This window comes from Schistocerca cancellata, chromosome 4 (assembly GCF_023864275.1).
Source record: "Schistocerca cancellata isolate TAMUIC-IGC-003103 chromosome 4, iqSchCanc2.1, whole genome shotgun sequence".
Classification (NCBI taxonomy): domain Eukaryota; kingdom Metazoa; phylum Arthropoda; class Insecta; order Orthoptera; family Acrididae; genus Schistocerca; species Schistocerca cancellata.
In genome coordinates, this window is record NC_064629.1 from 29555261 (window position 1) to 29627349 (window position 72089).

A 72089-nucleotide genomic window follows, 5' to 3' on the forward strand; every position below is an offset into this window, starting at 1 on the left:
GGACTCTCACGACCGGTTTATGGCCATTGTCCCACAGGATTTACTAACTAACTGAACTAGTGAACGACATTACGGAAGATGAAGTTATCGACGCCATAGGTAAAGGAGCGGCGAACAAGTCTCCTGGCCCTGGCGGGCTTCCTGTAGAGTTTTATACAACTTTCCAATATTTAATGGCTCCCAAGTTGACAGACATCTGCCGGTACCTTATGTCCCCCGCGGTGCCGCTTCCAGCGGCATTCGTAGAAGGAATGATTATACAAATTCAAAAACCTAAAGGTGGAGCTCGAATACATGATTGCTGCCCGCTAACACTCGTAAACTGCGACATGAAGATATTCACCAGGCTATTAGCAAGCCGTATACGACCGACCCTGCCTCACGTCATCTCACCAGATCAGGCTTCCCTAGGGGGTATCAATAACATTCACACAGCCCTGTATCAATAACGTGACATAATAGCCCTAGCGAAGGCACGCCGTGGCCGGGAGCGCTGGCATTGCTATATTTCAGCCAAGCTTTCGATCGAGTGGATCACGCCTACCTAACGTCCGTTCTCCAACACGTACAGTACCCACAGAAATTCAGAGACGTGGTGACCCGCCTCCTCCAAGGGGCGACGTCCGAGGTGCTCGTTAACGGGCGTCTCGAGCAGTCCCTCCCGATTTTTGGATCCGTGCGTCAAGGCTGCCCCTGTCGACCTTACTCTATGATCTGGCACTGAACCGCTCCTCTGTGACCTCCGTCAACGCCTCACTGGACCCGTCTTAAGACGGTCGGAGTGGCCGAGCGGTTCTAGGCGCTTCAGTCTGGAACCGCACGACCGCTGCGGTCGCAGGTTCGAATCCTGCCTCGGGTATGGATGTGTGCGATGTCCTTAGGTTTGTTAGGTTTAAGTAGTTCTAAGTTTTAGGGAACTGATGACCTGAGATGTTAAGTCCCATAGTGCTCAGAGCCGTTTGAACCGTTTGAACCCATCTCATGTGACGTCACATTTCGCTGTACAGCGTAAGCAAACGACCTGGTTCTTGTGCCCCGCAATCGTGTCGATGTAACCAGCGCACTAGAATGGATTACCACATACGGTGTGGTTTCAGGCAGCTGTCTCAACGCCACCAAATCGGTCGCCATGGCCATAGGAGACGGGTCGACCCCAGCTTGTGTCGACCCCCTTACAGCTTAGTGACACTACCAAATGTCTCGGAGTAGAGTTTCACGACGACATACGGCGCACTGCGGGCATTAACTACCGTCGCTTATTACAACACATTCGGGTCCATAACTCCAACCTTCGTCTGCTGACCCTCGACAGTCTTCAAAGGACACACTTCGTCAATGTTTACCTCACATCGCGCCTTCCACACATAGCGCGTGTCCTTCCAGTACCGTTACTGATGGCTCGACTTATATTAGCGGCATTCGGAGCCTACGCCACTAAAGGAATGCTCTTCAAAGTCAGGTATGAGTCGTTGACCCTTCCCCCAGAAAGGGTAGGTCCTGGCCACTCCATGTTCACGACAGAGCGGTGTCCCTTTTTGTCAGCTCGCACATCGAGCTGTGACGCCGATCCACATGGTACATCACAGTCAACGGAAAACAGATCACCCCATGACGCCTCCACGAGATAAATATAGCGGACTCGGCTCTCTGTGCAGACTGCGGAGTACCGGACACGGATGAGCACCGACTCACATGTCGCTCGGCAGAAGACGTATGGCGCTTAGTGCGACAAATTTTGCCGATTTCCTACGACTGACTCCGGAACACATCACACCTCGGTTTTTACTATTTCCGGATGAACAGTATTTCCCGCGCACCAGAATCAACGCAGTCACGTGGGTCCGTGGGCATGCGGTGCAGTACTTATTTCATGATGGACCTAAAGATGTATTGGACTTTTGGAACTACCTACAAGAAATTCATTGCAAGATTGTACGGAACCCGAAACGGACAGTATTTTTCTAATTACTTAGGGAGTGCTCTCCAAGCAGATGGTCCATCAACAGGTAGAAGAAGATACCTATTGACTGAGCTCACGAGAACATGTCCGATTATCGGCGAAATAACATACAACGTGCATGATGACGTACCTGGATGATGAAGCGTAAGGAGAGTAGCGACACACCCTTCTGCATCGTGTACGAAGCACATTTTCCGTTTCCCCATATATATTACGTCGGTATAAGAATGTACCGAGATATTTGTTTTGTTTACTTAGTGCATGATGGGGTGCTAGGTAAATTTATTTTCGGTGTGGTATAAAGGAAATACAAATTACGAATATATTCAAAAATAAAATAAACAAATATAAATAAAAAATTCCCACTATTTATTTTCCCTCACAATCCATCATTCCTTGACAGGTGAGGAGGACACTGTGGTCAGATCTCGGGTTATGACCCCTGCCCACTGTCATGAAGCGGGCCCGGGTTCGATTCCCGGCACGGTTGGAGATTTTCTGCGCTCGGGAAGTGGGTGTTGTGTTGTCCTCATCATCATTTCGTCATGATCGACACGCAAGTCGCCCAATGTGGCGTCATCTGAAAAGACTTGTAACTCGGCTGCCGAAATTTCCCAGGTGGGGACTCTCGGTCACGAATGTCATACGATCACTTCATTTAACTTCATAGTGAAATCTAAAGAGACCGTTGCAAAAGTAACTAAAAACAAATTCTATTCCCCTGCACACCAACAAAATCAGCACTGAACAAAACGAAACGTTCGAAGAAAACCAAGAAAATTGGTACTTGAATCACGAAATCGTGCTAATCCCGAATGCTCTGAGGGATCTGACAAAGACGCTCTTTCATTGTTTATGGAATCCGACGAGTGCTTGAGGGAACCGTCTAGTCATTCAACAAAACCTCCCCCCACTGACGCCTCACCACAGCGATTGAAAGGAAAGGAAAAGCACAGGAAACACCTCTGTGGCAGCAAAAAATCTGTTTTAAAGATTATAATACCCTGGTGCAAAAGAGTTATATCTTCCACATAAAGGTCAAATTCAGCAGGAATAGTTCTAATGCAAATCTGAGGATTCTGATTTAGGTTTCCGTGGTTTCCCTAAATCATTATCGCTTAAGCGTGTGGTATGACTGTACTGAATCGACGGAGTCAGTTTCTCTCGCAGGCCGTTGCTTCATCTCTCATGACTACATTGTCGATGGGATGTTAAACCCCTGTAGCCGTACCTATCCTCCTTCCTTAGCGTGACGGTGGGTGCGGTGAGAATGACTGCTAAATGTGATGTGGCCATATTCCTCAATGAGGAATACCACCCCACGGTCTCTCCCTTAACACCAATTTGCAACCTATCGCTACAATAAATAATTCATGCGCCATATAGGGAGACGCGATGTTTTCTATAACTGCCACCTAACGCATATTTAGGTAAAGACTCTGTTACTAACTTTAATGTACAGGTTTCTGTGCCATTCTTCTTTTGTTGCCCCCATATTCGAGCTGTTGAGAGCCTCGTGTCTTTGGATGTTGTGAGTCTTCTGAGTACAAAGCAGAGCACAGACTTCATCACTGTTACTGGGATCATTCTCTTTCATCAGTCTTTCCATATACTTTCCGCAATTTTCTGACATTGCTTACTTTGATGTGGTCTACGATTTGTGCTCCAGTTACTCCTTCGATGTCTCGAAACTCCCACCAGAGCAAACAGTGTACGAATGGAAGACGCCTCAAAGAACCAAGGCAAAGGTGCCGACTGTATGGTGAGAGACGATCCCTGACTGTTAGGCTGCAAACACAAGCAAGAAGTCTCTGCAAAAAAAGGCGTTTATTGCAGTGACACTCAGAGTGTTGTAGGCCTGCGACAAGCTACAGAACGTAATGCAGAGAGCCAAATATTGAGACATCTGCTGACCTCTAAACGTAATGCACTTTACAAACGAATCAAAGCTACTTATTTAGTTAGTTGCATGTTCCATACATAATTTGAATGATTCTCTTATCGAAATGATGTTGAACGAGTCAATTTACAGGATATATACATGCGATTACTGTTAACATTAATGAACACATATTCTTAGTCCTACTCATGCAACTTTTAGCAAAGTTTTATTTATTGTTATTATTATTATTATTATTACTGCTACTTACCAGTTTTTAAGCAGAAATTTGCCAATGTAATAAAATGAGTTCTCCAAGAGAAATGAATTTAAGTTAGATTTCAAACTTGCTTTACTACATGTCAGACATTTAATGCCATTGCGTAAATGATCAAAAAATTTTGTTGCTGCACTTTACGCTTCTTTCTAAGCCACTAACAGCATTAATAATTAATAAAGGTAATTTTTCCATCTATTATTGTAAGTGTGGACGTCCCTGTTCTTCTCAGTTTGTGATGTTTTATTCATGACTAATTTTATCAGTGAAAACATGTAGCGTGACGGTGCTCATCAATGAAAATATATAGTGTGACGGTGCAGTTAAAAGCCTTATTTCTTGAATAGGTACATTCATGATGTCCGAAGGTGAACACCATATATTATTCTTACTGCTCGCTTATCTGCAATCAACACTTTCTTTCTAAGTGATAAGTTACTTCCATCTCTAGTTTCAAGTAAAACTTTTACTTTTCATATAACAAATTAAAAACCACTGTTTTAGTTTTCCCATGAGTCGTATGCTAAGCAAATTTCTCATTCTATTATGAGGAAACTATTCCATAAAAAAATTGATTCTTTCACGCTTTATAGTCTCACATCGCAGCTTGATAATGAAGTGTCTCTCTTATCATCATTGCTAATAATTATTATAATAATTCGGAAATGAGTAACCACTGCACAGTTTACAGTGAAATATGTAGTCACTAGAAGCTCTATGTTTCGTGAATTGTAGGCCCTACATTAATGATTAAAAATTTAGCTAACATATCGAAATTGTTTTTAAAACTATAAGAAGATCCATACCTCTTTATAATCTCACTTAAATAGGTGATACATATTGACAGTTGATTCTTACAGGCAACAGTGCATCATAGATGATGCTGTGTCCAAATGCTGTGCACAGCTGAGGCTCGTGTTACTTTTTGGTATATTCGGCAACTGTTTTTGTTTACATATTGTCGAACACATGGCGTGTGTTCTAACGAGAAACGAATGTGAAATTAGAGTTCTCTATTGATGTAACTAAGGAATTCTGTGTCCTGCACAACTACGAGGGTTGAATGAAAAGTAATGCCTTCACCTTCGTTAATTGAGTTCGGATGGGAATATTTTAATAAATCAAACGCAGAAATAATCCTTGGAATGCGATCTTTAATTACCAATATTCACTTTTCCACATTATCACCAGCCAATTGGATACATTTCTGCCAACCATGAACAAGTTTTCTGAAACCGTCACGGAAGAAGTCGGCACTCTGTTTCCGCAACCACAGCGTCACAGCTCTCTCAACGTCTTCATCAGAAGCATAATGATGTCCCCGCAAATCGTCTGTCATTATCGGGAACAGATGGAAGTCAAGCGGTGCTAAATCTGGACTGTATGGAGGATGCCGTACGGTGGCGAGATTAACTCTCTGAAGTTCTGCAGTGGTGGCACCTGAAGTGTGTCGTTTGCCAAGCAAAGCAATAATGTGGCCCAAACGTTCTTCTGAAATGTCGATTGTGCTTGCAATTTCTCTCTGAGTGATACGACGATCGTCCTGAATCAATCTGTCAACATTTTGCTTGTGAAACTCGGTGGTTGCTGTCACAGAACGTCCAACTCTTTGTTTGTCACGCATGTCAGATGTTCCCGCCTCAGCACCTTTAAACTCACTAGCCCAACGACGCACGGTATTCACATCAACACGATCACCATGAACTGCTTTCTTCCTCTGATGAATCTCCTTTATGGTGACACCTTCTGCTGTCAAGAATTCAACGACTGAACGTTGCTTAAATCGCATTGACCGACTGTCTGCGCAGAGTTCCATTATTTACACTGTAACAACACAACCGTTCAATGCTAAGACTTTCTCCAACTGGAGCTGTGGAGAAGAAGCTACGGAACAAGCCCGTACCTGCCGCATACCAGTGCTGCTAACTGTTGAAAGATTACGAAGGTGGAGGCATTACTTTTCAGTCAACCCTCGTATATGCTTGAAAGATGTGGTCACTAACTTGAAGACACATTTATCGTGAAACGATCTGAGTGTACTACAAACTTGAGAAACAAAAAAATCTCAGTAATATGAAACATAGATGCAATGACTAATTACAAGGGGTGATCGAAAAGTTCCTATTGGAAGGCCGTACAGTCTACAATCAGTATGCCAATCAGGCAAAATCGCCGTGAGCATTGAGGCAGTCATCCTACCGACGCACCAGGTTGGTGAAACACCGTGTCCTGCTGTGTGAAGAAGTCAGTAACTGCCAGCTGCACATCCTCGTCCGAGAGGAATTGCCGATCCTTCGAGGCCTTTTTAAAGGATTGAAGGCGTGACAGTCGCACGAGGAGAGATCAGGGGCGGCCGGTGTGGCCGAGCGGTTCTAGGCGCTACAGTCTGGAACTGCGCGACCGCAACGGTCGCAGGTTCGAATCCTGGCTCGGGCATGGATGTGTGTGATGTCCTTAGGTTAGTTATGTTTAAGTAGTTCTACGTTCTAGGGGACTGATGACCTCAGAAGTTAAGTCCCATATTGCTCAGAGCCATTTGATTTGAGATCAGGGCTGTAGGGCGTGTGCTCGAGTCTCCCATCTGAGAGAGAGTGAGGATGAGGCTGGCCTCCCGTCTTGTGCGCAATCGCTACCACCGCGGAACTTAACACACCATTCCACAATGGTGGCTTTTGACAGACATGCTGCCTCATACGCATTCTTCCTTTTCCAATGGACGACTGCCGATGTTTGACCTTCGACAGCCAAGAAAAGAACAACAGCACGTTGGTTCTGTTTTGATGCATTAGGTAATAAGGTTGCCATAGTACACGTTTCCGCCTTTACTGCACACACGTCAGAAAGACACAAATGCCACTCTAATGCCTTGACTTTTTTTTCTTTATTGATTTTCAATTCCCCCCGAAGGGGGCGGGCTGGCAGCAGCTTACTACGCTGCTCTACAGCCTACAGACTTTTCTTTAAAAAAAAGGAAGAAGAAAGAAACAAGGAAAAACAGGCGATAAAATGGTAATTTAAAGTGTAAAATGGCGTAAAAATGCGGAAAGTTAAAACAGAAAGCAAAGGGGTTGGCAATATTGATAAAATACACAGGAATCAGACAAGTAACATAGTAGACACACAATTAAAAAACATGGCGACAGTCTGGTTTCTGTTCACAAGAGATAAAAAGAAAGCACACCCAGCGACAGTATGATGGCTGTTCGCTACACTTCCCAAAAGATACAACACGGAACACTCACTGGAAAAACACACCGTATAACACTGCACGAAAATGGCGGCACAAATATGGCACTCCCGATCCAAAGGCAGATGGGGGAGGGGGACCTGGAGGAGGGGGCAAAACAAGGAGGAAGGAGAGGAAAAAAAACGAAAAGGGGGGGGGGAACTAAGGAGGGAGAGGACTAATAAAGGGGGAGAAGGGCAGACGTGAGAGGGAATGAAAGGTGGCAGAGGAGGTAAATGTAAAAGGACTCGGGGGAGAGAATGGGGCAAAGAGAGGGGAGGTGGGGAAGAAAGAGGATGGAAGAGGGGGAGAGGGAGCCCGGGAAAAGGACAGAGGAAAGGAGGGGGAGTGAAGATCAGAGTTGATAGGAGGGATAAATGGAGGGAGAGAGGGCATCATCCGGGAGGGAGATTTGATGGAAGCCACCTTGGGAAAGGAGATGTAGGGTGTAGAGATGGAGGGTAGGGGGGACACAACGGTGAAGACGTGGCAGGGGGCAGGGATCGGAGAGGAGAGGTGCAACCAGGGGGTGAGGGGGTTCAAGACGGCGGGAGGTGTAGAGGATGCGGATATGTTCGAGGAATAGGAGCAGATGGGGGAAAGGACTGAGATCATAGAGGATCCGCGTGGGGGACGGGAGGCGTATACGGAAGGCGAGGCGGAGTGCATGACGCTCAAGGATCTGGAGGGACTTATAGAATTTGGGGGGGGGGGCAGATATCCAGGCAGGACTGGCATAACATAGGATGGGACAGATTAAGGATTTGTAGGTGTGGAGGATGGTAGAGGGGTGCAACCCCCATGTTCGGCCAGAGAGGAGTTTGAGGAGTCGGAGGCGGTTGTCGGCTTTGGATTGTATGGAGTGGAGATGAGGGATCCAGGTGAGGTGACGGTCAATGGTGAGGCCAAGGTAGGTGAGGGTGCGGGTAAGGCGGACAGGACGGGCGCAGACAGTAAGGGAGAAATCCAGGAGCCGGAAGGAGCAAGTGGTACGACCTACAATGATGGCCTGGGTCTTGGAAGGGTTGAGTTTCAGGAGCCACTGGTTACACCATGCAGCAAAAAGGTCAAGGTGATGCTGGAGAAGGCATTGGGACCGGTGGAGGGTAGGAGCGAGGGCAAGGAATGCGGTGTCATCAGCATATTGCAAGAGGTGTACTGGAGGGTGGGTTGGGGCATATCTGCCATGTACAGGAGTTTGAGGAGAGGGGAGAGGACAGAGCCCTGGGGCACACCTGCAGAGGGGTAGAAGGTGTGGGAATTGGCATTATGGATAGGAGGGGCGGTGGGAGAGGAAGGAGGCCATCAGACGGATGTAGTTGGTAGGAAGGGCGTAGGTTTGGAGTTTAAACAGGGGACCAGGATGCCAGACACAGTCGTAGGCCTTTTCGAGGTCAAGGGAGACAAAAATGGTGGAGCGACAGGAGTTAAGCTGGAGGGAGAGGAGATGAGTGAGGCGGAGGAGTTGGTCATCAGCAGAGAAGGAAGGTCGAAAGCCACACTGGGTGTTTGGGAGGAGGTGGTTGTGGTGGAGGTGGTGATGGATGCGCCGGGAAAAAATGGATTCCAAGAGCTTGCTGAACACTGATGTGAGACAGATAGGACGATAGGAAGAGGCATCAGATGGAGGCTTTTTGGGTTTGGAGAACATCAGGATATGGGAGGTTTTCTACAGGTCGGGATAGAAGCCAGCGGCAAGGATGACATTGTAGAGGGTGGCAATGATTGAAAGGAACGAGGGAGGGCAGTGTTTGAGGTGGCGGTAGGTAACGCAGTCGTGGCCGGGAGCAGTGTTGCGTTTAGTGCGGAGTGTGAGGCTGATGTCCTGTGTAGTGATGGGAGTGTTAAGTTCAGATGGTGGGGTGTGGCCCAAGTACTGGAAGCTAGGAGTAAGGGGAGGAACAGAGGTATTCGTACGGTCCATGACATCAGGGAAGAGGGAATAATCAAAGTGGGGATCATCTGGGATGGAAAAAACATCAGACAGGTGGGAGGCAAAGTGGTTGGCCTTACTGAGGTTGTCAGGAAAGGGACGGTCATTAAGGAGGAGAGGGTACTGGGGGGTGGGGCGGTTCCCAGTAAGGTGGTGGAAAGCAGACCAATACTTGGAAGAGTTTATGGGGAGCGTGGTGTTGAGTTGTGTACATGTCTGGCGCCAGGCACCGGCGTTTCTTCGCAGTAAGCAGGTTGCGGATGTGTCGTTGTAATTGCCGGTGGCAGGTAAGTGTATCCTGGTCACGAGTGCGGAGAAAAGAGCGGTAGAGGCGGCGGGTCTCTCGAAGGAGAAGGACGGCCTATGGTGGCAGGGCGGGGCGGTGAATGCCTTGACTGCATGTCGATGCTTATATACCCGCCTCGAAGTCACGTTGCGTCGCATATACGCTGCAGCAGCGCACTCAAACGGAGACATTTTGCTCTGCCTCATATTTTGTAAGTGCGGCTGGTAAAGTGTCTTAGCAGGACAGCAAAATCTGGAGAGTTATAAAAGGTAGTTATGTGCTGTAATGTGAAATTCCCTTTACAGGTACAATTTTGTTAATTTGTTTGTTCTATCTTGATTGTTATTTTCAGTAGTCGTACCTGTAAATTCTTGTGAAACGGGATAAAATTATTCCGATACTGACGATTCTTTCTCACACAATTCAGAAGTCCGTTTTACAGCAGTGTTTACTGAATGTGGTTTGCTTTATGTTTTATTTTTATTGATGTAAGTATCACTCTGTCTAGTAACGTAATTTTATATACAATCCGATCATGTGGCTTAATTCATGGTATGCGAGAGACTCGGTGCCATTATTGCCGGTTCGTCGTGAAATGACCATGGCAGTTGTATCATTAGTCACACCTTGTAAGGTAATGTAAAACATGCTACCACTGATGCTTCACTCTTATTAGTCATTCATTCTGTTTGTTGTACACATTTAGAGTAAAATAATTATGATTTCCTATTTATTTTTAAACTACCAATGAGGATATTTGACAACTTTCTCAGTATCCATCCATCAATCGATCACCCCTGTAATTCTTCATAAATAACGTCACCTCGAATTTTCATTTAATGTCTTGTCTTTAGTTGCGTCATAAAAACTCGTTGTCGGATTCATTCATAAATGCATTTGAATTAGTCTGTTTGTTATATTGTGTCAAAGAAATCGAGATGCGACATATCAACAACAGGAGAAATGTAGAGGTTTCTCTATAGTTGTCGCTGTTGAAGATTTTACGAATAAAAAAGCGTAAGGCGTTTGGGGAAAATACATTGCTAATTCTACAGCAATTCTGAGTAATACTGTACAGGGTATTGTTATAATACTGAAGACAGGACAAGAAATAATAGGTAACTAACCTAAGGACATCACACACATCCATACCCGAGGGAGGATTCGAACTTGCGATCGTAGCGGTCACGCGGTTCCAGACTGTAGCGCCTAGAACCGCTCGGCCACACCGGCCGGCAGAAATAATAAGCAACAGATTTTGTCTGTCTACTTGAATGCTCTGCGGAATCTAGAAATAATTCACACTAAATGCCATGCCGTGCCGCCGCTTTCTACGTTATATCCTTCAATTAGTGGGTCCTTATATCCCAAAACAACGCCTTTTTCCGGTCTCCTTTATTAAGATTTTTGCGTCGATGCGTCAAGTTTCTCTGTATCATCTACAGGACACACTGTCGAAGACACAAACACGAACACAGAACGCAACGCTGCCTGCTGTCAACAGGCTTCTCCTCTCCGCTCACGGCTCTGGCTGCTCTCCTTCGAACGCCTGTCGCACTGCCCGTGTGAACTGTACAGTTGATTCTCGTGGCCTACAGCACTGCGGCTGCCACTCAACGATTTCTCTCTGGTTATGGGTGATGCGGCTGACAAGCCATGGAATTCCGCAGCTGCATCTAGCTCAGGCACAATTGCACTGAGTCTATTCATCATGCAGCACATGTTCTGCAAATATTGAGGACTGTTTTTGAAGTGTTGGCAGAAGAGCCAACACTGTGTTGCTAGAGGAGGCCGAAATGCACGCGTTTAATTACACGCTGACTGGCGTGAGGTCTGGAACAGTTAAGGGAATTAATAGTAGCAAATGAAGTACGTAGTTGATATAATACTTAACTTTAATCCACAATTGGTGTACATCGCTCTTGACGGTACATGTTATAATCTCAATATCAAATGCTATGGCGCCTTGCTAGGTCGTAGCAAATGACGTAGCTGAAGGCTATGCCAACTATCGTCTCGGCAAATGAGAGCGTAGTTGTCAGTGATCCATCTCTGGCTAAGTCGGCTGTACAACTGGGGCGAGTGCTAGTACGTCTCACTAGACCTGCCGTGTGGCGGCGCTCAGTCTGCCATCACAACTTCTGGGGTAACAAACGCTTTTTTTTTCAAAAATCGCTTTATGCTCAGGTTATATCAGTGATACCTGAATATTAAATGCCTGTATTTTACATTAAAATTTTAAAATAATATTTCTTTTTTCTCTTCTACACAACTTCAGGAGACTCTTCATCCTCATGAATTCGCCATCACCTGTCAAGATCTTCATACTGCCCACCAGGAGAAGAGAGTTTGTCGTCGTAGAAAATTTCTGCATCCTTAGAAATGGTAAAGAAACGCGATAGCTTTATTACATCTCTCTTCTTTTCTGCACTCACGTTATTTATCTTGAGAATAATCGCAGCACGTTTAATGGCTTTGAACGAAGGTCTGTTGTTCTTCAAAACATCATAACATACTTCTGATCCAGATAAAGACGACGTTTTAACAGCGCATTGAGTCTTACCATTGTTTGTCTGTAAGCTACTGCTCGTTCAGCCATCATTTTGAAAAGTATGGTAGACTTCAATATTTCTTCAGAAGTCCATTTGAAGTCTTCTCCCCACACCATGTGTGAAAGATTCTCCAATTCATTGTCATTCTTTGGCTGAGATTGATTTGTAGCCTGTGAAAGATAACATATACAGTATCTTCAGAGTATATGTTCATACTGCTGTGGAACTTCTTTACGCGGGATTTATGCAAGTGCACGTTAGTTTTACACACTTCTTGGCATTCTTCGGCTTCTGCGACCTTTGTTTTCAGTTCGAACTCCTTGCATGTTGAACAGGTGTCAATGTGAGGTGTCACCTAAAATTCTTATAGAACACTGTTTTAAATTTTGACACAGTACAGCTTTTATTGCCTGCTTGTCTTTGTTCTTTCCAAAACTTTTCCCACATTGAATTTACAATTAATGTCGGGGGCAAATACGAAACACTCATTTTCTCTCTGCTATAATGACACTTTCTACACTTATACTTCAAAATGTGCCCTTTTACTCTTTGCGTCATAATGTGCCGGCTTGAGTTGCTCTAGAGCGACCTCTTCAGTCCTGTAGTGCAGAACCGTGCTCTTGATAGTCCCCAGCAATCCGGGCTGAGCCATCCCGCGATAGACCTATCATTTTTTGAAATGTAGCAGCACAAACTGGTACTTGGGATTCATCGCGAAGTTTTGTGTTATATTTGATAGACTGTGATTGAGAAGTCTTAGCTTTAGTGGGATCTACAACGTGTCTAGCTGGCGCTAAGATATACATGTATGACGGAAGGAGTGCATCTTACTTGCTCTTATCAACTGAAGAATATAATAGATTACTGAAATATGATATGTCAGCGTAAGAGAGTTTACTTACATGTCAGTCTTTCCCTCCATGGTTGCTTGCCTTAATCCTTTCAGCACGCCGGCAGTCAATATCAGCCGCAGCTTTTTGTTTTAAACATCGAGATGATTTTGCTTTGGAGATGTTTGATTGCTTCGTTTCTCTTCTTTTAGGCCCACCACGTGAGTCACTCACCACCAACTTCCATATTCTCTATTTAACACAAGTCTAGTCTTCTACACTTAACTTGCACGTAATGGTGGTAACTGGCAACCAACTCACATTAACAGCTATCGTCAAGAATCATCATCATCATCATCATCATCATTTAAGACTGATTATGCCTTTCAGCGTTCAGTCTGGAGCATAGCCCCCCTTATACAGTTCCTCCATGATCCCCTATTCAGTGCTAATATTGGTGCCTCTTCTGATGTTAAACCTATTACTTCAAAATCATTCTTAACTGAATCCAGGTACCTTCTCCTCGGTCTGCCCCGACTCCTCCTACCCTCTACTGCTGAATCCATGAGTCTCTTGGGTAACCTTGCTTCTCCCATGCGTGTAACATGACCCCACCATCTAAGCCTGTTCGCCCTGACTGCTACATCTATAGAGTTCATTCCCAGTTTTTCTTTGATTTCCTCATTGTGGACACCCTCCTGCCATTGTTCCCATCTACTAGTACCTGCAATCATCCTAGCTACTTTCATATCCGTAACCTCAACCTTGTTGATAAGGTAACCTGAATCCACCCAGCTTTCGCTCCCATACAATAAAGTTGGTCGAAAGATTGAACGGTGCACAGATAACTTAGTCTTGGTACTGACTTCCTTCTTGCAGAAGAGAGTAGATCGTAGCTGAGCGCTCACTGCATTAGCTTTGCTACACCTCGCTTCCAGTTCTTTCACTATGTTGCCATCCTGTGAGAATATGCATCCTAAGTACTTGAAACCGTCCACCTGTTCTAACTTTGTTCCTTCTATTTGGCACTCAATCCGTTTATATTTCTTTCCCACTGACATTACTTTCGTTTTGGAGATGCTAATCTTCATGCCATAGTCCTTACATTTCTGATCTAGCTCTGAAATATTACTTTGCAAACTTTCAATCGAATCTGCCATCACAACTAAGTCATCCGCATATGCAAGACTGCTTATTTTGTGTTCACATATCTTAATCTCACCCAGCCAGTCTATTGTTTTCAACATATGATCCATAAATAATATGAACAACAGTGGAGACAGGTTGCAGCCTTGTCTTACCCCTGAAACTACTCTGAACCATGAACTCAATTTACCGTCAACTCTAACTGCTGCCTGACTATCCATGTAAAGACCTTTAATTGCTTGCAAAAGTTTGCCTCCTATTCCATAATCTTGTAGAACAGACAATAACTTCCTCCTAGGAACCCGGTCATATGCCTTTTCCAGATCTATAAAGCATAGATACAATTCCCTGTTCCACTCATAACACTTCTCCATTATTTGCCGTAAGGTAAAGATCTGGTCCTGACAACCTCTAAGAGGCCTAAACCCACGCTGATTTTCATCCAATTGGTCCTCAACTAATACTCGCACTTTCCTTTCAACAATACCTGAGAAGATTTTACCCACAACGCTGATTAAAGAGATACCTCTGTAGTTGTTACAATCTTTTCTGTTTCCATGTTTAAAGATTGGTGTGATTACTGCTTTTGTCCAGTCTGATGGAATCTGTCCCGACTCCCAGGCCATTTCAATTATCCTGTGTAGCCATTTAAGACCTGACATTCCACTGTATTTGATGAGTTCCGACTTAATTTCATCGACCCCAGCCGCTTTATTGCACTGCAATCTATTGACCATTTTTTCCACTTCCTCAAATGTGATCCTATTTCCATCATCATTCCTATCCCATTCTACCTCGAAGTCTGAAACATTACTGATCGCATTTTCACCTACATTGAGCAACTCTTCAAAATATTCCCTCCATCTGCCCAAGGCATCCACAGGATTCACCAGCAGTTTTCCTGACCTGTCCAAAATACTTGTCATTTCCTTCTTACCTCCCTTTCGAAGCCTGCTAATTACACTCCAGAATGGTTTTCCAGCAGCTTGACCCATAGTCTCCAACCTGTTTCCAAAGTCTTCCCACGATTTCTTCTTGGATGCTGCAATTATCTGTTTGGCTTTGTTTCTTTCTTCAACATAACTTTCTCTGTCTACCTGGGTTCTGGTATGTAGCCATTTTTGGTACGCCTTCTTTTTCCTTTTACAGGCTGCCTTGACTGTATCATTCCACCAAGCTGTTTGCTTCATCCTACTTTTACACACTACTGTTCCAAGACATTCTTTAGCCACTTCTAGTACTGTGTCTCTGTACCTTGTCCATTCCTTTTCCAATGACTGTAACTGACTACATTCAACTAACTGGTACCTTTCTGATATCGCTGTTATGTACTTGTGCCTGATTTCCTTATCCTGAAGTTTCTCCACTCTTATCCTCCTACATATGGACCTGACCTCCTGCACTTTCGGTCTCACGATCCCAATTTCACTGCAGATTAAATAATGATCAGTGTCATCAAAGAATCCCCTGAATACACGTGTGTCCCTCACAGCCTTCCTGAATTCCTGATCTGTTATTATATAGTCAATGACAGATCTGGTTCCCCTGCCTTCCCAAGTATACCGGTGAATGTTCTTATGTTTAAAAAAGGAGTTTGTGATTACTAAGCCCATACTGGCACAGAAATCCAAGAGTTGTTTCCCGTTTCTGTTGGCCTCCATATCCTCTCCAAATTTACCCATAACCTTTTCATACCCTTCTGTTCGATTTCCAATCCTGGCGTTAAAATCACCCATGAGCAGAACACTGTCCTTGTCCTTTACTCTAACAACTACATCACTGAGTGCCTCATAAAAACTATCCATCTTATCTTGATCTGTCCCTTCACAATGCGAATATACTGACACAATCCTAATTTTCTTGCTAGACACTGTCAAATCTATCCACATCAGTCGTTCATTTACATACCTTATTGCAACTACGCTGGGTTCCATTTCTTTCCTGATGTAAAGCCCTACACCCCATTGTGCTATTCCTGCTTTGACTCCTGACAGGTAGACCTTGTATTCTCCCACTTCCTCTTCTTTCTCACCCCTTACCCGAATGTCACTAACAGCTAAAACGTCCAGCCCCATCTTACTTGCAGCCTCTGCCAGCTCTACCTTCTTCCCAGAGTAGCCCCCATTGATATTAATAGCTCCCCATCTCATTACCATTTGTTTGCCAAGTCGTATCTTAGGAGTCCCTGGTTTGTCAGTTAGAGGTGGGACTCCGTCACCTCCAAAGGTCCGAGTCATTTTGCTCTGATTGTTGCCAGCATCATATTTAAAGTACCAGGGAAGCAGGTTGCTAGCCTTACTTGCCCTGAGTCCCATTGGGTTTTACCCCTAACGGCTGAGGGACTAACCGGTGGATTTTGTAGTCTTTGCCATATGAGCACAAACGTGACCACGTCTCAGAATATGTCCGAGATACCCAGCCTTATTCCAAAGTAACTGGTATCCCGACTGCCGGGACCACTTACTTGGCCACTCATACGTTGCCCGTGGTTCATGAACTAGGACATGACTACAGGAACCCACACCACTAAATAAACAACCGGCACGGTGGCTAAGGCCAACTCCCACACAAGTCAGAAAAGTACTTATTCTGGCATCTATCGCACATCAGATAGTGAGAAAACCCAGAAACACCTCTAACGTCTTCGGAAAACTAAGTAGCATAAAGCGAGTTTTGAAAAGACCCTTACAGATGTTTGAGGCAAGTTTTGCTAAAATGGACAGTAGTCTATGTGCTATAAGTGCGAAATAAAGCAAGTTTTGCTATAGCCGGCTGCATAGTATTGTGGAGGAAGCTAAACAGAATGTATTAAGAAAAGAAAAACGATTTTAAAAAATGCATAGAACGAGTTTTGTGAAACCGGTCCTCAATTCCACTTATGTGAATCCAGTTTTAAGGCGAGCCCCGCACATCTATATCATGCACCTACAACGACCAATCAAGTAATGCAATTTGTTTTACCTGTCTATGCAGTGCCTCTCTATTCTTACAGTTGTAAGCGAGTATGGCTTTCAGGCAGTATGGGCAGCAGCTTATTGTACCTCATGCTTGACAGCTGGCAACAGCGCTTTCGCCTTTCAGAACATAATTGGATGGTTTCTAACCAAGGTGGCCCTTTCCAAAATTCACGACAGTGTTCATCAAGTGGTACATTACGTTACAGTCATTATCAACAAAGGGGTAGACACGTTATTGTTGTATTCTTCATTCCAAAGACTGGTTTGATGCAGCTCTACACGCGAGTCTATTCTGTTCAAGCCTCTTTATGTCTGCATGTCTACTGCAAACTACTTCCTTTTGAACCTGCTTACTGTAGTGAAACCTTCGTCCCCCTCTATGAACCGATTTCCTTTAGTCAAGTTGTGACGTAATTTTCTTTTCTCCCCAGTTACATCCAGTCTCCTCAGTTATTCGATTACCCACCATATCTTATATCTTCAGCGTTCTTCTGTAGAATCATATTTCAAAAGCTTCTATTCTCTTCTTGCGTATACCATTTACCATCTACGTCTCAATCCTGTACAAGACAAAACTCCAGACAAATATCTTCAGAAGAAATTTTCTAGAATATTTCAGAAATGTCACTCTTGCTATTGGCAGTATGCATTTTATATTGTATCTTCTTCAACCATCGTTACTTACTTATTGTCTAGATGTCGTGTCCTGACACAGGACAGAGGGAAGACAGTGGGTTTACGGTCAGTCTGCAATTTCCGAGCTGTGAATAGCAAATGCAGAAAGACAAATTCCCAGTGAAGGCAGGTCGATGACTCGGATCAGCGCCAAACAGTCACAGGGCATCTAACAGAGATGCGGATTTTGGGACTCGAGAGGATGCTTACAGCAGGAGACTCGTGGAATTCAGGGGTCTGATTAACACTATTTATTTGCGATCAGACTAATACACTGAAAGCTAATTCTAAAGTTTAGAAAAAGCAAAGGTGGCAATTTGTTGCCAACGGAAGTCCTGCCTGAAGCCACGGGAGCGGATGCCAACAGAAGTAGCGAACAGTAGCAGGACTTTGACTACAAACTTGGGAGCAGCACGCCAAGTGAGAAAAACAGACATGTCGGAGCTTATCGAGGCTGGCCACGAGCGATCTGACTGAGAACTCCCTTTAAATACAAAAACAGCGGTTTTTAAAGAATCGTGGTGGTGCACCATTTCTCCCTTCCTATAATCGACCAACCAATCCACCGGCACTTAACAAGCTTCGGGCAATCTGGCGAGTTGTTCTGGACCTCCAGAGTGCCTCTGGCCAACCACATTTTGACTCCTCCCCTACTCCTATTCGGTAGGTAGGGATGCTTCTGGATTGTACAGCGACAAACTCCAAGATTGGTGCCAATAGCGTTCAGCTGAAAGGTAAATGTCACTGCCACTCCTCTTACGGCCAGCAACAACAGTGTTTTGCGTCACTTGGCACCGCCGTCTGTTCTTCTGTGAGTGGGGACTGCTGTAGTGGCACTCTGACATGTGTGAACTCACTGACATTGCAGTTCTCAGGAGCGAGTATCAAGCTTGCTGCCTCTGCTAAGACGTTCCTTTTCGTGGCCACCAACTATAGTGACGCCTTACGAAAACGGCTGGGCGGTGGATGGCGTTACCAGTTAATTCTCTGAAGTGAACCTTCTCCCCTTGGACAACTGCCCAGAGTGTCTGCAATTTTCACGGCTCTAGTGTTACTATATCTCCGGTAACCTAAACGCTATCACTTTTGCCTGCTCTCTACAATGCGCCTTGATTTCCTATCTTGGAGGGCCCTTGATGGCTCCCAACAGCCTTAAGCGTGACAACGTACTAGTCATTATGTCGTCAATATATGACACAAACACCAAAATTCAAATACTACTTTTAGTGTCTCATTTCTGAAACTAATTCCCTCAGCGTTGTCGAATGTAAATAGACTACTATCTGTTAGTCTTTTTTACATTTGTTAATATTCATCTTATAATCTCTTTTGGAGACATCATCCATTTCATTCATTTGATTTTCCAAGCCCTTTGCCGTCTCTGACAGAATTACAGAGTTATCGAGAAACCTCAATATTTATATTTCTTCTGCCTGAACTGTAATTCGTTTTCCAAATTTCTCGTAGGTTTCCTTTCCGGCTTGCTCAATGTATAGATAGAATAATAGAATACAAGGCTATGTCACTCCGTTCTAAACCGCTACTTCCATTTCACATACTTTGACTCTTATACTACAGTCAGGTTTCTGTAAAAGTTGTAGATAACCTTCTGTACCCTATATTTTATCCCTGATACCTTCAGAATCTCAAAGAATGTACTACAATCATCACTGTCAAAAGTTCTCTCTAAATTTAGAGGCCGCAGCTCGTGGTCGTGCGGTAGCGTTCTCGCTTCCCACGCCCGGGTTCCCGGGTTTGATTCCCGGTGGGGTCAGGGATTTTCTCTGCCTCGTGATGCCTGGGTGTTGTGTAATGTCCTTAGGGTTGTTAGGTTTAAGTAGTTCTAAGTTCTAGGGGACTGATGACCATAGCTGTTAAGTCCCATAGTGCTCAGAGCCATTTGAACCATCTAAATTTAGAAATACAGATTTATCTTCTAAGATATGTTGTAGAGGCAGTATTGCCTAGTGTGTTCCTGTCTTTCTCTGGAACCCAGATAAAGCACAGTTTAAACAGAGTTTGAAAGAATTTTTGATAGGGGACTTCTTCTACGCTATAGATGAATATCTTAAGAAGGGCTGTCAGACCAGCTTGAGTAAAAATGTCTGTTACATTTCAGTTTTGATAGCACTTGGTCACAACAGTCGAGATTAGGTATTTTGTATATGATAAATTTATTAATAGTGCATAACTATGTTTCATTCTGATAGTGTATTAATTCTGTAAATATTAGCAGTTCCAGTTTACTGTAATACGAGGGTTGTCCAGACAGTAAGTTCCGATCGGTCGCGAAATGGAAACCACTGGGAAAATCCTATAAAGCTTTGCACAGATGTGTGGGTCAGTATCTCTAGTATGCCCATCGATCGTGTCGTGTATGAGGGCCTGGATAGAGATTTCACCTGTGTCAAGCAGCCCACTTAACATAACTGTCGAGCAGTTCCTTCTTCATGCCAATTCTCGGCCGCACACTGCACGGGCAATGTAGACGCTGCTGCAGCTTTTCCGATGAGAAGTGCTTGATCTCCCACAATTCAGTCCTTAAGTGGCACCCCCTGAGTCTTATCTTTGCTCACAAGAACCGCTGGCTATGAGGACAAAATATTTCCACAGACAACGAGCTGCAGACCAGTGCAGGTAACTGGACAAAAGCACAGGCGGCTGCTTTCTATGGCGAGGATATTGGAAAGTTGAGACAACACTACGACAAAACTCGAAGTTGGAGCGGCAACTATGTAGAGAAGTAGGTGGAAAGTGTACCTAACAGTTATCGGAACTTACTTTCTGCACAACCCTCGTCTCTTGGACAATCTCCTGACAAACGATCAGCGTAGTAAGTGCTGTATTCAAATGTTTATGTTTTTTATGTTAAATTTCTGACTTGTTTCACACCCACTAGAATCATCTCATTTTCGGGTCTATGGAATGAAAATTGAATCTAATCTAATCAAACTGATCTTCCTAGAGGTCGACCTCTAGCAATTCTTCCATTCTTCCGCAAATATTCATGTTTATGTTTTGCATTCATGACTTCTGAGATTGAGTGTTCGGTAAAATTCGCACCTGCCAGGACCCGCCTTCTTTGTAATAACATTCTTGTTGAATTCTGAGGTTACTTTGTTTTTTTCAAAACTCTTGCATATGAGTTGGAATAATTTAGTCATGACTCGCTCCTCAACGACCTCACTAATTCTGAGGGAATGATACCTACTCCAGGAGCCTCGATTCGACATAGGTCTTTCAGCGCTAAGAGTATCAAGGAGAGAAGGAACGCAGATGACAATCTTATGTCAAAGTGATAAGACTTCCGAGGACTCCAACCCCCTGCCCCTCTCACAGGGAATCTCCACATGTTGGGCACTTGTGTGGCAGGAAAATGAGGTCGGCACTTGTCGATGTCATCCACATCCGTTCTCGCATATTGGGCAATTCTGCAATTAAAAATGGCGGGATAATGAAGCTGGCATGTCTCGAGATCAACCATGGCTTCCCATGCCTCTGTGTAATAGGGTGGTGGGAAAAAATCCTGCCCCTCCCCCCTTTCTCTCTAGACCAAAAAGGATCAAACTCCCCACTTTTGTTCCTAGTTGATTAGCATGAGCCTCGTCATTTGTGTTCTGTGCGCCGTAGTGAGAGGAGCGTCAGCACGCAGCGTTATCCTACTTACAAGGGAACCTCCCCATTGCACCCACCTCAGATTTAGTTATAAGTTGGCACAGTGGATAGGCCTTGAAAACCTGAACACAGACCAATCGAGGAAACAGGAAGAAGTTGTGTGGAACTATGAAAAAAATAAGCAAAATATACAAACTGAGTAGTCCATGTGCAACATAGGCAACATCAAGGAAAATCCGGGCTCGGTATCGCCGTGGTCCCGTAGTTAGCGTGAGCAGCTGCGGAACGAAAGGTCTTTGGTTCAAATCCTCCCTGGAGCGAAAAGTTTAATTTTTTTTATTTTCAGACAATTATCAAAGTTCAGGTACTCACACATAATCAACTTCGCTCTCCAAAATGCCAGGACATGATCAAATTTGCTTGGACATATGCAGGATTTGACAGTCTACACACAGAAAAATTTGAAAACGTTAAAGACATATGTTCTGACAGAGCACAGCGAAAACTGTGCGACTGTGAAACAGTTGCATTCATTTGTTGCAGTTTATGTGACAAACTCTTATGTTTTCATCACTTTTTGGTAGTGATTATGACATCCACAAGAAAACCTAAATCGGGCAAGGTAGAAAAATCTTTTCACCCATTCGCCAAGTGTACAAGTTAGGTGGGTCGACAACATATACCTGTCATGTGACGCAGATGCCGTCACCAGTGTCGTATAGAATATACCAGACGTGTTTTCCTGTGGAGGAATCGGTTGACCTATGACCTTGCGATCAAATGTTTCCGGTTCCCATTGGAGAGGCACGTTCTTTCGTCTACTAAACGCACGGTTTTGCGGTGCGGTCGCAAAACACGGACACTAAACTTATTACAGTGAACAGAGACGCCAATGAACGAACGGACAGATCATAACTTTGCGAAAATAAAGAAAGAAAAATTTTCACTCGAAGGAAGTCTTGAACCAAGGACCTTTTCGTTCCGGAGCTGCTTACACTAACCGCGGGACCACGGCGCTAGTAAGCCAGGCGTATCTTGCGCATGGACTTCTTAGTTTGTGTATTTTGCTAATTTTTTTTTTCATAGTTCCACACAATTTCTTCCTGTTTTTTCGATTGGTCTGTGTTCAGTTTCTCAAGGCCTGTCCACTGTGCCAACTTATAACTAAATCTGAGGGGGGTGCGATGGGGAGGTTCCCTTGTTAGAAAATGGAGGTAAACATCATAATTTACGGGCAATTTCACTTTGACATCACAGTATGTCACTTAATTATTATAAGCTAATGATGTCACAGCATAGCCTGCAAAATGGTGGATAACTTATGACGTAAGACACTTTCACATTACAGTATGTGGCTTTACAGAGATGGGGCCCCTCCACGCCCGCATCACGTGGTGACCAGACCACACGTTCTACTGTCACCTCCATCAACATGTTAGTTATCTAATAAGTGGATCACAGGATGCTGGGCTGCGATGTCCGTGCGTCTGGGTAAGACGACGCATTAACACGGTCCATCAGGTGATAGGTAGTGGACGAAACGCGAGTGAGGGTATCAATTTGAAGAGCAGAGGGAAAAAAGTGCCAAGGCTCGTGCCGTGGGAAAAAAACCTCTGCGATAGTGGGATAGGTAGTAAGAGCAGTAGCGGCTTACTAACTGCGATAGTTCGTGCAAGGTTGGGTTTGTTAGTATGGGTATGATGCATCATTACCGTGGCAAGCGATGGCGATGTAACCCAGTTTGCTGCAGCCGCTGCATTCCCGGAACAATCAAGATCGTTATGTAGTAGTGGGAGATCGGCCATAGATCATATCACTGTGTGGGGGGTGTGTGGAGCTTGTCTGCGTGCAGTGTACGGTACGGCTTCCCTGCGTGGTGCCAGTTATTCGCCAGTGTGTTCCAGCTGGATATCCAGTAATGGCGTCTGATTAACAGGGGCTCGCCTGTACCGTTGTGTTTGGGTGTGCTTGGCCATAGATGTTAGGTCCTTACAAGTATGTCTTTTGGTCTTTTATGTTTCCATCTATGGTTGTGGTCGTAGTTCCCCAGATTCAGAATAAACGGGTTCTGCGAGTGTCTGGAGTTTCTGTATAGTCCTGTGGTGAGTTTGTGGATTACCTCCGTGAGAGTCTCAAGGCTGAATTACTATAATTCAATGACATCACGTGATAGTCTGCCGAATGGCGGCATAAGACAATCTGACATTACAGCATGTAGCTGAATTACTGTAAAATGTCATTATAGCGTTTTCTGTAAGCACTCCCACCTCCTATTGCTATTTTCTATAATTTTACCGATTTTCTCGTAATACCGACGTTTCCATTCTAAGGTATATTTAAATATGTGATTTTAAATGTTAAACAATTCGGACAGTGCGATATTTAAACCAAATACACCGAAATCACACATTAAACTACTAGCTCGGTATGATCTTTTATCAAATACACCTATATCAAGAGTTAAACAATTTCCACGGTGTAACAAATACTTCCCAATTCTTGTCCCTGCGTTATTAGTGTGTGACATCACTATGAGACCGCCCCTTGTAGACTCGTAAACGACAACGGAAAAAAGTCCACTCACAACACATCAATAAATCTACACTTTAAACAGTATCACCACCACAGGATACGAATAGTAGAGGAATCCGCTTTATGTGCATCTTCATGTTTTCGCGGCGTAATGACAGTTCCATTAAACTTCGGGTGTGCAGCCGCATAAATTGAGCTTGAGAAGCTGAATTTAAGCGACTGCACACTCGGAATTTAATGGAGCACCGAACTGCACTTTATCCAAAAACGCGAGAAGGAAACTCAAGTGTAATCGTCCCAGTGCTCACACATCAGCCGAGTGCCTTGTGCCGGCACAGATGGTTACCGCTGCTGCCAATGCCCCAGTGGCCTTTGCGTCTTCAGCCAGCACAGCTAACGCTGCTACCGCCTTGATGGTCCACAGCCTTGCCACAGCTGGAAGCCCGGGAAGCACCGGTGTATCTGCAATAACAGAGCTCAACATGCACTGATCGCCAGTTACTGCCAGAAGCTTCCTACGCGTAGCTGATAAATGGAGAATCTAGCAGCCAAAAGCATCCCGCGCACTTGAGATACTATCACAGAAGCCACGTGCTCCCCTGAGGCTGTCCGTTAAGTGTCGTCCCTCACGTGAAAGACAACAGTCAGCATGCCCTAGGAGGCAAAGCAGCAGAGATAAAGCGCCACCGCCTGAGAATACGGGCCGGACGTGATAACAGCTGTGGCTCGAGGACATGCACCAAGCAGCCTTTATTAAAACGATCTAAAATATGTTTCTTTATTACGTGATAATATTTCCAGTAATAAGTCGTTATTGAAATCATTACACCACAAGTGAGCAATCGTCTATCAGTGTGCTATACCTTCGATATTTTCCTAAAATTCACTCCATAAATACGAAGTAGATAGATTCCTATGAATTCCACATGCAGCAACAGCAAAGAATCACCGTAGATTCATCTCCCTCGTTGAAGACGTATATATAAACCATGCAAGTGTTCTTGTCTTGAATGTTGGAAACACTTTGATCTCCATGTACATTAAATTCTTAGAGATTATTTCGTTTACTTTGTCAACACTCGTTGATTTAAACTGTAACGATCATCACAGACCTATAATTCTATGGTAACCTACTGTTCAGCGTATGGGTTTGTTAAATGGTTCAAATGGCTCTGAGCACTATGGGACTCAACTGCTGAGGTCATTAGTCCCCTAGAACTTAGAACTAGTTAAACCCAACTAACCTAAGGACATCACACACATCCATGCCCGAGGCAGGATTCGAACCTGCGACCGTAGCGGTCTCGCGGTTCCAGACTGCAGCGCCTAGAACCGCACGGACACTTCGGCCGGCTGGGTTTGTTAACCACGGATGACTCGTCAGTTTTACTAGGTGGGGATCCGATGCTGTCGACATTTGATCAGTTATAAATGTTCATGCCGCTGAGCGCGTCTGTGAACAGATGGATTCATTTCCACCGTCTTCCAGTTTAAGCGCTTGTGTTTAATCTGGATTGGAGATTTTTTCTGAATACTTCCGATTATTGTCTTTTTCGTCTTTCATTATAAATCTACTCTAAAACGTATACTGAAGTAGTGTAGTACGGACTGCAACACATATTGTTATGTGGTTCTAGCATAGGACTCTGAGATATGCCGAAAACACCACGAATGAACCAGTCTTCAACGCGATTTTGTCAGTAGCGTCAGTATGTGTTCTAAATTTAGGAGTCATAACCGGAAGTGACGTCATGATCAGGTGACTAACTTACGAACGTAAAGCGATATTGTGTTCAGACCAGCGTTACATTCTTAAGCGATTCCTCATTTTAAAAAAATGTAATGAACGACTGGTTGTACTACCACGAACGGTAGGAATTGGGTGTGAACATTAAAGTAGAATTTTATGTTATTTCAGGTGTGGTCATGAGGACATACACTTAAAACTACATATAGTTGATTGTCGTATATAGCATTTGATTCTTTAGGTACATATGTAAGATATAGAGTAGAATTCGAGCCAGATACCTTAAGGGGGGACGCACAACGTCGTTCGAGGGACTCTAACGTCAAGAACATGATTTGTTTTTTCAATTTTGTGTTGAAACAGGCTTTCCAGTGGTTTTGTTTGTAGTACCGAATTGAAGAGGATTATTTCTACGGTAAATGTAACTCATTACATATTAATAAATAGGTGAAGAGACCCACTACTGTTCTTCTGGACTTTCCGTGATAAATCACCAAATATTTGCAACTCTTGTTTGCGCATGGGCATAGAGCTCATTCCTCCTCTCTCAGCGGACTGCACACATTTCCACATGTACACATTTTCAATAACGTTAATGTTTGTGGCTGGTGCTGCCCGGGGAAGAAGGTTGTGAATAAATTACATTTATAATGCTTTCGATGAGTATGTTACACGTCTGTTTCAGCCGGTGGATGTCTGTAACGGTTTGTTTTAATCTTATCACCATGATTTTCGAGTGTTTGCCTAACAATGTTATAAGCCTGAAATCAGTTATTCTTTTTTCTTGGAAAAACGAGTACGATTATTCCAGGTTTCTTTTTCAGTTTCCACAGCATCGTTTCTCCCTCGCTACTTCCGTGAACTCTTTCCCGATGATTCGTCAGAAAGTTTTATAAAATTCATAGAGGATATTTTCTACTCCTGCGTTTTGGCACTCCCAAACACCTTTGGAAATGATCTTCTATCCCCTCATGTTTAACATATTCCTTCCCTTCTCGAGACAAAATATTATTCATATACAGTATCTCTGCTTACATTATTTTCATTCGCTTGTAAGGTGCTAAAATACATCACTTCTCATGGTAGGTGCCCCTAATCGTTACATGTGATAATTTCCTCTTTTAGTTCGCTTTCCTTTTTTTTAAATCGCTGGGTATATCTTACCTGTTATTTACTTTTGCACAGAGATCACAAGTAACAAGGTAGTAGCATTTGACGTTCTTCCTTCTGTCGTCATTTATTCTGTAGGATATATTTTTTGTACACTGCACAACTGAATTAAGGGATTACTTTTTCGAAACAGCGTAAATCACACCCATTGCGACGCTTAAGTTTGAAATTAAGTTCAAAGGTGCGGTCGACCTTCCTCTGTAATGGTGGGAGTGTGTGGCGTCCTGTGACGTCACCCTCAAGCTCCATGACCGTTCAAACACAAATGTGTCGACACATACGAAAAAAGGCCAAGCTCGAAAGTTCATGTGACGTGTAAAGTGAGCATGAAATTTCACCAAAATTCTACCCAAGGCAACGTGGACGTGTCACGCGATAGGAAAGTCGTTACAGTGCCTCTTACCCCATTCTTTTGACGCCTCTGCGATGGAGGTCAGAATCGCGACGCCTACCGTTGAAATCACGCAGTTTTCTTATGAGTGGCCGAGGAAAACATGGAAACACATCGCTGCTCAGAATTGGCACCAAAAGGCCTCTGGGGATGACGTTAAGGGCGTCAAAGGAACCACCGCTTTCCCTAGGGCGTTGATTTCCACTCATGTCGCGGTCCGATGAGCAACAGAAAGACGTTCTGACAACCTTTGACACTGCTGGCACCCTCGGGCATCTCAACCCTTCTCTAACGACATTGCGGGTTGCATCCCAATCGAAAGTGATGATACCCATTTGGAGTGCAGTGCAACAGCAATATTTGGTCTCTTGTACAGGTTAGAACAACTAGGAACCTTTCCACACCATTCTTCAAAATTTAGCCGGCCGCGGTGGCCGAGCGGTTCTAGGCGCTTCAGTGTGGAACCGCGCTACTGCTACGGTCGCAGGTTCGAATCCTGCCCCGGGCATAGATGTGTGTGATGTCTTTAGGTTAGTTAGGTTTAAGTAGTTCTAAGTCTACTGGACTGATGACCTCAGATGTTAAGTCCCATAGTGCTCAGAGCCATTTGCCAGCTTCAAAATCTGATAGTGATCCGAAGCAGCAAAGGGTGCTTATGCTTTTTCATCCCACCTATTTCGAGTTCTCCCGTGGAGTGATAACGGGGGTATGCGTCACTAGCACTTGCGCGAGTTACCGGAAAAGGGTTCCTCTAAGCCCCTCTCCCCCACCCTATTTCGGCAAAACTGAGAATTTTAGAAATGCACTTGTACAGACAGAGCACGTGACGAAGTCCTAGGCACTTGCAGACCGGCAACCCCTTCGGCCATCTCCCAATCCGGTTGGCGTACTAGCAGATGCAAGAACAGCTGTGTAGTGGCGAAATAGCAGCAGCAATAGGTGCATTTAGTAGGTTCTAGCTCAGGTGAACGTAATAAAATAACATTTAATATTGTTTTATAAAAGGTGACCGCCGGAGGTTCTAGTCCTCCCTCGGGCATGGGTGTGTGTGCTGTCCTTAGAGTAATTTAGTTCAAGTTAGTTTAAGCAGTGTGTAAGTCTAGGGACCGATAACCTCAGCAGTTTCGTCCCTTAGGATTCACACACATTTGAACATTTTTATAAAAGGTAAACGTAACAAAATAAATAAAATGACCTATGGTGAATGTAAGAAATTTTTATAAGTTGTCATGTTCCTATCGTTATGTATCTACTCTATCTTTCAAAACATGTCTTTTATCATCATGAGGACTCAATGTTTTCTTGTTTATTTCAACTGTGTATATTTCATGTTTTTCACTTCGAATCATATTAATTCTTCTGTACTGTTCTATGTTATTAAACAAACAATCTTTATAATCTTCTAAGCGTATTCTATTTTTAACAATACATTTCTTAACTCCTTTAGATTTGTTCTCTATTTTGTCACCAACACTATAAGCACACATTTTTACTCTCAGACCACAAAATTCTTCCATTACTTTTCCATTGTATTCATCTTTCATTTTTCTTACAACTTGGTTGTTATCTTGTGGAATACCATAAATATTGTTTTCAGGATAATCACTAGTATGAAATTTATCAATCATTGATCTCATATCTTCATAAAAATCTTCAGATCGTATATTATAGATATAACTGTCCGTATCTTGACAACAAAACTCAATATTTTCTCCATATTTTGGGTTCATTATTCTGCAGTGAAAATCATAATCAGTACTTTAGATAAATCTAGTATACTCATTCCAACATATATTGGTTTATTACATGTGATTTTTGTCTAATTCATATGAATAGCAGCAAGATTTTCATTAAATATAGTTCTTGCTTTAAAGTTTGGCTTTGCTGTTAATTTATCACATTGTTCTCCATCTGGCACTCATTTTATATCAACACTATTTCTAATATTTTCCACTGTCTTCTCAAGGATTGAATTATTCGTAAGTTTATAGAAATCTTTATCAAAATCATTTTTGGCTTTGCTTCTTATTTCTGTATTTAAATCTATATACTTCTTTAACCAATCCGATTGTTTAAATTTTAAAACTCTATGTATTTTTGTTAATTTCATTCCTAATGATAAATACTGTTTAGTTAACAATTTGCATTGTTTATTCTGGGGACAATTTTATTTTCAGGATATAATGGTAAATCTTACCATAAATCATGTAATTCTTTTGGCTACTCTAAATCTACTTCAAAAATATATCCAATTTTTGCAGTATCTGAAATTTCACTTATTTTTGTACAATCAAGATTATTTTGTTCATACCATTCAAATTCACCATATGGTAAATACTGACTCATACCATATACATACACATTATTCACATCTAAATACGCTAGATAATTTGATATCTTTTTCATATCCAAACCCTTCATATATTTATTGTATGCTTTAATGTATCTTTTACTACACTGTGATATTCCTCCTCGTATTCATTTCTCAAGAAATAAAATCATATCATATTCATGTAATAAAACTATGTTAATTTTCGTCATGTTCAACATTGCATCCCAAGATAATCCTGGTGCAGAAAATACCGAGATGGATCTAAATCCTAAGCTTTTATACAAGTTTTTCTAAAATTTTCAAATACATCAAACAATAACAGTACATCAGTTTTAAGATATACATCATGATATTCAACTAGATTTTTAATATTAATTTTTTTCCAAACTAATTTTGCATGTTTGTAATCTTCATCACTTAACGCGTAAAAAGAAGGCCACAACTCTGAAGTTCAGGTGAGGTGTAAGGTGAGCTAATGATGTCACCTTGGCCCTAAATTTCACCACAATTTGGCCCAATGCCACCGCAGACACGTTATGGGAGGTCGTCACAGACTCCCTTACCCGCATTTCACTCCTCCTTTTAACGCCTCGGCGACGAAGATTCAAACCATGACGCGCAGTGTTGAAGACACGGGATTTTCATGTGAGTCACCGAGGAAAACATTCCAGGCACACCGCCGCTCACAATCAGCACGAAAAGGCCTCAGGAATGTCATAAAGGATGTCAATGGAATCACCACTTTCTCCGGGGCGTTGATTAACACACATTTCGCTGTCGAAAACCACATTTATTTACACAAATTATCGGGATACGATTCGCATCTGTCTGCGAAATTGAGTAATAGATTTAATATCAAACAACGAAGTGCCGAGTCCGAAGATGACGTCACAGTGCGCCACGCTTTTGCACGATCGCAGTGGACGATTCTGTGCACATTTAAGCCTAATTTCATACTTAAACGTCACAATGGGTGGGAATTACAGGGTTTCGAAAACCTTATCCTTTAACTTTGCTGCGCAGTGTAGTGTCTGGGTACCAGGTTTCACGAGATTTTACTACCGATGAACTGTGTCACGAAGGAATCATTTCCGGTTGACACGCGACTGGTGAAGAGCACTAACTTTAATATTACCCCCGCTAATTAGAGCGTGTTACAGATTTAATTTCCAGTGTCGTCTACCAAATATTATTGAACTAGGTAGACCTTTTACTTCTTAATGATTCTGGTGTGGTGGTTACAGAAGATGATATGGTTGGCGTTGTAATATTGCACATAAATTTCCATTGTGATATAGAGCCTATCAAGCCTCGATGCTGCTACAGCCAAAACAACATAACGGCAAGTCGTTCAACGACGCTTTTCATGCTCCAACCAACAATTACATTGTTCAGTGCAGCACAGAAGCCTGTTGTGGGTTTTGAATTTGTCGGATCTAACTGGCAATTTAGGTATTATCCGTCTCGATACCGAATGTCAGTGACTGATACATCACTTCAGCAAGATCCCGGAACTAGAGAAAAAATTATCGCGCAACTAAAATGCAGCATTTATGTATAGTACTTACGCTCCCTGTGTTAACAAGCAATACTCCAGTAGACAACACAGATGCGAAACATAGAGTCCCATCAAGCGATCAATTGCCTCGCCATTAGTCTGGAGCTGGGCTATTGCATTAGCCTCGAGGACATTGTCGGAGTCATTGTGCTAGTGCACATCTATGACACTCGCGTGGCTACGATCACCGCATGGATCCTCTCATGAGGGTCCAGTAACCAGTTACCGACGCACCATTGCCGGTTTATCGTAACTCTCGCACACTCACATTGACGATGGGCCACAGAAATTGCTTCGCGATTACTTACTACAGGCTCTCCACCGACGACTCTCCAGGACATTGTCGGAGACATTCTGCTAGTGTACAACGATGATACTGGCGCTGCTACGGTCCCCGCAAGGTACCTCACCTGGGAATCTAGTAGCTAGTAACCGATCCAGCCCTGCCAGATTACTGTAACCCTTGCACCCTAACACTGAGGATCGGACACAGAAAATGCTTCCACATTGCGAGCTACAGGCTCTCTGTCGACGTCTCTACAAAAGACTAATACTGCCCTCAGGAGCTGAATATCCATCACACGTGTGCTTCACTATTTCATATGCCTCGAGGACATTGTCGGAGTCATTGTGCTATTGTATATTTGTGATATTGGCGCGGCTACGGTCACAGCATGGGAACTAACACGAGTGTCCAGTAACTTGTAATGAATGCATCATTGCCGGTTTATTGTACCTCTAGCACCCTCTCATTGACGACGGGACACAGAAATTGCATCGCGATTGCGTACTACAGGCCCTCTGCCGACGTTTCTGCAAGACACTAATGCCGCCCTGAGGAATTGCCTCACCAGTGTGTGGGTGCTGTTCTATTGCATAAGCCTCGAGGACGTTGTCGGAGTCATTCTTCTAGTGTACATGTACGTATAATACTGGCGCGGCTACGTTCACTGCATGGAACCTCTCCTTAGAGTACAGCCCCGTTGCCGGTTTATTGTAACCCTCACACCCTAACATTGACGATGGGCCACAAAAGTTACTTCACCATTGCATACTACAGGCTCTCTACCGACGTCTCTCCAAACCAGTAATGCCTCCATCAGGAATTGCCTCGCCATTGCGCCGGTGCTGGGCTACTGCATAAGCCTCAAGGACATTTCGGAGTCTTTATGCTAGTGTAAATCTATGATGCTGGCGCGGCTACGGTGACCGCACGGAACCTCTCCTGAGTGTCCAGGAACTAGTAAGCGATGCACCATTGCCGGATTATTGTTCCCCTCGCACACTCACATTGACGATGGGGCAGAGAAGTTGATTCACTATTGCATACCACAGGCTCTCTGCCGACGTCTGTCAAAGAGACTAATACCGCCCTCAAAAATTGGCTCGCTATTAGGCAGGTCCAACGCTATTGCATAAACCGAGCGAGGTGGCGCAGTGGCTAGCACACTGGACTCATATTCGGGAGGACGACGGTTCAATCCCGCGTCCGGCCATCCTGATTTAGGTTTTCCGTGATTTCCCTAAATCGCTCCAGGCAAATGCCGGGATGGTTCCTTTGACAGGGCACGGCCGACTTCCTTCCCTAATCCGATAAGACCGATGACCTCGCTCTCTGGTCTCCTCCCTCAAACAACCCGACCCCCGACCCGCTACTGCATAAGCCTCGATTACGTTTTCGGTGTCATTATGCTAGTGTACATCTATGATGCTGGTGCTGCGACAGTCACCACATGGTACCTCAACTGGGACTAAAGTTTCTTCTAGCCGATCAACCGCTGCCGGTTTTCTGTAATCCTTGCACCCTCACAATGACTATGAGACACAGAAATTCCTTCGCCATTGCATACTACAGGCTCTCTGCCGTCGTCTCTCCAAGACAATAATGCTGCCCTCAGGAAATGCTTTGCCATTAGGCGGGTGCTAGGCTGTTGCATAAACCTCGTGGACATTCTCGGAGGCATTTTGCCATTGTACATCTACGATACTGGCATCGCTTCAGTCACCGCATCGAACCACTCCTGAGTGTCCAGTAACTTGTAACCTTTGCCCCATTGCTGGTTTTTTGTAACACTCGAACCCTCACATTGACGATGGGGCACATATGTTGCTTTGGCATTGGATAGTACAGGCTCTCTGCCAACGTCTCTCCAAGCACTAACTCTGTTCTCAGGAAATGCCTCGCCATTAGGCGGGTGCTGCACTATTGCATAAGCCTCGAGGACATAGTCGGAGTCATTTTGGTAGTGATTGTCTATGAAACGTGCTCGGTTAGAGTCACCAAATGGAAAGGCTCCTGGCAGTCAAGTAGCTTGTAAGCAAAGCACCGCTGTCCGCTTACCTCAGAAATTGCATCGCCATTGCATACTGCAGGCTCTCTGCCGACGTCTCTACAAGGCACTAATGCCGCCCTCAACAATTGCCTCGCCATTGGCAGGGTACTCCACTATTGCATATGTCAAGAGAACATTGTCGGAGTCTTTCTGCTAGTGTACATCTATGATAGTGGCGTGGCTAAATACACCGCTGCGGGTTCTCTGTAACCCTTCAAACTCTCATAGACCAGACGGGTATCCTGTGTTAGGGAGTCTACCGGTGAAAAAGTATAATAAAACGAATACTAAACAGCAAGTGCAGGTTAATGTCGTGAGCAGCTCAAGTTCGCCAATAGGCCTACCACCTCAGAGAGAGTTGGGAGTGGACCCTGCTAGGATAAACCCCAACCTGGAGCACGCTCTGCAATTAGCTCGCCTGGAGGAGCCGGCTGTCCTCGCCACAGCCCGAAGGCATGTGGTGCGTGTCGGCCACGAGTATGTAAGAGACATCACCTTTCCGGTAATGGCGGCTGTGGATAGGATACAGCTTAAGACGATGACTCTCCCCACTGACTTTGGGGCCCTGCGCGACTTTTTTAAATAGGACTTTGAAAGACGAATTGAGAAATTTGATCTGGATGAGCTATACAATCAATCCGTTTTCACTAATGGAAGAGTAGCACATGATTGGAGCAAGATCTCTCCTTATGCTCATATTCGTACATACTTTCCACGTGAGCCTTTTAAACGTCGGACAGATAAACGCACATAACAGCAAATTAGTCCTGCAGGAACTCCGAAGAGTGCTGGAGGAGAGGAGTCTGGATGTGCTCTGTCTGCAGGAGCCGTACTCCCAAGCTGGGCGAAGCCCTTTCATGGAAGTCAACTGACAAGCAATTCACTGCGGAACGGAGCCGTTGGCCGCAGCCATAGTCATAAACAAGGCGCTGAGAGCTACACTCCTCTCGTAGCTTTGTGATGACCACTGCAGCGTCGTGGAATTACAGTCGCCTGTAAGAGTGCTATATCTCGTCAACATATACTTTCAATATGGCAGAGGGATTGACGAATTCCTAGATAAATTAACTCAGGTGGCCACGGCGTTGCGGGGGCGCAGATTTATAGTGGCAGCAGATATAAATACGAAGGCCGCCCTATGGTTCAGTGGCACTCAAGATGACAGTAGTGAAAAAGCGGAAAAAAACATCATGGCGCTGCAATTAGTGGTCGCCAACAAACAAGGGAAACCCCCCACCTACTCTGGCAGAGGGCACAAATATTGACGTTACTCTAGTAAGGCCAAACCTTGAAACAAAGATAAAGGACTGGACTGTTTGGGATCAGGTTACAACAAGCGACCATAATCTAATAACCTTCTCTTTAGGTAGGGTGTGCCACTGGGACATGGGGTGGGAAATACAACTTATTCACAACAAGGCCGACTGGGACCACTTAGCGAGGGAGTGCGACATACCGATATTCCCGGAGGGTGATGAGAACATAGAGGAGTACGCCGAAGAGCTGGTGAAAGCAGTTACCGGGGCGGTGAGGGCAGCTGTACCAACTAGGAGGAGAGCCGTTGCGGCCTCCCCTTGACCATGGTCAGCCGAACTGGGACAGATGCGCCAGTCTGTAAGGAGGGCGAGGAGGCATTACCAGCGAAGTGTCGTCTGGGAAGAAAAGCAACGATGGTTGCAAGTGTACAAAGCAGTTCCAATGGGAGCCCAGGGCAGTTAGGTTGAGGAGCTGGGATAAGTACGTAGAAAGCCTACCTACTGACCCTTAGGGTGTCCCATACAAGTTAGTATGGGAAGAAATAAGGTCACCAATGGTGCTATCTACCGTCAGGGATGGGTACCGAGTGACTGAGACTTGGTGGGAAACCGCCGACGTCCTCCTCCGGGTACGGTTGCCTGACGAGAGAGAGAGGAAGACGACTCAGAGGAACAACAAAGAATCAGGAGAGAAAACCAACGAGTCTTTGAAAGTAATAGCATTGTTTATCCCTTCTCCGAAGAGGAGGTAGGTGCCCAAATAAAGGCTCCTGGCCCATACGGCATTACAGCGGAGGTGGTACAATTTAAGTTATACAATGAGTGTCTAAGGCTCAGAAAATTTCAATCTATCTGGAAAAAAGCAAATGTGGTAGTAATCAAAAAAGGTCCGGATAAAGACCCAAAAGAAGCGAAATCATACAGACCCATCTGCTTACTGGACCGGCTGGGCGAACTTTTCGAGAGGCTGCTAGCGGACAGAGTGACAGCACACCGCTTGCTGTGTGGGGTGAGTGGCAGACAATTCGGGTTCCGGTCGGGGCGATCAGCGTCTGGCGCAATCGCCCTGGCTGCGGATGTCTGTGACTCTGCCCCGCACAAGTACATTGTCGGCATAATGGTGGACATCAGTGGCGCCTTTGACAACCTGTGGTGGCCTGCGCTCTTCTTCTGCTTGCGGGAAAAGAATTGACCAGGGCCGCTATACAGCTGTCTTAGGAGCTATTGCGAAAACAGGGAGGTATGACTATCGTCCCCTAACGGGAAAATTAGCTAGAAGATAAAAAAAGGGGTGTCCTCAAGGCTCTGTCCTGGGGCCACTCTTTTGGGACGTTAACACTGACTCCTGCCACAGGGGTCGAGCTGTTCTAGGTGCTCCAGTCCGGAACCGCGCAGCTGCTACGGTCGCAGCTTCGAATCCTGCCTCGGGCATGGACGTGTGTGATGTCCTTAGGTTAGTTAGGTTTAAGTAGTTCTAAGTTCACTGATGGCCTCAGATGTTAAGTCCCATAGTGCTTATAGCCATTTGAACCCTTTCGTTAACATTGAATCCCTTTTGGATAACTAAAAGGGCGGTAACGATGTGCTAGAGGTCATAGCCTACGCAGACGACCTCCTCCTGCTGGTTGGCGGTCGTAGACGCGAAGACTTAGTGCCTAAACTTGAAAGGGCTACATCTATTTTGACTACATGGTGCCACAAAGCCAAAATGACAGTAGCACCAATCAGGTCCGCATATCTACTACTAAAAGGACAACTTGTGAGGAATCTAACTGTCAGAATTAACGGCTCACCAGTTCTTCGGCGCCGTGTGGTGCGTTATCTAGGTGTAGTCGTCGACGAGAGGTGGAACTATGCATCACATATTGATACCGTAACACAAAGATCATTGGAAATGCTAAACAACCTAATAGGAACTGGTCACAAACGCTTCCATCTCCCACCCGACCTAATTAAATTATACCATAACAGTATCCTAACTTCAATTGTAGGATACCGATCAGGGGTCTGGGCACACAGGGTCACGAGGGTCATGCCTGCTATGGCCGTAAGAAGGGTGCAGTGAATCATATTCCTACGCTCGGTAGGGGCATACAGAACAACTCCTGGGACGGGGGGTCAATGCTAATACTTTATGGGACTCTGTCCCCTTGACATAAAAATCAGAGAACAGGCAACCTGGTACTGGGTGAAGAAAGAAAGGAGGGACAACATAGTGTAAATAATGGGGGTTTATGTCGGGGAAAAGTATGGAATCAAAAGAAGTGGAGAAGAATTATGGCATGAGCAGTGGGATAGTGATGAAACAGGTCGAAGTATATATGAGTTGCTTCCAAACATTAAAGAGCAGTTAAAGTTTACATACTTTAAACCAACTAGAGGACTGGACACAGACCCTACCCGACGTACCTATGCCGGTTCGGGAAGCGGGCTACACCAGCATGTGACTGTGGTGCTGTGCGTGGCACTCCAGACCATGTGGTGTATGAGTGCACCCTCTTCGACGATGTTGCAGGTCAACTCAGGCAATAACTTCCCAACCATGACACGTACCATTTGCTCAGGCCAGATGACACTTTTCATATCTTGAGCAAACTTCCAGATGAAATATCTAGTAAAGTTCTTAAAGGAACATTAAGGAACAATCGACAGTGATAAATATCCGAATTAGACTCTGTGCATCTCTCCTGATCCGTCGGGGCGTGGACTTGTCCAGCCGCTTCACGGCTGGGATCCTCCATGTCTCGGATTAGGGGGGAGGGTGTACATTTCTCACCGAGCGTGATACGCACCGATAATGACAGTATATATAAGAAATAGGTTAATTGTAGGATAGCACTGCAGCGATTCTAACGTCTTTGGCCAGCCCAGAGCCAGGGGCACGCCCACTGAGGTTAGCTCGGTGGGAAAGGCCAACAACACAGGTTTTGTAACACACTGGCACACCAGTAACGCTGCAGGCAGTGTAGATTAGTATAGATAAAGTTCATATACATAACACAAATAACAGCTGTAGAGAATTAGTCACAATCAACTAGCAACTAAGAAACACGTAGAATAGAGTAATAGTAAATCAGAAATGCTTGTAGTGGTGACATAACAGAAATAGTAACATACGTGTAGTACTAGCAAATTAAGCTGCAGTAATTGTAATATGACTGTAAATGTAGTACCTACTAAAGTAGTTAGGTAGTGGGTTGATATGTATCATTGTAGCTATGTTTTGAATAATGCATTTTCTTTAAAAAAAACTCTCATTAACGATGGGACACAGAAATTGCTTTTACATTGCATACTACAAGCTCGAAGGCACTAATGCCGCCCTCATAAATTGCCTCGCAATTAGGCTGGTGCTGTACTATTGCATAAGGCACGAGGACATCGTCGCAGTCATTCTGCCAATGTACATCTATGATACTGGCGCCGCTACGGTCACCAAGTGGAATCTCTCCAGGGAGTCCAGTAGCTCGTTACCGACGCACCGCTGCCCGTTTACTATAACTCACTCACCCTCACACTGACGATGGGACGCAAATATTCCTTCGGCATTGCATATTACAGGCTGCCTGCCGATGTCTCTCGAAGAGATTAATCCCGCCCTCAAAAATTTCCTCGTCATTAGGAGGGTACTGCGCTATTGCAAAAGCCTCGAGGACAATAGCGGCGTCATTTTGCTAGTGTTTATCTATGATACTAACAGGCCTATGGTCACTACATGGAACCTCTCCTTAGTGTCAAGTAACTTCTAACCGAGGCACCGTTGCCGGTTCATTGTAACCCTCACAACCCCACATTGACAATGGGACACATAAATTAGTTCGTTACTACAAATTATAGCTTCTGTGCCGATGCCCCTCCACGACACTAATGCCGCCCTCAGGATTTTCCTCGCCATTCAGTGGGTGCTGCGCTATTGCATATGCCTCGAGGACGTTGTCGGAGTCCTTCTGGTAGTCTACATCTATGATACTGACGCGGCTACAATCACAGCATGGAACGTCAGTAGTAGGACTAAGTATGTGCGGGCTCACTTTCCATTGTTGCAAAATTTATTCAAGTTGGTGGCATTTAGACTTGGCAACAGTTCATGACGTCATCCAATATGGCGGCTTTGACAGGAAAATAGGCCAATTGTGCTATGTCCACTAACCTAACCTCCAGATAAAATAGACGTGAAATTCAAATTCCAAAAGGATAATGCATGCAAAACCTTACTTTTCTTTATTATTACTCATTATCATTTATTAACATTCATTATCATTCAATATCATTCATTATGATTTATTACCATTTATTATTATTTATTATTATTGACCTGCCTCCACTAGAAAATTCCCTCCAAATTCAAATTCAAGCACAATAATGGCTGCAAAACCGTACTTGCCTTTATTATTATTGATTATTATTCATTATCATAGATCATTTATTATTATTATTATTATTTATTATTATTCGCCTACCTCCACTAGAAAACTGCCCCAAATTCAAATTCCAACACGATAACATCTCGAGCACTGTACTTCCATTTATTATCATCATTTATTATTTATTCAAGATGTCTGATTTCGGTGGGAAGAAAGCCTTTTATCTTACATCCATAACAAAAATCTATCACAAGTTCAAATCGCAACAGCATAATCGATCACATGTACGAACTTTCGCTGTCACTTATCTTTTTTCACTGGTAACCTATCCAAATCACGTCAAATAATAAAGTGCACTTATAGTAACCTAAGTCACGACCTTTAATTTTGCAGGGGGAAAGGGACTGAAGTCTTTATTTCAAGCAATATGGTCATCATTTGTTCTCCGACACAATCAGTACACATCTTTGATATCGCAGTGCAGTCGCCAGGACGTCTGCACTCCAACTGAATTAGTTCAAATCGTCGCCACTCCCTGGCGCCGCCGGCCAGAGCGCGGACCCACTGCCGACGCCCTGTCATGTGAGGCGGCCTCTCGCGCTGAACTGCCGGTGCGAGGGGGGGGGGGGGGGGGCGGTCTGGTCTAGCCGCGGGCCCCAGCGATCGCTCCCCACGTCCCCACTTCGTAAACATGTTTTCACTGGACACGCTGCAACATGCCGAGTTTGTCGTCACAGCGGTCCCTTGCCCCTACACCACGTGTATTCGTCGCCTCCGCACATTTCCCGCCAAAATTGTTTGCCTCGGAGCTGAATCACACAACACTCGGCCATTCCCTGCCACACTTTTGGCGCCAAAGTAGTTTTCCTGGGCCTGTTCAAACCTGTCAATGCCGACCGTTCACTGTCCACCACGTGTCTTTGTGCGACAGAGAACGCTGTGCTACACTTTTGACGCCAAAGTTTGCTCGACAGTGGAATCCGCCATGACTGTATAACAGCACGTTTGGTCGGCACTAGAACGCTCGCTAATTTACTCTCTCTCGCGTGTGCATTATAACTGGGCACTCGCCGCGCCGCTGCCCCTCTTACGCCACACACCCTCCACACACACGACGGACATAGTCTTCTGTAAATATGCTACCTCCCACATCGCTCATCTAACCTATCAATTACATAAGTACTTAATTCCATTTCAGTTTTAATCATATTAAATAATTCAGTTTACAATTTCACATATTTATGCAAATGTATTTCAACGACTTTTCTAGGAACCAGCGCAGAGTTTGAATTCTGGCAGTAAAAAAAGGTCACTTCCGCTTTCTCTACCAACCTAAGAAAATTGTTGGAAAGAAAGGGCACTAGTACTAACCTCAGCCACCCAGCCGCCACTTTCTCCTAGGAACCAGCACCAAGTTTGAAATCTGCCAGTAAACAAAGCTCACTTGCACTTCTGCCACCAATCTAAGAAAATTGTTGCAAACGAAGCTCATCACCACTAAACTAAGCCACCAGGACTCAACCTCTTCCAATGCATTTCAGGGAAAAGGACTCACCCTGCACTAGGCCCATGGATGGAGGAACGAGTTTACTTTATTTAGGAATGTAGTATATGTATCACACCGACATCTCCCACACCATACAGACCCGCAAAACACTCCTACATAACTCATTTATGATGCTCTAGACACACGCTTTCTAATTGTAAACAGTTAAAAATAACGCATAGCACAGCCTACAGACATGCGAACCGCTCATAAATAATGCAAAACACTTACGTCCAAATAGCCAAACAACTCCTAATTTTCGGAAATATGATGATGATGATGATGTTTGGTTTGTGGGGCGCTCAACTGCGTGGTTATCAGCGCCCGTACAATTACCCAATCTTTGCTCAGTCCAATTTCGCTACTTTCCTGGATGATGATCAAATGATGAGGACAACACAAACACCCAGTCATCTCGAGGCAGGTGAAAATCCCTGACCCCGCCGGGAATCGAACCCGTTTCGGAAATAATTTGAGTGCATAGGCTGATGGAAGGAGGAAGGAGTGTACTTTATTATTTGGGAAATATCTTTTTGAAACTTTTGCAACTCATAGGTTTCAATATGTAAGGCTGACCTAAGACAGGTTCTGAACTCCAGCAGTGCGCTACACGTGGCAACACAACCACACCCATCAAGATATTCATTCCAATCCAGATCTGTAACTCCTCTACAGATAAATTTGTCCAGTTATTTGTCGACTCACTCACAGTCTGACCAGATTGCCGTTATTGCGCAAAAACCGCTCAGACTGCGCTGTGCTGCTCGGGGAAGTAAGGAAGGACTGCACTCTATTTATTTCAAGCACTTTTATTTAGTCGTGGAGTATATTTGTCACAAAACACCCGCACTGATCCGACTGTGGTCATCTGACACAGACCACAAACACGTAAACAACTCCTAATTTCACCACACAATAGCAAACTGCTCTTAAATAATGCAGTACACAATATCCGCATACGAGCTCTGTATTCTTAATCTCTCCAAATAAAGCACAGCACAATGCACAGACATGCTCGCAAAGTAGTGCAACAGACGCGGCCAATCACCCCCAGCTGCCAAATGATCAAAAGTCTCTGCTCAGCCTCCCCCAAACATGACCTCAACACAGTCGCATTCGCGCCTAACACCGGAGAAATTGATATCGCCTATGCACCTTAGATTACGCTCCAAAGCAGGTCGCGCGAGCGTGCCGTCGGCGGGAGAGGGGGTTCCAGAGCCTCCAGCCAAGTTCAGCTTCCACGCACTCGTGACAGCCTACCAGATTAACGCGGGCGGGAAAACATTTACTACTCGCATGCAACCGAGATGGTGACGGAAAACCAATCACTCTGATCTGTGCTGCAGGCGTGTATAATGATAGAGAACACTCTATTTATTTTTTCGAACAACTTATTTAACCATATAGTATATCTATCACACTATCACAAAACGCCCACCCAGATGTACCCTGGGCCATGTTGCACAGCCCACAGACACGCACCCAATCATAATTTCAGTACACACAATAGCAAACTGCTACTAAATAATTCTTCACACAGATGTGTATATACGCCCAGTTCTCGTAAACTATCCAAATAACGCATAGCAGAGCCTGCAGATCCGCTCGCAAAATAACTCAGCAGACGTGCGCAGGTACCACCCTCCGCACCCTGTCCACAGGATCGTGAAATCACGCAACCGCCTGATTTCAGACCTCGCACAGCCCTTGCTCGGCTTCCGCAAGCGTGAGTTGGTGTGGTCAACGCGCTCGTCAGCTGTCAAAGCACACACAGATGTCCGTCCAGGACCGCGATCCGTCACAACCCCGAGCTGCGATCACCGAACGCGGGTGAAAGTCAATTTTATATCAATGTAGCATAATTCCAAAGCGCAGCCTCCATACGCTAGACACATCATAGTAGCACATGTCCTTACCTCCTATGAGACAATAGCACACTGCGCATTGCTCCTGACATGACATTACACGGCCCTTTAACTAAACATAACTACACATCCCTGCTCTCGCCTCGTCGCGTGACCAGCCATCTAAAACCTTCTCAATATTATTCTCGCTTTACAACATTTTCTTAAAAAATTATATCTAATTTACTCCTCCCACACCACCTAACCTCACACCTGTCCCGCCATCAACATACGCAAACGTCCTCACCCCTGTCTTGACGTTCATATATCACCCCACAAACCATGTCCATCAATCAATTTACCATTCTCATCCCCTCTTTTCGAAGTACAAACGTAGCCTCTATCTAAACACCAATCAACTCATCTCTCTCGCACTTTCAACAGTAAAATTAATTTTACACAGACCCAAAAATATCAAACGCAATTAAAGAGTCAATCTTTTATACAGAGCATCAAGCACATGCGACACTCACACCAATATTCAAAGCCTGGTCCATATTTACCACCTCCACATTGAATTAAATATTATTACCATTGCCGCAACATTCTACCAGCGCTCGATTTGGACCTTTTTTCCGCTCTTAACTGTTGCCACTAGCGGTCGAATATCACTATCTATAGATTGCATAAATTTCCATATAAAAAAAATCTCGCGCCGCCGTTTAGAGACTCCTGTATCCGAACAAATAGCATCATGCTACAACTATCACTTGCTCTTATCTAATAACTCATCCATCAGGTCTCGGGGCAAGGTCACCCCTTTCTTTCTTTCTTTCAGCAGCAGGCGGCTATTTTTTACAGTGGTAGCTAAATTGCGGCATCAACTTAACATCACCAATCGCGAAACATATCTTCAAATACGTAAACACTCTTACTCAATTACACAGCGTTCCTGCTGAGGACATGACCTTCAATATTACAGTTCTTAATTCAATAACCACTAAAACAGGTACTAAATGCTCAAACTAATCCCATAGTACCTTACAAAGCGCGCGTCCGAGCGCCGCCGGCGGCATGTCAAAGCCACATATCTGTCCATCTAAAGCCGTCCACTCAGCCCCAGGACCAGAATGCTGAAGTGGGTTCTATCTATACCTGCTCTCCAGCTATTGTCTAACGACATACAGTGCACAAATGGTTTCCTGAATAGCGCAGATCTCTATACTCCCCTTGCATCTCCAACAGGACATGTAAACAGTGTCTCCCCCAGCCAGCGAACCCGATGTCGTTCACCCTTCGCTGACAATTTCCACTCACAAATCTTAAACACTCGCATATATAAAACCATATTCACTCCTGCCAAAACTCACTTAATAATAAGAAAACATTCTCCCTTTCTAAGCATAGATGAGTATGTATTTATCTTCACCAATCTGATCTCTGCAATTTAAGTCGGAGAAAGACATATCTATTACCTTCTGCAACCTGTCTATAAACAGAACGATCTCAGTTACTACAACAGGACCTTGTTTTGACCATTCGCTGCGCAATGTTGTATGCCCCAAACAAGATACAAGTACAACAGATCCTCAACAACCTATCATCTTTATCCTCTACCATAAACCAGTGAAAAAAAATTACCAGCTATAAAAGCTCATCATATTTACAAGTCACGAAGGCACCAATGCAATCCATCTGCAGCGCGGACAAACGGAATTCACAATACTCTCCCCGAATAACTCAGAGTGCGACCATCCAAGAATTCCTAACAGCTCGCCAAGTCCGACACCTAAACTGCAGATGCCTATATGAACAAGATCATATTAAATATACACATGCTGCAGAGATCACTTTAAAGTTTGATCAACCATACTCTAAGCGAATGAGACGGTACCTCTGACCCTTGTTCAAACAGTGTTTTCTGACACGCTTATGCACACTGCCAAACATTTCGTCTTTCTGCCGTGACTTCGAAGTCCGTGTCTGATTCTAAACAGACATTAACACGGACTGATGCACGCACGACCTCTCACAGGAAACTATACCTTGCACCTTGTAAATCATATTCTTACAGTCGATAGCATAACATTTAATGACTTTAAATAAAGGAAAGCTACAACACAAGGAAACTAGAAGAGCCTGGTGGCGTTGTGGTGACTTCCCTCGAAAGTGATTGACCAACTCTACATTTAAACTCATATGTCGCAGTGACCAAATAGTTTGTAACTCTGCATTCCATTTCTAGTGATTGGTCATTTTTGCACACAAGAACGGGATCACCGTTTTCGGTGCTAGCAACCACGGAAGTTGCGGTCCATCAACCAACATTTGTCCCCCAACTCAAACAAGCATTGTCAGTCAATCATTATGTCGTACCCAATGCAAGGATGGGATGGATAAGACACCACCGATCTACTGTAATATTATCCATCACAGCTGATATCGCGAAAAATTTTACAGTAAGTCCAACACTGACAAATCATGTGACAGCTTGTTTTCCTAATATCAGTATCATAGCTAAACCATACCTCCTCTACTTTGCAAGTATCATTGCGAACATTCATAGATGACTGCTCAGCACGTCCATTCACACTTAATTCTCGAACACATAAAAACGATCAAAGTATAACAGACAACGCTATACATATTTCTAAGACCTCGCGCATAATTCAGTACTCGATCAATCTCTCAGCGTATGGCAGTCACTGAGCAATCTCGCCCTCTTACGTTAAAAGACCATCCTCACCTCGGCATTGACTAACCTACCCCGCAACATCGCTACCCAATTATTCCTCAACTGAGCAGACGAATACAGCTACACTCCACCTCTCTTGACTGAATAGAGCTGTCCTAGTCCTAACCCTCCCCCCCCCCCCCCCAAGTGCACCACATTTCTCGAAATGCAACCAAGCCTTAGAGCTTAGCACACCATATCGATCTATAGTAACAGATCTCAAAGTGCCTTAATTTAATAGCATACAGTTAAGAAGAACAAGAACGGACCGATATTTATAGACAACGTAGTTCGACACATCTATCATGTGTAAAGTATTGTTCTAGAGTCTAGGATCGGTGCATCGAAGGTTCCAGTAAGAGAGATAGAGAGAAAGAGAGAGAGAGAACGTAAACACACACACACTCCTAAGACTAGAACGTTGAGCACTTAAAAACGGGCGATAATCTTAGATCGCCTACTTTTCCGTCCTGTCAGACATACATCCTTGTCCCCGGTTCTCCCACGCTGAGCTATCTCTCCCCCAATCGTAAAACTTTTCCTTTCTATGATACGAGCCCAATATAGCTCTGCGGACACGTCTAGTGCCCACTGATCACATCCGATCATGAGTCAGAAATTATACTATTACTCCATCAGGTCTATATAAAAATGATAGTAGCAGCCGATACATCCTACAAGCAAACAGATACGCATTACAGCAGCTTCCGACATGTGAAAATTACAAGTCATCCCGTCACCAACTCTGTAAACACCCATTTGACGGATAAATGTGTACTCAATGATTACAGCCCCTCACAAACACCCACAGCTAACTTAGTTATGACGCTGTAGTCTCGATTTTACACCAATCATGCGACAGGGTGGGGATCACGTAAATCAAAGTGCGTTTAGAGGAATGTGTCAACTTTCATCACACATGAGATGGAAGTCCTCTGATGACCGACGGGTTCACCGTTAACGATCGCAAGTAGACAGTGCTTTAAACCACATACGGAACACGTAGCTGCATACGACTAGAACGCAGGCTATATCACGTGACTAAAGCATCCAAATAGAACACTGGACAAAAACCGACCTTCAGCAACTTGTCCTTTTCTAGAATAAATGAATCAACGTTTAAATCGTACCTAGTTGCAGCTCTGTCTCAATCGATCATCCCGTACACTCTCTGTTATCCTTTAACACAGATGTGAGTAAGTTTAGACATGAATGATTCTTTGTCCTCCTGAAAAACATCAAATACAGTATTCAACTCGCGTGTATCACTGCTACCTCAGTAGACATACACTATAATACGAACTCAACGAGAAAAAATTGACTACCTTCCTTATTCCGCTCGCTTCGATGTCATCGTTTTCCTACATTCCTCTTGTTGCCGCATACTTGACTCCATGTACAAATTCCTTCCTGCGAACCACAAGATAAGCAAGTACGTTCTCGTTTTCACTGCATTTTGGTGTATAACTGGCACAAAGCGAAAACAGTCGTCCAACTTAAACATTTATATTTCTTTACGTACTACACGAATATGTAATAAAAAATGGGGGCTCCTATTTAAAAAAAACGCAGTTGATATCCGTTTGACCTATGGCAGCGCCATCTAGCGGGCCAACCATAGCGCCATCTGGTTTCCCCCTTCAAGCTAGACAAGTTTCGTTCTTGTAGTTTTTTCGTTTGACGCTTATTTCGTGAGACATTTAGCCCGGTCATGATCAATGGACCATCCTGTATGCATATACAGAGTGTTTCAGGGGAAGTAATATATATTTTAGCAGATGAATTGCATAAAAATTTCCATGTAAATGTGTCCTCCTTTTATTGAGTACAGAGATACAGCTGTTAGTACGTAACCCTAACAAACTCAAAGCAAAGACAAATGAGGAGGTTCAATGTTGGTTTTCAACCAACTTCAATGCACTTTTGACTTCTCTTGATAACATCACGTGTCGCTCTTCTGAGGTCGTCTTTGTGTTCTTTTATGAGGGCTGCGCTATTCATAATCCGAACGATCAAATCGGCTCCTGGGTCTACTTTATCTATGTAGATTTCGCCTTGCAACCATCCCCACAGGCAAAAATCCAAAGGGATAAGGTGGCCAAGAAAAGTGCCCATATCTACGCTCTCTTGTAACCAAAGGAACCTCTTCTCCTTCATTTTCAAGGAAGTGTAGACAAACGGTTCCTGTAAGCTGCATGTACTCAATAAGAATTAGACACATGTTATATGGCATTGTTTCTGCATTTTGTCTGTACTGCCACCTCCTACAACATTTACTATTCCTACTGACACGTCCTGTATAATTATTCACGTCTCGACGGGCCATCGAAAGTTTTCGGTGCTAGACGCACGTCATCGTCCGATGATAATTTGCGTGTGAGGAGGAACGTGTGTAGATAGGTCCTGCAGGGATGTCGGCGGGTGTGTCCCTATAGGGAAATGGTCAGCGGGTCTGCCTAGTAAGTAGGAGATCCAGCTTCGAACTCCAGTCGGGCACAGATTTCCATCTGCCGCCGATGCTATATTTCAACGCCCTGTGACAGCGTGGACGTCTGTCCTTCGATATTTAAGATGTAATTGTTTTTGAGGCAATACAGGTATTTTGCGAACATTTGTCTTGCCGTCAATGTAAGGGGACTGCAAACGGCATCCATTCCTTAGTCATTGTTTTGTGGTGACGTTAAACCATGTCATATGCATGCGAATCCGATTGTAGCGCATATTTAGTCAAATAACGAATGGTCAGAATGGTCAGTATACAAGTATTTACGAACAGTAGCAGCAGGATTGCACCCCAGTTCCGTTTCAGCCACGCCAGCGAGTGGACATTGTTTACTGCTGCGCTGCACTTCCGTGTTTTCATCGCTGTACTTGTGCTTCGCCGAGAGCTATCCGTTCGTTAATCTCCGTGTTCGTTCATATTCCTTGTGATCTGATCACTCCTTCTGGTCGTGCTGCTGCTAATTGGAATTTCGGTTGTTTAACAGAAATTTCGTCGCTGGATGAACCATGGCTACAAACCTCAGGAAGCATACACTGGTATTTGCTCTTGACAAGGAATCCCGTCCCGTTCAGCCGACATCCCTGGATGTAGATGACTGTATTACAGAGGTAATTGGTCTCAATTCTGAAACCGTCCACACCTGGATACTAGATCAGGAAAAATACTGTGTGTTTTTTTTTTCAAGTTATTCATTGCTGCGACTGTTGAAAAAGTGTTACGAAAGTGGGGCTATAAAGTACATTTTGTGCATCGAAATAGTTATAAAAGTAAGGTTTCCATCTATAGAGCTGACATTAATTACAAAACCGCTCGTGTCTTGAATCTTCCCATTAAAATTGAAAATGATAAGATTAAGGAAGCTCTTTCAAACTACGAGGACGTTAAATCAATTGCAAATGAAAGATGGTAGCCTCGCTTTAAACTGCAATGTTTCAACGGGGTCCGCTGTGTAGAGATGGACGTTAAGACAAATATTCCGTTTCACATAACAGTTTGTGGGTATAAGGCACAAACTGTTTATTCAGATCAGGAAGCTACATGTCAGATATGTAACGTAACCGGTCACTTCAGACAGGAATGTCCGCAGCGAACTGTTGTTCTTAATAGTGGATTGATACAGTTTCAGAAACCTACCTTAAATGTTCTGTTACTGCAGAATAGCCCGGATCAAATGGTTGAGGATGTTAGCGCAGTGGGCCAAGCTGATGTCTCCCTTCAGGATAACAGTCAATTTCCCCTGTTAACAACAAAGGGATACACTGTTATCAGTACTCGTGAAACTGAAATGCAACCGAAAAAACGACCTCTGGAGACAACTGGTGGTTGTTCAGAGGACGAGCTGTCCTGTACAACTCCCTCAGTTCGCAAACAAAAACAGTGCGATGAGGAGGCAGAGGAACCGGAAGGCAAAATGCGAATGGAAACTGATGAACAGAAAGATAATAAACGTACGGTACCAGAAAATGAAGAGGGTGTAGTCAGTATTAATTTGCAAGAAACAACAGGTGAAGTATATGATTGCAAAGATCAGCAGCGATCTGTTAGTAAACAAATTCCGGGAGAGGTTGCAAAACTGCCGTCTCCAGTTGTTTCCCTCGATCAGGAAGTAAGTGATATTAATAATGAACAAGGAAGTGGTGGCCAAATGAAATCACGGTCAACACCGCAGGGCAGGCGCCAGCAACAGAAATTGCGAAAGCGTCTGCTGCTGCTCCAGATGAGCCACGAAGTAAAATAAAAAACGCAACCAAATGGGAATGTAGCTCGTAACCAAGAGAAGGGAAAACCCGGAAAGGGCGATCCAAGCCCAAAGAATGTTCGGTACGAAACGGTCCTACTCGAATGACTAGATGAAAAATCAGAAAGGTTACAACGAAATCAGTCTGCTAGCGGTACAAGAGAAAACCTCAGAAGTAGAAAAAAACGGGACAGTAACTAATAAACTGATTGAAGTGTTATTCCATTTCCAGCCTTCCGAGAAAACTGTTAATAGTTTAACTGAACCCTGAACCACAGGAAACTAAATGAGTTCATCAAAACAACTACATAGTGATAGCGCAATGACGCAATCTTATTCTGTCACCACTATAAACATAAAAAAATTACGTCCGGTTTGAAATTATCGGCACTTAATGAATTTTTGTACGAATCCGCGACTGATATTGCCCTGTTACAAGAACTTCTAACGTCGGATTTAGTAAGTCCCGGTTATGTCAGTTACATAAATGTGTCTCACGAAACAAGTGTTGGAACAGCTGTTTTGGTGAGGGAAGGGATTCCAGTAAGTGAGGTGGGACGACTGGAATCTGGAAGGGGAATAGGACTAAGCATCTATGATGTAACTATCATCAACTTGTATGCCCCTTCAGGAAGTTCTCACCGAGCTGACAGGGCACGTTTCTTCAAAAATGAACTGATATACTCGTTAAGGAAAAATCCAAGACAGTTACTACTTGGAGGTAATTTTAATTGTCTTTTAAATCGAAAAGATCAGTTACCTAATTTTAATTTCTCAAGTGAACTAAAACAACTAGTTACTGGTTTAGTATTAAAGGATATATGGGAAATCAAATATCCCTCCATTGTTGAGTTCACTTATGTCACGGCAACATCTCGTTGATAGATTATATATTTCCAAAAATCTTGAAACTTCCGTGACAAAAGTACAAACCATTTCTACGTACTTTTCAGACCATTCCAGTGTCTTAGCTTGCATAAATCTAACAAGACAGCCAGTTCGCCGATTCAAGTATCAGTGGAATTTGAACATTTCCTTGTTAATAAATCATGATTTAGAAGACCTGATTAAAGAAGCATAGGCAATATGCCTGCGTGCTCGTAATAGATATGCCGCTGCTGTCTACTGTTGGGTAAAAATGGCGAAGCCAACGTTGAGGAAGGTTCTTATTCAATACAGTGCCCAGATCGCAAGAGAAATGAAATGCACCGTAGAATATTACTATTCCGTTTTGAGAGATCTATATGATCAGGTCTCAGCAGGTTCCTCACTTCGGATACAGACATCAAAAAAGTCAAAGCCAAGTTACTTAATATCAAGAGAAATCAAATGGAAGGGTTGAAAATAAAATCGAAGGCAAATTCGATATCAGAATTCGATACTACTTCCCTGTATCATATAGTGAAGCATACGAAAAACGGAATTAGGACTTTTATTGATGAAATTCGAAGAAAAAGAGGTTCGATTCTCAGAATTCAGCAGAATATCATGGACGAGATTTATCGCTATTTTTGCGAGGTATATTCTGTAAATGAAAGTAGTGATGCTTCCTTCGAAGAATTCCTTGACACTCTAGCCCCTCAACTGACCGAAGATGACAACGAAAATTTTCTCAGCGTAGTCAGTGGAGAGGACGTGTATGTGATTCTATGCGTCTCACCAACAAAAATATTCCTCGGGACAGGATGGTCTGCCAGCAGAGTTTTACATCCGTCACTGGCCAATAGTGGGTGCGAAAATCACCGACATTTTAAATGAGGTTATTCAGGGTAAAATGATTCCGGCTGAGTTTAAGGAGAGTAAAATTGTTCTTGTGCCAAAAAATAAGGGAAACTAAGATTTAAATAATTTTCATCCAATTTCACTGCTGAATTCTGATTATAAATTAATTGCTAGAATAGTAAACAAGAGGATTTCATGTCTCACAGCTAAAATTATTAGCCAACATCAGAATTGCTCGCAAGGCAGAAACATTTTTCAAAATGAATCAGAATTAAGGGATATCATTGCAATAACTTCTGTAACAAACATAAAGTGTGCTTTATTTTTTTACATTTTTATAAAGCCTTTGATGTATAAAATCACAAATATCTTCTACCAACGTTGAAGAAAATAGGTTTCCACGATGGGGTCATACAGTTGATAAAGAACATAGCAACTGGAATAAATGCAAAAATGGCGGTGAACTGTCAACAATCCAGGCTGATACAAATAAAACGGGGTGTCCCTCAAAGAAGTCTTATGTCCATGTCGCTCTTCACCATTTCACTGGAACCTTTCCTCCGACATGTCTATGCTAGATTTAAAGGTTTAACATTATCAGGAAATAAAACAGTTATCCTATGCTGACGATATAGGGGTAATTATAAGGAATAATGAAGGGGTAACCATGCTAGCAACAGTGATTGATACGTACTGTAGAGCATCTGGAGCCAATGAAAACGAAAAAAAAGTAAGATGTTAAATCTCAGAAGTTTTGATAATATCAACGTCGAGTGGGCAAAATTAATTCGACAACATAAAACACTTGGGATCACCCTGGAGGCATGCCTCATGAAAATGACGACTTTAATTTGAAAAGCTGCAGCAGATAATAAGCAAGGAGCCAATATAGAGAATTTAACTCGATATATGAACCAAGTTCAAAGAAGAAATTATATCAACTCATGCATCCTTGCTAAATCTTATTATACTGCCCAGCTGTTTCCAATACCGAGAATGATAGCGAGGAGAATAATGTCCAAAATGACAAACTTTGGGGAGGTGAAGTGTTCAGAATACATGCTAAAATAACCACTTTAGGTCCTAAAAATGGTGGACTAGGATTAACTGATATAACGGATAAAGTCTGTGCACTTTTTATTACAAGGTAAGTCAATTTAATAAGAGACTCAAGAGAAAGCATAATCAGCCAATTTCTCGAGATCATTAAATCTCGAAGCCTGCTTCCCCCGAATGACGTGTAGAATATCAGCAGTCATTTACAGTATGTGAGGGTTTTCTATGTTGATTTTAGTTATGTAAGTGCCGAAATCAGGTAGTCACGACACTTAACATCAAGAGCCATAACGCGGGAACGAAAGAAAAGGAATGGAAGGAACAAAATAGAACGACAGTTTCCAAACGTTGATTGGACTGAGATTTGGAAAAAAACATTAGTTCTAATGTGCTCGCATCTAACATAAAAACGTCATGGTACAAGACAGTTAACAACGTAGTTAGACCAATGAAAGACTCTACGCAATCGAACTATGTGGAACAAATTTATATCAACAATCCCATCTAGTTGACACAGTAATTCATAGATACACTTGCTGCGGTCACGTGAACAGTTGGAAGTGGATCCGAGAGCAAATACCTCTGATTACCAGGACATCTCCTGAGAGAATATCGCTGTCATTGATACACAGGCCTGAAGCACACTATTTCCCAGAGGCAAAAACTAACGCTGTGGAAATTTTGTTAATTACGTCCTTAACAAATTAGGATCCGACAGCATCATACAGTTGAAGGAACACATGCTGTATGAATACCACAAAATTAGAAGGTATTCGAACCACAAGAAAAAGTTCGGTAATATGTTATAAATTATATTTGAAAGAATAGGCATTGGTTAATATAAAAAAGAAGACTGTGTCGACAGTGATGTATTGTAGTTACCTTAAGGATATTATTTAAATGTTTACTGTAAATTTTTGGTGTGTGCTTTTTTCTACTTCAGAAAGTAGTTTTTGAAATTTTATAAGCTAATGTACAGAACTTATGTGACAGTCAGATTGTATGTCTAATGGTGTCAAAATACAAAATATTAAAGCTGCATTATTGGTTTATAGTATAAATATGAAAATTGACAGTTTTTATGGAAATGTCTTTATCGATTGGTTAGAGCCATAAGATTGTAATTGATATAATGTAATATTCAATAGTTGAAAAATTGCCCTGTTTATTTTTGCACTGTGATGTGTAAGTCAGTTTCCCAGTGAAAGATTTATTATGTAGGTCTGACCACTTCAGATAATTAACATTCCATTAACGTCCAGAAAGTGTAGATGGAAGGCTAGTCAACTTTACAACATCTCTTTTCCGCCATTCACAAGTTTTTAGGAGATTGTCTAATATGATTATTAAATTGTTTTTATGTGCGATGGGCATAAATCTTCCATATTATGTATACGTTTTGGTGATTTCCATACAATTTTGTGTAATGCCCATAGCTAGTCTGACTGAGCTGAGAAGGTTAAAGGTCAGTTAATATATTAAAAATTATCCCAAAAACTTGCTGAAATCCTTCATAAAGTACTATTTATGCTTCTGTAAAGATTGGAGCACATGTAATTCAAAGTGCAGTTTTTATTTATATATTTATTTTATTTATTTATCCATTTATTGTTCCATGGGACCAAATTAAGGAGAAGCCTCCATGGTCATGGAACGAGTCAATACATGAAATTATAACACGATAGTAGAAACAGATAAAATGAAATATAAAAAACATATTCAGGCGACAAGTCGTAAATTTAAATAAAGAAAATCAACAATATAACACTGGAATTTGCTTAATTTTTTAGCTCTTTCAGGAGCTCCTCGACAGAATAGAAGGAGTGAGCCATGAGGAAACTCTTCAGTTCAGACTTGAAGGAGTTTGGGCTACTGCTAAGATTTTTGAGTTCTTGTGGTAGCTTATTGAAAATGGATGCAGCAGAATACTGCACTCCTTTCTGCACAAGAGTCAAGGACGTGCATTCCACGTGCAGATTTGATTTCTGTCTAGTATTAACTGAGTGAAAGCTGCTAACTCTTGGGAATAAGCTAATATTGCTAACAACAAACGACATCAAAGAAAATATATACTGTGAGGGAAATGTCAGAATTCCCAGACTATTGAATAGGGGCGACAAGCGGTCCTCGAACTTACACCACATATAGCTCGAACAGCCCGTTTTTGAGCCAAAAATACCCTTTTTGAATCAGAAGAATTACCACCGAAAGATAATACCATACGATATAAGCGTACGAAAATATGCGAAGTAGACTACTTTTCGTGTTGAACGGTCACTTATTTCAGATATTGTTCTAATGGTAAATAAAGCAGCATTTAGTTTCTGAACAAGATCCTGAACATGGGCTTTCCACAATCTATCCGAACGCCTAGGAACTTGAACTGTTCCGTCTCGCTTATAATATGCCGATTCTGTCTGATCAAAATATCGGTTCTTGTTGAATTGTGAGTTAGAAACTGTAAAAACTGAGTCTTACTGTGATTTAGCATCAAATTATTTTCCACAAGCCACGAACTTATTTCATGAACTACATTACTTGATACTGTTTCAATATTACACACAAGATCCTTCACTACCAAGCTGGTGTCATCAGCAAACAGAAGTTTGAATGTCTTTAAAAAACTTTTCTTGATGTTCAAATTAATTCTTTTTATAATTTTGTCAGTAACACAATTTTCTGTTGTCTTTCTTTAACATCAGCATAACTGCAATCATCAAATTGTTTTTATTTAAATCATTTAATGTATAACATGTGTGCACGGCTAGTACATGTACTTAGTATGTATTTGGAATGCGTAATATGTTTCAAAAAATGTGCAACGGTCATCGCGTCTGCCTGGTAAGTAGGAGATCCAAGTTTGAACTCCAGTCGGGCAAAATTTTCATCTGCCACCGTTGCTATATTTCAATGCCCTGTGACTGTGTGGACGTCTGTCCTCCGATATTTAAGATGCAATTGTTTTTTGAGGCAATGCAGGTGATTTGCGAACATTTGTCTTGCCATCAGTGTAAGGCGACTTCAACGGCATCCATTCCTTAGTCATTGCTTTGTGGTGCCGATAAACCATGTCATATACATGCGAATCAGATTGTAGCACATATTTAGTCAAATAACGAATGGTCAGTATGGTCAGTATAGAAGTATCTACGTAGAGTAGCAGCAGGATTGCAGCGAGCTGATCACTTAGGTAAGTGCAACATAGAGTACCTGTGTAGTGAGTCATTTCAGCTGCATAGCTGACGATAATACATGTCAAGCAATTCACTTCAGAATTAATGTAATACCCGTACGATGATCTCTTACTCATATTGCATCATTAGCAGCTCGTTAATGGAGTACTATGTTCGTTAAATCAGATTACTCAAGCTGATGACAAATAAAAAGAAGCGAAGACGCCACCACACTACCTCTACTTAGGTAGTCAGCGCTAGATTATGTGCCCTACGATTAACGTTACTGTAAGCGGTTTGACAGCATAACACCACCATATCCACTGACAACCTGTGCCTTTATCATCACACAGCCGTTACTCGCTGTGATTACTAGTTGCTGATTTTTGTCAATAATAGCTGAAAGCGTCTCATGAATGTGAAGTTCCATTTGCATTACGCATAGGACAGAGAGAATCCTAAATAACAGTTAGGCGTTACCCATCAAAGGGAAGAGTGCACATATTGTCTCGAGTTCTTGCAGTTCGATATTAATGTAGTTCCCGATAGTTTCACACTAACGGGTTCTTTTCGATATCGGAATACTCATATGGGAATTATCAAAGTGTAATTGCTAGAACACTCAACTACCTTAATAACACCTCATTTTGGACTGAATATGACTCGGAAAGCGACGATAATTTGACTTTTCCGTCGGTCTCATGACGACTTACTGAATGAAGCCTAAAGTGCACTCACAGTTGTGTTGCATGCCGCATGAATTCTGTAAAGTGTTGTGGCAGCTAGCAGTCATTGCTGAATACAGACATGTGCAAATATCTTCACTGCTCTAGGGGAACTCGTCTTTATTGCATTTTTTTCCATACCGTAATTAGCACAATGACATAAGGCTTATTAGCCGGCCGGTGTGGCAGAGTGGTTCTAGGCACTTCAGTATGGAACCGCGCGACTGCTACGGTCGCAGGTTCGAGTCCTACCTTGGTCATGGATGTGTGTGATGTCCTTAGGTTAGTTATGTTTAAGTAGTTCTAAGTTCTATGGGACTTATGACCTCAGATGTTAAGTCCCATAGTGCTCAGAGCCATTTGAACCATTTAAGGCTCATTCTGCTGAAGAACTTAATATCCGCAACTCCTTAAACAAGAATCTGCGAACGGTAGTAATTTATGCAAGGAAACAGACTGTTGGACAAAAGCATGGAGATCTCCCCGCTCTTCGCGTTTCCGATAGGGCCTACAAAAGCTATGAGGAAATGACTTCTACGCTTCTCAGAAACTTTAGTTTTTTGCGTTTTATTTTCTCACTTCATACTAAAACAAGGGCGTTGATATCAGAGAAGGAAATGAATTATACGCTTCCAAGACATATTATTTCCTTGTGTGCTACTACTACGTTCAAATGGTTCAAATGGCTCTGAGCACTATGCGACTTAACTTCTGAGGTCATCAGTCGCCTAGAACTTAGAACCAATTAAACCTAACTAACCTAAGGACATCACACACATCCAAGCCCGAGGCAGGATTCGAACCTGCGACCGGAGCGGTCACGCGGTTCCAGACTGAAGCACCTTGAACCACACGGCCACACCGGCCGGCTACTACTACGTGCATGCAAGCTCTGCAGTTAACTTTTGTGTCTTGGATAAATTTTGATATCACTTCACATTACTTTGTGAGATGGTTCCTATTTACTTGGGATTCAAATAGAGTGGATATTTCATCACTGGTTTATATCCTGATGACTAATGACATGAAACTCGTTCTAATTGCTCAGTGGCACCTGTGAGAAGAGTCTCACGTTGGTTGCTACAAGAACAGACAGGCAATGATGTCCGCTCACTTCAGTCAAAGCCAAAGTGATTTCTTTCTGTGTACGGTGAAGTGTCTGCTGCAGTGTCCACGCTCAGCCAACATATACATATCGTGGTGGCACTGGGCACTGCTAATCGCTGCACTTGTCGCGAGCCGCGGCAACAAGAGCACACTGTGTCTGTACGAGTTAATACACCTTACTTACGTAACGTAATATGCAGGACAAGGGTTGGGTAAAAATTCAGTTTGTAGAAACTAGCCATTGCATTAAAATACTTTACAGTTATATTTAATGCAATATTTATTGTTGCTTGTCTCTCTAATGTTAATAGTATTGATTCAGATTCTGCGTGAACACGAAAAAACACACACACACACACACACACAAAGTTATTGATCCCAGTAAAAGGGATAACTGCTGTCTGTTGAGCAACACATGCGCTAACGAGTTACGCAGATACACTGCGACCGAATGGTGTCTCAGTTGTTGGCAACAAGTTCCAGCTGTGATGGACACACCCTTGGGGAAGAAATCGTAGTGCAAAACACACTTTTGGAGCTATCAGATGGAAAATATTATGTTCACACTACCCTTTGTTCGAGTTTACGTCTTTTGGTAGGACTCAGCCTTTCATTTATTCTTAGGAAGTGCACGATAAAGGCATCATAACTCGGTCAACAGTAACAGTATTGCTTAGGAATGATGACGTTCAAGCAAAACCGCAATAATAGTCACTCCGTTGATTTTTGTTGTTTCGAATTAAAGCATGCAGTACTCCTGCATCAGACTTCTGAACCTTGCCTGTTGAATGGAAATGTCGCATGATGGTTTAATGGTTATCCATCACTTATATCAGTAGTCGAGTCTTCCTTAATGTGGAAAATCATTCATGCCAGGACGATCTTTGCTGAAACAAGAATATCTTTTTCTGGAGTATTTTTCCCAAAAGCACTCGCTCCACACGCTGTTCAAATCCTTCTAGCTGCCTCGTCTGTATTCACCCCTCTATTATACCAAAAGTATATATTGTGTTGTAGAAATTACACTTTTTTTCCAATTGAGACATAATTTTACAACGCTTAATCGTAGTTCATGATTTTCAAGTATGCAAAATCCAAAGCTTAACTGCAAGATGGTAACTAGAACTTCAAATTCAAAATGACAGTTGAACCATACACTGACAGCGTCGCGCCATGTTCACCTGGCCGGCGCCCAATTTCAGGTGGCGGGTGGCGTCTGGTTGGTAGCCAATAGCTGCTGCAGCGCGAGAAAACGCACGAGCGAAAACTGTTCTGATCACAACGCAGCCACGAGCTTTCCTGCGTAAGTGTTTCTGGACGTATTTCTTATTACTGGTGGGTAGAATATGAAGTGAATTATCTTCTATGTTCAGTCAGACTCATAACTTTAGACGAGGCTCGAAATGTGGTAAAAAACGAAAAAAAAAAAAGAAATACGGTTGGACGCGAACATACGACTATAAGTTCAGAATGCACGACGATTACCACTAGACAACGTGATCACATGACACAACAACATGTCGGAAGTAGACAAAACTTCCTCCTGACACTTCAGCATCTTACAGTGCTGATAGATTGTGCAGATGGCCGTAATTTTAGCGTTGTAAGGGGCGGTCGTTTAATTAAGTGAACGACTCGGTCGTAGTCTGTGTGGCGGCCGGCAGGCGGTCAGTTTCTTGTGTCTAAGACTGTACATCTATGATACTGGCGCAGCTAAGGTCACCGCATGGAACCTCTCTTGGGTGTCCAGAACTTGTAACCGATGCAGCGTCGCCGGTATTATTGTAACTCTCGCACCATTACATTGACGATGGGACACAGAAATTGCCTCACCATTGCCGCACTACACTGTTTCTGCCGACGTCTCTCCAAGAGACTAATGCCGACCTCAGGAATTGTCCCTCCATTAGGCGGGTGCTGGGCTGTTGCATCAACCTCGCCGACATTGTCGGAGTCATTCTCCCAGTGTACATCTACATCTACATCTACATTTATACTCCGCAAGCCATCCAACGGTGTGTGGCGGAGGGCACTTTACGTGCCACTGTCATTACCTCCCTTTCCTGTTCCAGTCGCGTATGGTTCGCGGGAAGAACGACTGTCTGAAAGCCTCCGTGCGCGCTCTAATCTCTCTAATTTTACATTCGTGATTTCCTCGGGAGGTATAAGTAGGGGGAAGCAATATATTCGATACCTCATCCAGAAACGCACCCTCTCGAAACCTGGCGAGCAAGCTACACCGCGATGCAGAGCGCCTCTCTTGCAGAGTCTGCCACTTGAGTTTGTTAAACATCTCCGTAACGCTATCACGGTTACCAAATAACCCTGTGACGAAACGCGCCGCTCTTCTTTGGATCTTCTCTATCTCCTCCGTCAACCCGATCTGGTACGGATCCCACACTGATGAGCAATACTCAAGTATAGGTCGAACGAGTGTTTTGTAAGCCACCTCCTTTGTTGATGGACTACATTTTCTAAGGACTCTCCCAATGAATCTCAACCTGGTACCCGCCTTACCAACAATTAATTTTATATGATCATTCCACTTCAAATCGTTCCGCACGCATACTCCCAGATATTTTACAGAAGTAACTGCTACCAGCGTTTGTTCCGCTATCATATAATCATACAATAAAGGATCCTTCTTTCTATGTATTCGCAGTACATGACATTTGTCTATGTTAAGGGTCAGTTGCCGCTCCCTGCATCAAGTGCCTATCCGCTGCAGATCTTCCTGCATTTCGCTACAATTTTCTAGTGCTGCAACTTCTCTGTATACTACAGCATCATCCGCGAAAAGCCGCATGGAACTTCCGACACTATCTACTAGGTCATTTATTTATATTGTGAAAAGCAATGGTCCCATAACACTCCCCTGTGGCACGCCAGAGGTTACTTTAACGTCTGTAGACGTCTCTCCATTGATAACAACATGCTGTGCTCTGTTTGCTAAAAACTCTTCATCTATGATGGCTCTACGGCTACGATCACCACATGGAGCCCTCCAGGGTGTCCTGTATCTTCGATGGGACACATAAAATGCTACGCCATTGCATACTAGGGGCTGTCTGCCCACGCTCTCCTAGACACTAATGACGCACTCAGGAAATGCCTCGCAATTACGCAGGTGCTGTCCTTTTTTCATAAGCGTAGAGGACATTGTCCGAGTCATTCTGCTATTTTACATCTACGATACTGACCAGGCTATGGTCACCGCATGGAACCTCTGTTGGGAGGCAACTGGCTTGTAAGCGATGCACCGCTGAGCCTTTACTGATACCACCGCACCCTCACATTAACGATGGGGCACAGAAATTGCATCGCAATTGCATACAACAGGATCGCGGCCAACGTCTCTCCAAGAGATTAATGCCACCCTTAAGGGTTGCTCGGCATTGGGTTGCTGTTGCACTATTTCATAAGCCTCGAGGACACTGTCGGTGTCATTCTGCTAGCGTACATCTATGATACTGGCACGGCTACGGTCACCGCATGGAACATCTCCTGTGTGTCCAGCAAATTGAAACCGATGCACCGTTGCCGGTTTATTGTAACCCTCGCAGACGAACATTGACGATATGACATAGAAATTGCTTCGCCATTGCTTACTACAGGCTCTCTGCCAACCTCTCTCCAAGGCACTAATTCCACCCTCAGGAATTTCCTCGCCATTAGGCGGGTGCTGGACTATTGCATAAGCCTCGAATACATTGTCGGCTTCATTCTGATAGTGTAATCTATGATAATGGCAGAGCTACGGACACTGCACGGAACCTCACTGATTATCCAGTAACTTCTAATCCATGCAATGTTGCCGGTTTATTGTAACCCTCGCACAGTCACATTGACGATGTGCCACAGACGTTACTTCGTCATTGCATACTACAGGCTCTCTACCGACGTCTCTCCAAGTCACTAATGCCTCCCTCAGGAACTGCCCCCGCCATTACGCCGGTGCTGGGATACATAAACCTCGAGGACATTTTCGGGGTCTTTATGCAAGTGTATTTCTATGATTCTGGCGTTGCCACGTCTTCACATTAAACCCCTCCTGGGTGTCCTATAGCTTGTAACTGGTGTATCGCTCCTTGTTTACTGTAACTCGCGCCATCACATTGACGATGGGACACAGAAATTGCTTCGCCATTCCATACTACGGTGTCTCTGCCGACGTCTCTCCAAGTGACTAATGCCGACCTCATGAATTGTCTCGCCATTAGGCGGGTATTGAGCTATTGCATAAGCCTCGAGCACATAGTCAGAGTCATTCTACTTGTGAACATCTATGATACCGGCGCAGCTACGGTCACTACATGGAACCCTTCCTGGGTGTCCTCTAGCTTGTAACCGATGCACTTCTGGCCATTTACTATAACCCTCGCACTCTCACATTGACGATGGGACTCATAAAATGCAACGTCATTGCATACTAGAGGCACTGATAATTTGCATCGCAATTACGCAGGTGGTGTGTAGAAAACATTGTCACAGTCATTCTGCTAGCTTACATCTATGATTCTGGCCCGGCTATGGTCACTGCATGGAACATATGTTGGGAGGCAAGTAGCTTGTACCCGATGCACCGCTGCCCATTTACTGTAACCGTCGCACCCTCACAATGACGATGAGACAAAGAAATTGTATCGTGATTCCATAAAACAGGGCTCCTGCAGACGTCTCTCCAAGAGACTAGTGCCAACCTCAAGAGTTGCCTCGGCATTGAATGGGTGCTGTACTATTACATAAGTCTTGAGTACATTGTCGAAGTCATTATGATAGTGTACAACTAAGATACTGGCAGGGCTACAGTCACTCCACGGAACCTCTCATGAGGATCGAGTACCCTGTAACCCATGTAATGTTGCCGGTTTATTGCAACCACCGCACCCTCACATTGACAATTGGACCCACAAAATGCTTCGAGATTGCATCCTACGGGCTCTCTGCCAACGTCTGTTCAAATCAGTAGCTCCGCCCTCAGAAATTGCCTCGCTTTTTGGCGGGTGGTTGGTTATTGAATAAGCCTAGAGGACATTGTCGGAGTTACTGTGTTAGTGTACATGAACGAAACTGGCGAGGCTACATTCTCTGCACGGACCCTCTACTGAGTGTCAAGTAACTTGTAACCGATGCACCATTGCCTGTTTCTTGTACGTACCCTCGCGTCGCCGATAGGACACAGAATTGCTCCGCTATTGCATCATACATTCTCCCTGCCGTGGCCCTCAGAAATTCCCTAGCCACTTGCAGGGTCCTGGGCTATTTGCATAAGCCTCGACGCCATTGTGAGAGTTGTTCTCCTAGTGTACATTTAAGATACTGGCGCGGCTACGGTCACCGCATGGAGCCACTCCTGAGTGTCCAGTAGCTTGTAACAAATGGACAGTTGCTGGTTTATTGTAATCCCCGCAGTCTCACATTGACGATGGGGCACAGAAATTGCTTCGCCCTTGCATACCACAGCTTCTCTGCCGACGTCTCTCCATGACAATAATGCAGCCCGCAGGAATAGACTCGCCATTAGGCGTGTGCTGTGATATTGCATAAGCCTCGAGGACATTTTCGGAGTCATTCTGCTAGTGTAACTCTATGATACTGCCGCGGCTACGGTCACCGCATGGAGCCTCTCTTGGGTGTCCAGTACTTGTAACCGATTCCAAATGCCGGTTTACTGAACCCCTTCCACATTCACATTGTCCATTGGACAAAGAAATTCCTTCGCGATTGCGTACTACAGGCTCTCTGTTGACGTGTAGAAGATACTAATACCGCCGTCAGGAATTGCCTGACGATTAAGTGGGTGCTGCGCTACTGCATAAGCCTCAAGGACATTCTCGGAGTCATTTTGCTACTGTATTTCTACGATATTGGCGCGGCTACGGTCACGGATTGAACGTGTTCTGGGAGTCAAGTAGCTTGTAACGAATGCACTGCAGCCGGTTTTCTGTAATGTTCGCACCATCAAATTTACAATGGGACACAGAAACTGTTTCGCCACTGCATACAATAGGCTCTACGCCCACGTCACTCCCAGAGACTAACGCCACCCTCCGGAATTCCCTGATACTTGTGCAGCGATAGTGCATAAGCCTGGAGGACATTGTCAGACTCATTCTGGTGGTGTACATCTACGATACTGGCGCTGTTACGTCACTGCATAAAACCTCTCCAAGGAGTCCAGTTGCTTGTAACCAACGCACCGCTGCCTGTTTTCTGTAATCCTCGCAACCTCCCACTGACGAAGGGGCACAGAAATTGCTTCACCACTGCATACTATAGGCTCCCTGCCGACGTCTCTCTAATGCCACCCTTAGGAATTGCCTCGCCTTTAGGCGGATGCTGTTATATTGCATAATCCTCGGGGGCATTTTCGGACTCTTTCTGCTAGTCTACATCTGTGATAGTGGCTCGACTACGGTCACCACACGGAACCACTCCTGTGAGTCCACTAACTTATAATCGATCCACCGTTGCCGCTTTATTGTAATCCTTGCACCCTCACATTCACGACGGGACACAGAAATTGCATACTACTGGCACTCTGGCGACGTCTCTCCTAGGCACTACCTCCACCGTCAGAAATTGCCTCGCCATTTGGCGGGTGCTGCGCTATTGCATCAACCTCGAGGACATTGTTGGAGTTATTGTGCTAGTGTACATCTATGATACTGGCGCGGCCACGTTCTCCGCATGGACTCTCTCCTGAGTATCGTGTAACTTGTAACCGATTCACCATTGCAGGTTTATTTTATCTCTCGCACATTCATACTTGCCACTGAACACAGTAATTTTTTCACGATTGCATACTACAGGCTCTCTCCCCACGTCTCTTCAAGAGACTAATGCCGCCCTCAGGAATTGTCTCACCATGAGACGTGTACAATGATATTTCATAAGCCTAGAGGACAGTATCACAGTCATTCTGCTAGTGTATATCTATGACAATTACGTGGCTACGGTCATTGCATAGAACGTCTCCTCGAAAACAAGTAGCTTGTAACCGATGCACCACCGTCGGTTTTCTGGAACCCTCGCAACCTCACATTGACGTTACGACACAGAAATTGCTCCGCCATTGCATATTACAGGTTCTCTGACGACGTTTCTCTATGAAACTATGCCGACCTTAAGAATTGCCTCGCTTTTAAGCGGGTGCTGCGCTATTGCACTACCTCGAGGACATTCTCGGAGTCTTTCTGCTAGTGTACATCTGTGATACTGGCACGCCTACGGTCACTGCATGGTAATTCTCCAGAGCGTCGAGTAACTTGTAACCTATGGAATGTTGCCAGTTTATTGTAAGCCTTGCATCCTCACATGTGCGATGCGACACAGGAATTGCATCGAAACTGCATACTGCAGGCTCTCTGTTGTCGGTTCTCCAAGAAAGTAATGCTTCTATCGTGAGCTGAATATCCATCATACTGCTGCTGCACTGTTGCATATTCCTCGAGGACATTGTCAGAGTCATTCTGCTAGTATTCATTTACGATACTGGTGTGAGTACGGTCACCGCATGGGACATCTCCTGGGACTGCAGTGGCTTGAAAGCACCTCTGTTACCGGCTCTACGTCGACGTCTCTCCAAGAGACTAATACCATCGTCACGAATTGCTTCGGCATTAGGCGTTTTCGGTGCTATTGCACAAGCCTTGTGGACATTGTCGGAGTCTCTCTACTAGCGCACATCTAAGATACTGGCGTGGCTACGGTCAGCACACTTAACCTCTCCAAGGTGTCATGTAACTTGTAACCGATGCACCATTGCCAGTTTATTGTATACCTTGCACCCTCACATTGACAATGGGACAGAGAAATTGCTTCGCCATTGCATACCAAAGGTTCTCTGCCCACGTCTCTCCAAGAGATTAATGCCGCCCTCAGGAATAGTCTCACCATAAGACGTGTGCAGCGATACTGCATAACCCTGTAGGAAATTGTCAGAGTCTGCTAATGTACATATATGATACTGGCGCGGCAACGGTCACTCCTTGGAACGTCTCCTGAGTGTCCAGTAACTTATTACCGTTTCACCGATGCCGGTTGTCGTGAAATCCTAGCACGCTCACATTGACGATGAGACACAGAAATTTCTTAGCCATTGAATACTACAGGCCCCCTGCCGACGTCTCTCCAAGACACTAATGCCCCCCAGAAATTACCTTACCATTGGGTGAGAGTTGAGTAATTGCAGAAGCATCGAGGATATTGTCAGAGTCATTCTGATACCGTACATCTATGATACAAGCAAGACTACAGTCATCTCATGGAACCATAACCTGAGTGTCCAGTACCTTAGAACCGATGGACCGTTGCTGGCTTACTGTAACCGTTGCACCCTCACATAGATGTTGGGACATAGAAATTGCTGCGCAGTTACATAATACAGGCTCTCTGCCAACGTTTCTCCAAGAGACTAATGTCGCCCTCAGGAAGTGCCTCTTCATTAGGCTGGTGCTGCGATATTGCAGAAGCCTCTAGGACATTGTCAGGGTCATTTTGCTAGCGTACATCTACATCTACATGGTTCATCTACATCTACATTTATACTCCGCAAGCCACCCAACGGTGTGTGGCGGAGGGCACTTTACGTGCCACTGTCATTACCTCCCTTTCCTGTTCCAGTCGCGTATGGTTCGCGGGAAGAACGACTGTCTGAAAGCCTCTGTGCGCGCTCTAATCTCTCTAATTTTACATTCGTGATCTCCTCGGGAGGTATAAGTAGGGGGAAGCAATATATTCGATACCTCATCCAGAAACGCACCCTCTCGAAACCTGGCGAGCAAGCTACACCGCGAAGCAGAGCGCCTCTCTTGCAGAGTCCGCCACTTGAGTTTGTTAAACATCTCCGTAACGCTATCACGGTTACCAAATAACCCTGTGACGAAACGCGCCGCTCTTCTTTGAATCTTCTCTATCTCCTCCGTCAACCCGATCTGGTACGGATCCCACACTGATGAGCAATACTCAAGTATAGGTCGAACGAGTGTTTTGTAAGCCACCTCCTTTGTTGATGGACTACATTTTCTAAGGACTCTCCCAATGAATCTCAACCTGGTACCCGCCTTACCAACAATTAATTTTATATGATCATTCCACTTCAAATCGTTCCGCACGCATACTCCCAGATATTTTACAGAAGTAACTGCTACCAGTGTTTGTTCCGCTATCATATAATCATACAATAAAGGATCCTTCTTTCTACGTATTCGCAATACATTACATTTGTCTATGTTAAGGGTCAGTTGCCACTCCCTGCACCAAGTGCCTATCCGCTGCAGATCTTCCTGCATTTCGCTACAATTTTCTAATGCTGCAACTTCTCTGTATACTACAGCATCATCCGCGAAAAGCCGCATGGAACTTCCGACACTATCTACTAGGTCATTTATATATATTGTGAAAAGCAATGGTCCCATAACACTCCCCTGTGGCACACCAGAGGTTACTTTAACGTCTGTAGACGTCTCTCCGTTGATAACAACATGCTGCGTTCTGTTTGCTAAAAACTCTTCAATCCAGCCACACAGCTGGTCTGATATTCCGTAGGCTCTTACTTTGTTTATCAGGCGACAGTGCGGAACTGTATCGAACGCCTTCCGGAAGTCAAGAAAAATAGCATCTACCTGGGAGCCTGTATCTAATATTTTCTGGGTCTCATGAACAAATAAAGCGAGTTGGGTCTCACACGAACGCTGTTTCCGGAATCCATGTTGATTCCTACAGAGTAGATTCTGGGTTTCCAAAAACGACATGATACTCGAGCAAAAAACATGTTCTAAAATTCTACAACAGATCGACGTCAGAGATATAGGTCTATAGTTTTGCGCATCTGCTCGACGACCCTTCTTGAAGACTGGGACTACCTGTGCTCTTTTCCAATCATTTGGAACCTTCCGTTCCTCTAGAGACTTGCGGTACACGGCTGTTAGAAGGGGGGCAAGTTCTTTCGCGTACTCTGTGTAGAATCGAATTGGTATCCCGTCAGGTCCAATGGACTTTCCTCTGTTGAGTGATTCCAGTTGCTTTTCTATTCCTTGGACACTTATTTCGATGTCAGCCATTTTTTCGTTTGTGCGAGGATTTAGAGAAGGAACTGCAGTGCGTTCTTCCTCTGTGAAACACCTTTGGAAAAAGGTGTTTAGTATTTCAGCTTTACGCGTGTCATCCTCTGTTTCAATGCCATCATCATCCCGGAGTGTCTGGATATGCTGTTTCGAGCCACTTACTGATTTAACGTAAGACCAGAACTTCCTAGGATTTTCTGTCAAGTCGGTACATAGAATTTTACTTTCGAATTCACCGAACGCTTCACGCATTGCCCTCCTTACGCTAACTTTGACATCGTTTAGCTTCTGTTTGTCTGAGAGGTTTTGGCTGCGTTTAAACTTGCAGTGAAGCTCTCTTTGCTTTCGCAGTAGTTTCCTAACTTTGTTGTTGTACCACGGTGGGTTTTTCCCGTCCCTCACAGTTTTACTCGGCACGTACCTGTCTAAAACGCATTTTACGATTGCCTTGAACTTTTTCCATAAACACTCAACATTGTCAGTGTCGGAACAGAAATTTTCGTTTTGATCTGTTAGGTAGTCTGAAATCTGCCTTCTATTACTCTTGCTAAACAGATAAACCTTCCGCCCTTTTTTTACATTCCTATTAACTTCCAAATTCAGGGATGCTGCAACGGCCTTATGATCACTGATTCCCTGTTCTGCACTTACAGAGTCGAAAAGTTCGGGTCTGTTTGTTACCAGTAGGTCCAAGATGTTATCTCCACGAGTCGGTTCTCTGTTTAATTGCTCGAGGTAATTTTCGGATAGTGCACTCAGTATAATGTCACTCGATGCTCTGTCCCTACCACCCGTCCTAAACATCTGAGTGTCCCAGTCTATATCTGGTAAATTGAAATCTCCACCTAAGACTATAACATGCTGAGAAAATTTATGTGAAATGTATTCCAAATTTTCTCTCAGTTGTTCTGCCACTAATGCTGCTGAGTCGGGGGGTCGGTAAAAGGAGCCAATTATTAACCTAGCTCGGTTGTTGAGTGTAACCTCCACCCATAATAATTCACAGGAACTATCCACTTCTACTTCACTACAGGATAAACTACTACTAACAGCGACGAACACTCCACCACCGGTTGCATGCAATCTATCCTTTCTAAACACCGTCTGTACCTTTGTAAAAATTTCGGCAGAATTTATCTCTGGCTTCAGCCAGCTTTCTGTACCTATAACGATTTCGGCTTCAGTGCTTTCTATCAGCGCTTGAAGTTCCGGTACTTTACCAACGCAGCTTCGACAGTTTACAACTACAATACCGATTGCTGCTTGGTCCCCGCATGTTCTGACTTTGCCCCGCACCCGTTGAGGCTGTTGCCCTTTCTGTACTTGCCCGAGGCCATCTAACCTAAAAAACCGCCCAGCCCACGCCACACAACCCCTGCTACCCGTGTAGCCGCTTGTTGCGTGTAGTGGACTCCTGACCTATCCAGCGGAACCCGAAACCCCACCACCCTATGGCGCAAGTCGAGGAATCTGCAGCCCACAAGGTCGCAGAACCGTCTCAGCCTCTGATTCAGACCCTCCACTCGGCTCTGTACCAAAGGTCCGCAGTCAGTCCTGTCGACGATGCTGCAGATGGTGAGCTCTGCTTTCATCCCGCTAGCGAGACTGGCAGTCTTCACCACATCAGATAGCCGCCGGAAGCCAGAGAGGATTTCCTCCGATCCATAGCGACACACATCATTGGTGCCGACATGAGCGACCACCTGCAGATGGGTGCACCCTGTACCCTTCATGGCATCCGGAAGGACCCTTTCCACATCTGGAATGACTCCCCCCGGTATGCACACGGAGTGCACTTTGGTCTTCTTCCCCTCCCTTGCTGCCATATCCCTAAGGGGCCCCATTACGCGCCTGACGTTGGAGCTCCCAACTACCAGTAAGCCCACCCTCTGCGACCGCCCGGATCTTGCAGACTGAGGGGCAACCTCTGGAACAGGACAGGCAGCCATGTCAGGCCGAAGATCAGTATCAGCCTGAGTATCAGCCAGAGACAGAGCCTGAAACCGGTTCGTCAGACAAACTGGAGAGGCCTTCCGTTCAGCCCTCCGGAATGTCTTTCGCCCCCTGCCACACCTTGAGACGACCTCCCACTCTACCACAGGTGAGGGATCAGCCTCAATGCGGGCAGTATCCCGGGCAACCACAGTCGTAGCCCGATCGGGGGATGCGTGGGACGAGCTGGCCGTCCCCGACAAACTCCCATCCGGACCCCCACAGTGATGCCCATTGGCAACAGCCTCAAGCTGTGTGACCGAAGCCAACACTGCCTGAAGCTGGGAGCGAAGGGATGCCAACTCAGCCTGCATCCGAACACAGCAGTTGCAGTCCCTATCCATGCTAAAAACTTGTGCAAAGAACGTCTGAACTAATCTACCGAGAGCGCAAACAAATCGACACAAAATTTAAACGGTTATTAAAATACGAGATTGCCTAGTAAATGCAGTAACTTGTGCACTGCTGACACACTGCTCGGCGGCGGAAGGAGACTACGCGAATTTACACTATTCAGGTACTAACACGCGATGCTACAACTCTCAAATACTATAATACGCCCGAAATTTATGAATTAAACAATGCAAGTAACAAAAACACGCAAAGAAATTAAGAATTAAACTATGTAACAAGTGAGTGAGCTAGGAGTATACGATTTGCTGCTGCAGCTGCTTATCCAACGGCGGCAGGGAGCACACTGACTGTGACCAACCGACACTGGCCGTTCAAAACAAAAACTTAAGACAGACGACTACGCGAATTTACACTATTCAGGTACTAAAACGCGATGCTACAACTCTCAAATACTATAATACGCCCGAAATTTATGAATTAAACAATGCAAGTAACAAAAACACGCAAAGAAATTAAGAATTAAACTATGTAACAAGTGAGTGAGCTAGGAGTATACGATTTGCTGCTGCAGCTGCTTATCCAACGGCGGCAGGGAGCACACTATGCAGTTCACACTTAGGTACCTGGCAGAGGGTTCTTACGATACTGGTGCGGCTACGGTCACCGCATGGAAATTCTCCTGAGTGGTCAGTAAATTGTAACCCATGCATCATTGCTGATTTATTGTAACCCTCGTACGCCCACATTGACGATGTGACGCAGAAATTGTATGGTCATTTCATAGTACAGACTCTCTGCCGACGTCTCTCCAAGACACTAACTCCACCCTCAGGAACTACCTCGCTATTAGAGGGTCCTGGGCTGCTTGCATAAGCCTCGAGGACATTGTCGTTCTGCTGCTGTATATCTACGTTACTCACGCGGCTATGGCACTGCATGGAACCTCTCCTGGGAGTCCAGTAACTTGCGACCGATGCGCCGTTGCTGCTTTCTTGTACGAATCGCACCCTCACATTGCCCATGGGTCACGGATATTGTATTTCGGTTGCATATTACAGGCTTTCTCCGATGGCTCTCCAAGATACTAACGCCGCCCTCAACAATTGCCACGACGCTAGATTGGTGCTGGGCTATTGCATAAGCCTCGAGGACATTGAAAGAGTCATTCTGCAAGTAAACAGCTATGATACTAGCCCAACTACAGACACCAACTGCAACCTCTGTTGGGAGTCCAGTTGCCTGTTAGCGATGCACAACTGACCGTTTACTGTAACCCTCTACCCTCACATTAAAGATGGGACACGGATTTTGCTTCGCCATTGCATACTACAGGCTCTCTGCCGACGTCCCCCCAAGAGACTAATGCTGCCCTCTGGAATTGTCTCCCCATTAGGCGGGTGCTGCGCTATTGCGTAAGCCTCCAGGACATTGTCGTAGTCATTTAGTTAGTGTATATGTATGATACTGGCGCGGCTACGGTCACCGAATGGAACCTCTCCTGAGTATCCAGTTACGTCTAGCCCTTGCACCATTGCCGGGTTACTGGAACCCTCGCCCCCACGCATTCAAGTTGGGACACAGAAAGTCTATCGCCATTGCATACTACACGCTCACTCCAAGACACTAATGCCGGTTTCAAGAGCTGAATCTCCATCAGACTGGTGCTGCGCCATTGCATACGCCTCGAGGACATTGTCGGAGAAATCCTGCTAATGTACATCTATGATACTGGCGCCGCTGCATTCAAGGTATGGAACCTCCCCTGGGACTCCAGTAGCTTGTATCGATGGGAAACAAAAAGTATTGCGCAGTAGCGTACTACAGACTCTCGGGCGACGTCTCCCCAAAAAACTAATGCCGCCCAGAAATTGCCCCGCCATTAGGCTGGTGCTCCGCTATTGGCTACGCCTCAAGGACATTTTCGGAATCATACTGCTAGTGTACATCTATAATACTGGTGCGGCAACTTTCACCACATGGAAACTTTCCTGGGAGTCCAGTAGCTTGTAACTGATGCACCGCTACCAATTTACTGTACGTCGCACACTCACATTGACGATGGGACACAAATATTACTTCGCCGTTGCATACTACAGGCTCTCTGCTGACGTCTCTCCAATATACTAAATCCGCCTTCACTAACTGATTCGCCATTAGGTGGATACTGTGCTGTTATATAAGCCTGGAAGTCATTGTCGGAGTCATTCTGCTTATGTACGTCTAGGGTACTGGGGCAGCAACGGTGACCACATGGAACCAGTTCTGGGTATTCCGTAGTTTGTAACTGATGCACCGTTACCATTTTACTATAACTCTCGCATCCTCAGATTGATAATGGGACCCAGCAACTTCCTCCTGACTGTATCCCGCATTCCTCCTGCTGACGTCTCTCCAAGAAATTAATTCCGCCTTCAGGAGTTACGTCGCCATTAGGAGGATGCTGCGCAGTTCCATAACCCTCGTGGACATCGTCATTGTCATTCTGCTAGTGCACATCTATGATACTGGT